This window comes from Aegilops tauschii, chromosome 2 (genome assembly GCF_002575655.3).
Source record: "Aegilops tauschii subsp. strangulata cultivar AL8/78 chromosome 2, Aet v6.0, whole genome shotgun sequence".
In the NCBI taxonomy this organism is placed as follows: Eukaryota; Viridiplantae; Streptophyta; class Magnoliopsida; order Poales; family Poaceae; genus Aegilops; species Aegilops tauschii.
The window spans coordinates 31,656,930-31,728,055 of NC_053036.3; the positions used below are offsets into that span (position 1 = coordinate 31,656,930).

General features: G+C 45.7%; 4 protein-coding genes across 4 annotated transcripts; 1 reads left to right on the forward strand and 3 right to left on the reverse strand.

Annotated features, from left to right (window-relative positions):
* Positions 1 to 15,579: 15,579 nt before the first annotated feature.
* On the forward strand, positions 15,580 to 16,828 carry LOC141040682 (uncharacterized). Its single transcript, XM_073506798.1, has 2 exons — positions 15,580 to 15,858; positions 16,484 to 16,828. The coding sequence occupies exons 1-2, from the start codon at positions 15,580 to 15,582 to the stop codon at positions 16,826 to 16,828; spliced, it is 624 nt and encodes a 207-aa protein (XP_073362899.1).
* A 30,030-nt stretch (positions 16,829 to 46,858) lies between these two features.
* Positions 46,859 to 47,524, reverse strand: LOC141040683 (uncharacterized). The gene has a single exon (XM_073506799.1). It carries the CDS (start codon positions 47,522 to 47,524, stop codon positions 46,859 to 46,861), a length of 666 nt encoding a protein of 221 aa, XP_073362900.1.
* A 2,293-nt stretch (positions 47,525 to 49,817) lies between these two features.
* Positions 49,818 to 50,483, reverse strand: LOC141041935 (uncharacterized). The gene has a single exon (XM_073509511.1). The coding sequence runs from the start codon at positions 50,481 to 50,483 to the stop codon at positions 49,818 to 49,820; it is 666 nt and encodes a 221-aa protein (XP_073365612.1).
* Positions 50,484 to 66,610: 16,127 nt separating this feature from the next.
* Positions 66,611 to 69,929, reverse strand: LOC141040684 (uncharacterized). Its single transcript, XM_073506800.1, has 5 exons — positions 69,859 to 69,929; positions 69,036 to 69,102; positions 67,330 to 67,686; positions 67,061 to 67,219; positions 66,611 to 66,835 (listed from the first exon to the last, which is right to left on the reverse strand). Exons 1-5 carry the CDS (start codon positions 69,927 to 69,929, stop codon positions 66,611 to 66,613), a joined length of 879 nt encoding a protein of 292 aa, XP_073362901.1.
* Between the last annotated feature and the right edge of the window lie 1,197 nt (positions 69,930 to 71,126).

The window sequence follows — 71,126 nt, forward strand, 5'->3', positions numbered from 1 at the left end:
TTGTGGCTTGGTCTTCAGTGGCATTATTGTCTATCGTTTGAAGAACATGTTCGGGTTGTTCGTTGGGCTCCTCTGGTTGTGTTTGATGGTCTTGATTGTTGATGGTTTCTTGAGCTTCATGTGCCTGCACCAACACAAAAAATATTTAAGTAATGGGTGCATTTCTGACTGTTCAGTTACAATTTTTTTTATAAGACCTCTATCTCTGGAGTTGCAGGACTGTCTACTGCTTGTACTACGGCTTCTTCTTGTCTTGTGTTGTCCTCTAGTTTTTCTTGTTGAATGTCTATGCCAGTGCTTTTGCATGCTTCCTCTTCCTGTTTAATAAAAATTGAAATTATAGATTGAACTTCATTTGTATCTTAGCTTTGTAACCTCACCTCTTCAGATGTTGTTGTTTGAAGTTCTTGATCTTCGAGATCAGCGTACTCGTTTGTTTCCTGCATTTGTTCAAAGAAAAGGGTGAGACATACCTTATAATCTTTGTATTGCCGTGGCGGGGTGTATTAGGTAGTTCAGACATCATAAAAATATTTTGAAAAGTGGTTGTTGTTGTTGAATTTTTACCTCTGTGTTGATGACTAGGTTATTTGTGCCTGCATCTACTGTTTCTTTGTCAGGTATAACAGTCTCTTGTTTCTCATCGGCTGGGATGTCTTGCGCTTTCTCCTTTGTACTAGTGATGGTGATCTGCAATGTTGTGGCGCTGGAAATCTCTTGTACACAAAGTTCCTGTTCTATGACGCCTTCGTATGTTTGAGGTTCACTATGGGGTTTAATTTGAACACGGGTTGTCTCTTGGTCTTGCAGTGCTTGTGATACTTGGATATCAATCAATATGAGTTTGCGGTTCACTTTCTTTCCTGCCATTTATGAGCTTTCGGTGTGGGTAATAGTGGGTATGGAAGTTTACCTCCTCCTCGTTGTTTTCTTCTTCTTTGTCGTTTGTTATGCTAACGGTTGATTGTGGGTTAGCGTCTTGCATTTGGTTGGCGGGGCTGCTGACTTGATTGTTCTTCAGCTGAGTCTATATTTTGTTGGAGGTTTGTCAGTTAACTTATAACTCTATCCAGTTTTGAAAGGAAAAATGGATGTTCATACTGACCTCTTCACAGGTTCTGACGTTGATCGTATCTTGTGCTTGTGTTGGGGTAGTTGTTGTTGTAGGATTGTCTGTTGTGAGGTTGCTTTGTTTGTTCCGTTCATTTGTGTTTTTGGGGTTGTTGACACCATCCTGCTGTTTTTTTTTGACTGGGAACTGTGGGGCAAACGCCCACAGCATATCAAAAACTTTATTAAACAAAGTAACAAAGATACAACAACTGATTACAAGGAGTAATCTAGAAAAAGAAGCTAAACTAAAAGGAGAGGAGGGGGGCAAAAAAGCCTTACTACACTAAGCCTTAAGGGGGAAGGAAAGAGATCCACTTGAGAAGGTCATCCTTGTAGGCAGATTTAATCCTATATTGCAACAAGGAGATATCATGCCTAAAAGCAGGATGCCATTTATAAAATCTGGCCCTCTCATTTCTGAAAACCTTGGCATTTCGAATGATCCAAATGTTCCAACATGCAGTGAACACCACTTCAAAGAAAAAAGGCTTGTCAAAATCATTCCTAGCCTGAATAGCCACATCAGACATAGAGTTCCCTGCAGGCCAATCAATTTGCAGGTAGTTCCAGACACGAACACTGAAATTGCAGTTGAAGAAGAGATGATCCCTGGTCTCTCAAACCTGCAGGGGGCAGAGTCTACAATGCACACCATCCTCCATGTGCCAATGCCTTCTTTCCACCATATCCTTTGTATTCAGCCTGTCCATGATGAGCATCCAAGCAAACACCTTAATCTTGAGAGTACAGGATGATTTCCATATCCAACAGAGCAGAGGGTTAAAGGTTTCAGACTGGAATGTGTTGGTGTAAAACATCTTGGGTCTATACTGCTTGGAAGAGTTCTGCCAAAACCACACATCCTTAGAGCCAGATACTCTGCTATGAGAATCCATCATAGATTGAATCATGCCCAATTCTCCAAAAGCCTAAGCAGACAGTGGGAGATGAAAATGCTGTACAATATCCTGAGAACTGAAGAACTCCTTGACTGTAATCCATGGGTCCTTAACATAAGAAAATAACCTAGGAAATCTTGATTGAAGAAGAGAGACCTCATCACCAATATTCCAGTTATCTGACCAGAACAAAGCAGTGTCACCATCATTAACCTCAACCCAAGAACACTCTCTAAAACTCAGCATAACCTTGCAAATATCCTTCCACCAGATAGAGCCACAAGTAGATGTTCCTTGAGGCACCCTTCCATGGTAGTAAGAGTCCCAAATGAGAGATACCCAAGGAATATCATTTTTATTGAGGAAGTTACTAGCATGTTTGAGGAGCAAGGCAACGTTTTGAACCCCCAGATTGAGAATACCAAGACCACCCCTGTTTTTTGGCCTACAAATAAGCTCCCAAGCAACAAGGGAGGGGGCAGGTTCATCTCTATTCTTTCTTCACAAACACTGCCTCTGAATTCTCTCTAACTGCTTGAGGATTCCAGCTGGAACAGCCAAACTGCACATAAAGAAGATGGGCATTGAAGACAGAGCAGAGTTCAAAAATTGAAGCCTCTCCCCTTGGTTGAGAAAGAGGAACTAGCAGTCATTCTTCTCTCCATACAGTCCACCAGAGGCATAAAGTCCACCATTTTGGGCCTTGTGGTTCCTACTGGCAGCCCAAGATAAGTGAAAGGCATCTTTCCTATCTGGCAACCAAAAGCAGCAGCAAGATCATTCATGACAATAGGATCAACATTTATGGGGATGAGGAAAGATTTGTGGTAGTTGACATCAAGGCCAGTGGACTGAGCAAACACTTGAAGCATATCTTTCAAGGCCAGGAGCTGAATCCTGTCAGCAGGTAAGATGATTAAAGTATCATCTGCATATTGGATCACAGGGTAATCCAGGTCATGACAAGGGATAGGCAGATGGAGAATTCCTCTTCTTAACATGTCATTGATGACAGATTGCAACAGATCAGCAGCAATAACAAAGAGAAGTGGAGAGACAGGATCACCCTGTCTGACCCCCTTTTTACAAACAAATTTTCTCCCAGGGACACCATTAAGAAGAACTGAGGAAGTACCAGTACCTAGCAGCTGCTTCATCCAGAGAATCCATTTCTCATTAAAACCTTTATGCCTAAGAATCTGAAAAAGAGCCTCATGTTCCAGAGAGTCAAAATCCTTTTCAAAATCTAATTTAAGGATTACAATTGGCCTCCTAGATTGGTGGCACTGATGCAAATACTCAAAGGTCCAGCCAATACAATCCTGGATTGTTCTGCTCTTAATAAAATCATATTGGTACTTGTGAATGCACTGCAAGATCACCTCTTGAAACCTATTTGCTGCCATTTTAGAAAGAAACTTCAGGCCCATACTAGAGAGAGAAATAGGCCTATAATCTCCAACCTCTGCAGGTGCAAGCTTTTTAGGTACAAGAGTAATGAAGGAATCATTAATGTTATCTAAGATAGCACCACCCTCATAGAATTCCTGAGCTAGCTCATAAAAGTCCTGAGAAATTAGATGCCAGCATTTTTTGAAAAACAGGCCATTAAAGCCATCAGGACCTGGAGCTTTATCCACAGGCATATGCCGAACCACCTTGTCCATTTCATCTTTTTCAAAAGGTTTGGTGAGAATGTCAAGGCCTTCCACAGGGGTGATGAGAGAAGAGAGGTCAAAGCCCATGACAATGCCTCTTGATGTGCCCATCCTATTTTTTAAACAATTCCAGATGATTCCTTCCATTTGAGCATGATCATTGATCACAGTACCATCAGGCAATTTGAGACTTGCAATAGAATTCCTCCTGTGCCTTTCAGTGGCCATGGCATGGAAAAACTTTGTATTTTCCCCTCCCACCTTAATGTATCTGATAGTACACCTTTTCTTCCAATAAAGGAATTGCAAATGTAGCAATTTTTCCAGGTGCACTTTGACAATTTTCCTGAAGTTAAGCTCCTGAATAAACAGAGGCCTCCACTCCTCCAAGTCATCCAGCAGCAAAATAACATGATTACATTTACCAATCAGGAGTTTCAACTTAGAAACATTCATTTGCCATCTTTTAAGGCACATTCTGAGAGACTTGAACTTATCAGCAATTCTAGCAGTTATGTGTCCCTTCCTAGAAGGCATTTTCCAAGACTTGGCAACACAATCCATAAATCCTTCCAGCTCCATCCAATAGTTCTCAAACCTAAATAGATTTGACTTAGTGATAGATGTTTTGATTGTGACAACACAGGGGACATGATCAGATGCAGTCCTAGCAAGGGGGAGGACTTCAGTCATAGGATAGACAGAGATCCAATCTACTGAGGTGAAAAACCAGTCCAATTGCTCAAGAAGTGGGCTGTCTTGCATATTGGACCAAGTGAAAGCTCTTCCCTTGATGGGTAACTCAAGAAGGCCCAGATGCCCAATTATCTCATTAAAGATGAACATGTCATTTAGGTCCCCTCCAGGCAAATTTCTGTTATCTATGGACCTAATGAAATTAAAGTCTCCTAAAAGCAGCCAATTCTCATCAACAGGAATACTTAGGTTATATAGCCAATTTACAAAATTATCTCTAGCTTCACCCTGACAAGGCCCATATACAGCAACCAAAGTCCATTTTTCATTGTTCTGTCTGGACACAAACTCAACAACTACAGCAAACTGCTGAATTTCAAGTAAAGTTCCAAGAAAAACAGAAGAGTTCCAGACCACAAGAATTCCCCCAGAGGCTCCCATTGCAGGAGAGCAAGCAAAGCTGTCAAATTTCTTAGGGCAGAAACTCTTAATTGACCTAGAGTCAAAAGATGAGCATTTGGTTTCCTGCAAACAGGCAACAGCACACTGACTTTCATCATTTTTTGCCTAACTGCTCTCTGCCTAGCCTCAGAATTTAAACCTCTGACATTCCAGCACAAAACATTCCAGTTTCTACAAAGGTTACTCATTAAAACATAAATTGAGAAGGTCCACCAAGCATACAACACACAATGCTATATGAACAAAAGAGCACATAACAGTCTGACCCAGCACCATTACAATAAAGTTTGCATGACAAAGTGACCAACAAAAGGACAGCATAAGAGCAAATTTAAAGGCTTGCCAAACCCAATAGTAAAGGAGCACACTATTCATTTGCATTAGTGGCAGTAGCAAGAGGTGGATCCACTATAAGAGCATCCACAGTTAGGAGTTGAGCATCAATCTCCAGTTCCCTTCCAATTTCTTGCAGACGAGCAACAGGTGTAGCTGGTGGGATCTCCTCCTGGGCTTGGTCATCTGGCATCTCAGCAGTGAAAGGCTTTGCTCTGGGCTTCCTCCTTTTGGGCTGTATAGAAAGCTCCTGGAAAGTGGGCTTGAAACCATCACGTTGGGCCGAGCTCCTGGTGCATCTTCGAACAGATGTGTCCACAATGGGAGTGGGCGCCAATGTCTTGCGAGGCCTTCTAGCTTTAGGGGGTGCTGTAGTTGGAGAAGAAGAAAGATGAATGTCTGAAACATCTTTAGAGAACAAAGCCCGAGTAACCGGCCTAATTGGCTCCTGGTCCCTCCAGGTCAGCATAGGTAAATCCATGTGTCTGAAGGCCAACTCCCAACTCCTCTTAGATAAAACCACTGGCTCAATAGGCTGCAGAGCAACAAGTTTTGGAACATTGTAGACAACAGGAGCCTGCAGAAGGTTTTCAAAAGACCTTCTCCATATCATCTCAGGCGGCAAAGGAGGTCCAAAAGGAACAGCAGCAGGCAGTTCCACTTCAGGCACAATCAGAGGAGGCTGGTAAACCACAATAGCCTAGTTTCTAACATCATTAATGTCGTCATCCAAAAGAACATTATCAGCCTCAGGCAGTTCCTCATCAGATGAAACAACAGGAATAACATGATTCTGCTAGACAGCATCAGAACTGGGCTATGCAGAATTATCGATCACCATAGATTCCTGGTCTTGTGGAACAGGCTGGTCCACTGGCTCATTCCAAGCACCCCAGTTGTTGTCTTCCACATCATTGATGGCAGACTCTGGAGGAGGAGGAGGGACATCATTCCATCCCAAGGCTGGATACGGAGGCAAAAAGAACGGTGGCAATTCCGGGAATGGCACCCCGGGGACCGGATGCGGATTGCCATTGATGGGCATCCAGTCTTCATCTTGTGGCATTTGTTCAGCAAAATTCGCTCCCAAAATATACAGAGGAGCCGTCCAAGAGACCCTCGCGCCACCCCAAGCAGCATAATCCATGAAGATGACATCACAGGGCACGAGAACATCTTCAGGGAAAGAAGCAAAAACCAGAGACCGTACCAGATATGGATCATCACTAATCCAATGATGAAATTTGCCGAACGTGTTCACAGCAGCTCTGATACAATCAGTATTGCGAAGATCTAAAGGGATGCCCAAGAACATGAGTTAACCTTGACGGAAACCTTGGGCGCCCCTGAAAGACTCCCCCTCATCATGCTTCATGAAGCGAACAAAACGATCATTACCCAGCGGCTGCGGAGGGAGTTGAAGCAACTGGAACCGGACATCAGCATCACGAAGCTCAAAAAGACCTACAGAGCGAATCCAGGGCTGCGCCGACCTGACTAAAACACCATGCGCTTGCAGCCACTGCACAACCTCTTCCCTAGAAGCACCTATCTGATCAGGCAGAGGGATCGGCATTACCTCAGCAAGCAGAAACTCTTCATGGCGGCGCACAATTGGGGTATGTGGTGTCACAAAGGTTCGTGGCACCCGGTCATCTCCACCGTCAACAATGTGGTGGCCAGCCGGGAAATAGAGCAGAGGATCCAGATGGAAGTTGGCCATGGGAGCGGAGCACTCACGCTCCGGCGACGCCGACGGTGAGTGCAGCGGCGGAGGAGGTGTAGCAGACGGCGGAGACGAAGGAGTCTTGGGTCCAGGGCTGATGGGACTGGACGAGGAAGTTAATGTGGAAGTGCAAGGGAGGTGCAAGATTTGTAAATGCGACGTCAGAGAGATATTCTCGCTGGAGGCCTCGGAAGTTGCAACGTTAGCGGTTTTTGGTTGCCAAACCCAACCCAAGATCCGAGCGAATTTGTTGCAATCTTTTTTAACATGCCCGACAGGGCAGCAAGAGAGGCACCAGAGTTTTGACGTGCAAGCAGAAGAAAAATGTCCATTTGCCAAACAAATCTGACACGTGTGAACTTCCTCAACCATTCCAGAAATCAAATCATCAAAATCTTCTCTTGCCTGTTGCGAAGAAGGAATGTTAACGGGCCCAGGGAAGAGATCCTGCTCAGCCCTATCCATCGGCCCAAAACTCGTGTGCTCCTCCCGGCCCGTGGCACACACCGAAGATGACCCAACATGGCCAGGTATGTCCACAATCAAAGAACTATGACTCCCACCCGAGGATGGCGGGGCCCGATCAGCCGGAGACAGTAGATCTTGCACCGTGGCAAAAGATATCGAAGGCCTCGTCGACGTCCACCGGAGATTCGCCGGCAAAGTGGGATGAATGACAACCCTCTCATGTGGAGGGATAGAATAACCCGCCTCTTCAGTAGTTTGAATAAAATTTTCAGATGCAGGAAAACGATAACCATGACAAGCTGCGTAGTTTTGAAAAACTGCAAAAGAAGCTTTCTTGCTGACAGGATTAGCAGGTTTGAACGAGGACTTAGAAGGTCACTTATGCATGGCCAACAAACCCAGAGCAGCACGCCTTTTGGTAGGGCTAACAAGAACCCACTCGGCATCACATTCTAATTTCCAGATCTTAAACTCACGACCCCCATTTGGGCCACCATTACCCCAAAGATGAAAGTAACATTTGAAATGATCACATGCAAACGATCCAAGACTTAGAATAATCATGGCTACTGCTTTGCAAGAGACTTGAAATCCAAATACCTTATCCTTGATCAATAAAACCATGAACTCAATAGCCGAACCTCCGAGGGCTGCCTCAAGTGCCGCCGGCACTGAATCTTCATTCAGACGAAAATCATGACGCCCAAAGGAGACAACCATGGTGAAGATCTCCGATTCCTCCATGGGGTGCACAGAAAAACCAGTAGATTGGAAAACCTTATCTGCAAAAACCAAACCCTTGGAGAAGTCCAAGCCAAGGGTGGATCCATCATTGGAACCCATGAAAGATGGGTATGAGCGTGTAGATCACAACACGCCGAAGAGATCCATTGGAGAGAAACTAGAAAAAGATGGCCAGTTGAGGAGATCGCCGGAGGTGGTGGGTGTCGCCGGGGAGGAGGTGGGTGGGAGCCATTTTCCTCAACAATTCCACGAGTTCATCTTGGCCTGGCATGCTATATGTACGTTCCTGAAAGCATTGAGGCAGTTCTTTTCAGTTGAGGTATGAAAACAGGGGTTTGCTTTAGGGTGCGTATGGCACCATGCATTACTATTTACTTACCTGTTTTTGCCACTTTATCTTGTTCTTGTCAATGCCTATGTCCCTTGATTTTGTTCTTCTCTTCCTCTCTTCGTCTTCTTGTTCTTTTTTGTTCTCCTTTCTCTTGGTTCTGTTGTGGCTACGATTTCATTTGTGCGGTTGGCATCGGCTAGTCTACTTGAGGCTGCCGGATCTGCTTGCTCTAGTGTCTGCAGGGTCGCGTTGTCTGTCAGGTACCTTGTGCAAACTATGTCCTGAAATTGTCTGAGTTGTTCTAATGAATCCATCAGGGCAATTGTTTGTTGCACGGCTAGGTTCTTGTTTTTTTCATCCAATATCTTTTCCTTTTCGTTGCATTGGTGTTCAGCCCTGGTGGTTACTGCGGGTATCTGTTCTGCTTCATGGAGTACTTTTTCCAACAATTTGTTTATCCTTTGGAATCTTTCTTCTGCTCCTGTGCTGATGCTTTTGTTTGGTTCCCTGCTTCGACTGGTGCCGACACGTGGTTCGCGCCGGCGTTTGGGTGGAGGTGGTAGTAGTTTGGTCGTGTTCTGGTGTTGCTATTGTTTGCGATGTTCTACTGCTATCTGGTGAATTGAAGACGAAGTTGATGCTGTGTTGGCATAGAAGATCCTCTCTGCTGTTCCTTTCCATGTCTGCATCGTTTTGGTGTAATGTAGTTGATTAGAATGGAAACCTTTTTCAAAAAGGGAAGGACTGATTTATGTACAATATAGCTATACCTGTATTTTGCCAAATTCATAGTCATCTGGTCGTGCTTTTCCGTCACTTTTCATGTCTGCTCTAGCTATTTTCGCTAGGTCACTCTCTTTGAGATGGTTTGCTCATGGTAATGAGGTCTTTTCCATTGTCTTTGCAATCTTCCGCATTTCTTTTGTGTCGGTTGGCAGCAGCAGGGAGTCGAGGTACATGATTACTGGCCCCTGTGCCAAACCATTGACATGCTTTTTGTTCTTTTCTTCCTGAGGCAAATTTCTGTGTTTCTGCCATGTCTTGGCTCCTTCCTTAATACATTCGATGATTACCTCGCAGAAATCCATCTTTGCCATCTCTGGATAGTCCATGTCCTCTACCATTATAGCTTGTCGGGCGAAGATAGCGGCGCTTGACCCGCAGACAACGTTGTGGAAAAAAATTAGAAAAAATATTTTAATTAATTTCCTGTTTGACTGTTCGTCATGTAGTTCCACCAATATTTTTAGCTACCTGAACAGTTCTTTTGGCTTGAAATTTGTATGTTTGAAGCCAAGGTCTGACATCAGTTCTTTCATTGAAGTTGGGCTCTTCGCTGGCCTTGGTGCTGACTTTTCCGTGTCGTTTGGGTATCCAAACACCCTGTGTATAGCTTCCTTGGTAATCTTGATTTTCTTGTCTTCGGTACCATCACCGAAGGTGATTGTCATGCTTTTTGTGTCCAGGTTGTCGTAGATGTGTGCTGCAAGTGGTCTGCAGATGGAGCCCTTTATTTTGCAGTTCTCTATGCTGCCAAATCCTGCCGTCCTAATATCTTGCTTGTGACAGTCTTTAAGTAAATTCCATGCTTTCTTGACATGAGCGAATGCTGCCCCTGCCTTGATTTGGCATTTCTCTTTGTTTGTTTCTTGCTGTTCTTCGTCAACTGTTGGTGCTGCCAATTCTTTTCCGCCTGTCTTTCTCCTCTTTCTGTCCTTCTGTCCTGATTTGTTCTGTTTCAGAAGACAAAAAGAAAGGGTTTCGTTAGAAAGGAACGTTAGATCCTGAGTGCTGAATAGTGGTATTCAAAATTAGTACATAAGTGTGTTTTTACATCATCGTCATGTTCTGCGTCGCTGTCATGCTCTTCGACATCATCGCCGTCTGTAGGAATGAAATCTGCATCATGTTCCCTGTCATCATCGTCATCATTGGTATCTGAACCTTTGCTGTTGGTATCGTCTTGTTCTTTTTCTACCCTTTGTCGTTTGTTTTTCTTCTTGCGTTCACCTTGTTTCTTCATGGCGGTTGGTGCTGTTGGCGGGAGTACCATTAGAGGTAATGGCTGATGCTGCAATGTCCTAGTGTCGATGATGTTTTCAGCATTGTCCTTTTGCTTTTGCCTTTTTGCTCCAGGAGTAAAAACAGTGCTTGTATCTGATTTCCTCTTTTTTTTGCTTGTTGCTAGATGTTTGTTCCTGTTGAGCCTGGTGTAAGTTATCATTTCTTCCGCAGGTGGTTTGTTCCTCATGTTTTGTTCTGTGTCCTTTTCTGATGAATGAGGAGACATGCTGCCTGTTTCTGCGCTTTGAATATCACCGTCTTCGTGTCCTGTATAATGACCAGGTAACAAAAAAGGATGTTCTTTTTGTCCGAAAATAGTTGATACACATTAAAAATATATATCTTCCATGATTATGCATAAGGAATGTGAAACTCCCAAAGGGGATTTTTAGTTTTATTTTCTTGGGTTAAGATAGGTTATTACTATTGTTACCGATTGAGCTAATCAGGGGATGGAAGAAAATATTAATTATGGTTATGAGTGCAGCTGGGGTAGTGAAGTTAGGGTGAAGCATTTTCGGAGACAAAAATGCACTCTGCAGGTGATATTTCATAATTGGAGGAATATCATCAATGATAGTTTAAGATTTATTGGGTAAGTTAAACTGTTTTTGAATTAAAAATAAGATAGTGTGCGAACATTTTTAATGTTTTCTATAAAGAAATATATAAAAAGTGGGAGGTAGTTTTATTTGTAGACATAGTTAAGTTATTGTTGTCAAGGATAGCAGTTAAGTTATTAATATCTCAATATATTTTTTGTAGATGGACAGTGGAGACTTTTTGCTCAAACCCTTGACAGGAGCTTGCTGGATTGCATGCTCTTCAGCAGGGTCTTCGTCAGTATTTTGCTGCGTTTTAGCTTCTTCGTGAGGATTTTTCATTGCTGCATAAAAAATGGGCAGGTGTTAGAAGCAGAGTCGAGTGTCACAGGAAAAAAACCTGCGTGGTGTGAAAACAAATTTGCATGGATAGAGAGGCACGGGTTGTTTTACCCTAGAAGCACAGGGTACACCTATTCTTTGTTCACGGTATTTCACACCAGAGGCACTTAATTTGAAAAACGTTTACATTGACGGGACAAGGGATGTAGAAAATCTCGTACGGTTATCAGTTTTGGCCTCTCAGGATGCTTGCGGGGTTTGGATCTATTGACGTATTCTAGTTACTGATGTTTCAGGTTTTTTTACCTTTGAGCACAAATCGTATGGCGAAAATCCCAGGGCGGAGAGCAGTAGCATTTCTATTAAATCTCATCTCTGCGCTAGTTCAATTTGTTAGGCAAATTGATTTAGGTTATTAGAAAACTCCTTGGTAGCGGTGGCTAGGGTTGCTATTCCTGGTAGTGGAAAAATCAATACGATCTACCCAGTGGAATGGAGTGGGATAGAATGATAATTACCTTCAATTACTTGTGCGGTGTTCTTCCCTTCCATCGGCTTATTGTGTCGTTGATCCTTTTTTGTTGCGATTTCCGCCGCCCCTGTTGAAGACCTCGCCGTCGATCGCCGCAGGCGGCGGGGTTATTGGTGTTGTCGCGGGCAGAGTGTGGCTATTTGTATGTCGGATTTGAGTGTGGTTGGCGAACGCGGTGGCGGTTGTCCGGTGACGCAAACTCGATTTCGAGTTTGTGTGCAGAAGGAAGGAGGAGAGCGTGCGGGAGTGATGAAGATTTCGAGATTTACTTTGCGGAAGGGGAAGCAAGCTAGTAGAAGAGGGAGGGAGAGATGGAAACCATCGAACCGTCTCTAATCTTTAATCGTCCGTTTGGGCATCAAGATTCGTTATGCTTGGCTTGGGTTTTTTTGTGTGCTACAGTTTTTTTAGTGTTGAGACTGTTAGTGCTGAAGTGGAGCCTCTCTACAGGCATGTGGATGCAGGCACACGAGGCACATAAGTGCAGGTTCTACAGGCACGTGGATGTAGGCACAGGAGGCACGGAAGTGCAGGTTCTACAGGCACTTCCAGAGGGAAGCACATCAGGCATGGAAGTGTGGGTTCTACAGGCAGTTAGAGAACCACGGGACAGGCCAGTGTCGCGTGAGGCACGTGGATATAAGAACCGGAGGCACGGAAATGCAGCTAACACAGGCACAGACATGCTGCTTCTCGAGGCACGGGTATCAACCCTGTGGATGTAGTACAAGAGTGCGGTGGCAGAGGCATGTGTTAGAATGCTCGGTTAAAGAGGCATGGTTGTGAAGTTTCAGGAGCGACGCGGGCGTGGCAGTGGGGCCATGTAAGAGTCACGGAGCATGTTTCGTTAGGCACGTGAGGCACGTTGGTTCAGGCACAGAAGGCAGAAAAGGTGAATCCAAAACAGGCACGTACGTGTGTTTTCTCAAGTCACGGGTGTGCACTCTCTTGATGCACAAACGTATGGCGGCAGAGGCATGGGTCCGACTACTCGGTTACAGAACCACGTTCGCGAAGTCACGTGCGTGTGGCATTACGGGGCACGTAAGAGTCTGGCGAGTGACACGTGAGGCACGTGGGTGCATGTACGTGTAGGCACAGAAATGAAGGCATCATGTTTGCGAAGTCACGTGGTAGTGCTGAAGTGGAGCCTTTCTACAGGCATGTGGATGTAGGCACACGAGGCACGGAAGTGCAGGTTCTACAGGCACATTGACGCAGGCACAGGACGCCAGTGTCGTGTGAGGTGCATGGATGTAAGCAGCGGAGGCACGGAAATGAAGCCAACGCAGGCACGGACATGCTGCTTCTCGAGGCACGGATATCAACCCTGTGGATGTAGTACAAGAGTGCGTTGGGAGAGGCATGTGTTAGAATGCTCGGTTAAAGAGGTATGGTTGTGAAGTCTCGGGAGTGACAAAGGCATGTTGGTTCAGGCATGGAAGGCAGAAAAGGTGAATCCAAAACAGGCACGTACGTGTGTTTTCTCAAGTCACGGGTGTGCACTCTCTGGATGCACAAACGTATGGCGGCGGAGGCATGGGTCCGACTACTCGGTTACAGAACCACGTTCGTGAAGTCATGTGGTGTGGCATTACGGGGCACGTAAGAGTCTGGGCGAGTGACACGTGAGGCACGTGGGTGCATGTACGTGTAGGCACAGAAATGAAGGCATCATGTTTGCAAAGTCATGTGGTAGTGCTGAAGTGGAGCCTCTCTTCAGGCATGTGGATGCAGGCACACGAGGCACGGAAGTGTAGGTTCTACAGGCATGTGGATGTAAGCATAGGAGGCACGGAAATGAAGCCAACACAGGCACGGACATGCTGCTTCTCAAGGCATGGGTATCAACCCTGTGGATGTAGTACAAGAGTGCGTTGGGAGAGGCATGTGTTAGAATGCTCGGTTAAAGAGGCATGGCTGTGAAGTCTCGAGAGTGACGCGGGCGTGGCAGTGGGACCATGTAAGAGTCACGGCGCATGTTTCGTTAGGCACGTGAGGCACGTTGGTTCAGTCACGGAAGGCAGAAAAGGTGAATCGACAATAGGCACGTACGTGTGTTTTCTCAAGTCACGGGTGTGCACTCTATGGATGCACAAAAGTGTGTCGGCAGAGGCATGGGTCCGACTAATCGGTTAGAGAACCACGGTTGTGAAGTGACGTGGGTGTGGCACGACGGGCCCCGTAGGAGTCACGGCAAGTGTCATGCGAGGCACATTGATGTACGCACATTGAGGCAGGGCTTTGAATGTACAGGAGGCATGGATTCTCGTGGCACTGAAGTAAAAACACTGCTGTGACGAACACGAGGCACTTAACTTGAAAATAGTTACAATCAAGGGACAACGGGCAGATAAAATCTGGTGTAATTACCAAGTTTGAGCTCTCAGTATGCTCGCAGTATTTGAATCGTTTGAGGTATTATAGTTAGTTATGTGGTAGGTGTAGTACTTTTAAGCACATATCATGTGGTGAAAATTCCGTAGCGGGGAGCAGTAGCGTTTCTATTAAATGTCATGTGTACGGTACTTCAATTTTTTAGACAAGTTGATTTTGGATAGTGCAAAACTCGGCTTTTTGTGGTGGCTAGGGTTGTTATCCCTGGAAATGGAATGCAATGGGATAGATTGTTATTTACATTCGATTGCTTGTGTTCGGCTTCTCGCTTCCATCGGTCTATTCTGTCTGTTTGTTTTTTGTTGTTGTGATTTCCGCCGGCGGTGTTGAAGTCCTTGCTTCGTCGCCGTCAGGTTGGTACTTTGTGTTGTCGGGCGCACCGTTTGACGGTGTGTAGCTCGAAGTGGGAGCGTGGTTGGCGAAGCATGGTGGCGGTTGTTTTGCGAGGGGAACTCTACTTGGAATTTGGACCCGTGTACTGAACCTAGGAGGAGACCTTGTGTGAGTGTGGAATGTTTCAAGATTTTGCTGTGGAAGAGAGGAAGGAAGAGAGTAGTGGAGGTGGGAGAGATGGAAATGATGGAACCGTCTGTAATCTTCGACGGTCTGATTTTAGTATCAAGATTTGTGTCGCCTGGCTTTTTTTTGTTTGCTATAGCATCTTAATAGACGTGTGAGGCACGGAACACCAGGCTCTACAGGCACCGACGTTGGAATTTTAGAGGCACTGGTATCAACTCTGTGGATGCACAAATGTGTGGTGGCAGGGGCATGCATCCGAAGACTTACTCAGAGAGTCACGGTTGTGAAGTCTTTAGAGATACAAGCGTGTGTTGCCACGGGCACGTGAGAGTGATGTGTCGGGAAGTTTGGTAGTAGAGGCATTTGTGCGAATAGTACTCACAGGGTCCACATGTGTGAAGTCTGTGCAGCATTGGTCGTGTGGTAGTAGCGGCGTGCGTCGGGAAAGGTGCGAGCAATAACATTTGTTACGTGCTTAATCGGACGATTTGACGGTTGCTTTTTCCCGGCAACCGCGAGCACTGCCACTCGGCGGTTGCCTCGACGCACAACAACGACGAGCGCATGTCTTCCGCCCTCACTACCACGATGAGGCCGCCTCCAACCGCCTCCTCCACGACCCAGACATTGGCACAAAAGGGTAACTGCGCTTCCATAGCCGCTCAATTCCGAAAACACTATTGCCGTTCCATCTGAACTAGCATCTCCTCACAATCTCTGTGTCAAGGCGGCCATCGCTGGAGGAGCGTAATGGCGGAGGAACCATCTGCCAAGCGTCCCCGTGGTGAGACGTCCGACCAAAGCACGGAGGTCGACGACGTTCAGGTCCCCGGCCAGAAGCACGACTACAAAGTGCACCTCAAGGAGGTTGACATCCATGGCAAGGAAAAGCTGGATGTCGTATGCACCAGCAATCCTGAGGAAGCCGACAAGATGATCAGCAGGATCCTGAAGAGGGTCTGCGGCTTGTATCCTCAGTACATCGGCGTTGATGTTGAGTATACCAGGGAGGACGAACCTCCGCAGAGGGTAGCGGTTCTACAGTTATGCGTGGAGGAACTCTGTTTGGTATATCACATCACCGCGGCAACAAAATGGTGAACCATCCTACAGTTTCAACCTCTTAGCTTTTCACCCTGAAATTTGATTAAATTGGTTTATTGACTTGATGTATCAGTGAAGTTTCCGAAGTAGATGCAGCAGAATAGATTTTGAACTTGACTCACCAGATCAGTTTATGTATTTGATGCACTAGATTAATTTATGGATTTGATGTACGAGATTATTTTCTAAACTTGATGTTCTAGCGTACTTTCTGTTCTAGTGTATTTTCTATATTTCATGTTCTAGTGTAGTTCAGTTTCTTGAAATGATGTGTTAACGTGGCTAATAAGTAGATAGGTAATTGATTCAAGTGTAAATATCAAAAATAAAAATAACATGCTGTGCTTGTATTTTATTTCTGAACTCTGCATAGTAGTTTCTGAAATTTTATCGTCCATGAATTATACGTACTATATAAGCATGTACTTGATCGATACTTGATGGATCCACCTTAAATGTGTCATCCCCCCTGCAGGCCCAAGAGTCTGCACCCGTTCCTGAAGGAGGACAGGTTCTACACCTTTGCCGGCTTCAGTATTGAAGGTGACAGAGAGATACGCGAAGTTCTGGTTTGGAGATCAACCCCGACAAGTACATCGACATCCAGCGCAAATGGAGAGTTCCTTTCAAGGGAAGAAAGAGGTACCACTCTTTGGCTGATGTTGCAGGGAGCGTGATCCACCCATTCTACAAACGGATGAAGGATAAGATTGATAGGGTTGAAGACCATAAACTGTGGGGGATCAGCCCACTGCCCAATTACCTCATTGAGTATGCAGCGATAGATGCGTACGCCACCTACGAGTCGTGGAAGAGAATTGAAAACATCAGAGAAGGTCTGGAGAGTGCAAAAGAGGCAGATAAGAATTATGACGATCCTTACTACGGATACTAGTGATGACGAAAACATAGAAAACTGGTCGTGGAGTTGCTTGTGTTTATGCTTGTTGTTTCTATTGTACCAGGTTCGTAGTTTACTTCTGTTAGAACTAAGCAGTTTCTAATGTCATCTGTATCAGGTTAAACAAGTTTCCTTATGTCAAGTTGTAGTTTGTTTATGTGATTGAGCAAGTTATTTAGCTTGCTAAGTACTATGTTTATTCAGCAATCATGTGATTTTGAAGTAGTAATGTTGCTTTTTACTCTAAAAACAACAAAATGCAAAGCAGTCTTTTTGCGCTCAGTACAGTTTAGTTGTGCACACAAGCGCGGCTTCTTGAGCAGTGGCAGGAGTGGTATGGGTCGGAATACGCAGTTAGAGAGGCACATGTTTGTAGTCTCTAGAGTCATCGGCGTGTGTTACTACAGGTGCCGGAGGCATGTGGATGGAGTAGCAAAGTTGAGCTCCGAATACATAATTACAGGGTCACGGTTTGGAAGTGTGCAGAGTCAAGGTTGTGCGACATCATGGGGCATGTAAGAGTCATGGCAAGTGTCATGTGAGAGAGGCACCTGGATCCAGGTACGCAAGGCACGGGATTGCAACTTCTCGATGCACGGGTATCAACGTTGTGGGTGCACAATAGTGTGGTCTCAGAGGCATGTGTTGGAATGCTCGGTTAGAGATGTACTGTGGTGACGTTTGTGAAGAGACATGGGTGTGGTACCGTGACCATGTAAGAGTCGCGGGGCGTGACACGTTAGGCACGTGGATGCAGTTACGGAAGGCACGGAGGTGAAGACCCAAGAGGCACGGAAGTGGGGTTTTTGTTGTTGCGAACAGCTATCAATCCTGTGGATGTTCGAAAGTTTGATACCAGAGGCATGCTTCCGAATACGCAGTTAGGGAGTCACGGTTGTGAAGCCTCTAGAGAGTCACGCGTGTCTGGCATCACGGGCATGGAGTGGTGTGGGGCTTTGAGAGGCATCACTGGCCCTTAACCCTCTGGATGCATGGTGGTGTGGTCGGAGAGGCTTGCTTGCTAATACTGAGGTAGGAAGGCACCATTGTGGATGCACAGGTGTGAGGTCTCTAACGGCGCGAGTGGGTGGCACCACATGCATTTGTTTGAATACTCATTTAGAGAGTCACGTTTGTACTCACGCCAGACTCATGCTGTAGGTTGGTGGCATTCGACAGCACACGGTTTCGGAAAGGGGGAATGTTTGTGAAACATCAAAGTCACCGGCGGTCATGTGTGAGTAGTATGTAGAGTCACGGCGTGTCGACGTGACGCACGTATGTCTAGGGACGGACTTGGGGCTTTATGGGGCATGGTCATCAACCGCCTGGATTGATAGTTGTGAAGTGTCTAGGGGCACCGGCTTGTGTTCGAATGCTTGGTTACTGAAGAATCAAGGAACTACATCAATAAAAATAGTCTGTTGCTTCATTATTACAGTATGATGTGCGGTTAAACCGTCTTCTGATGTTTCGATGGAGCTAGGCTCGTTCGCTTATCAACAACTTTTCATTCCGTGATGTCGTCGTAGATCTTTCTAATCTCATCGCCCATTTCGCCGGGTTCGATTGTATTCTGATCGCTAAATAGTAGCTTGCACAGTTGTTGTGCTTTCCATTGTTCCGTGCCATCCTATAAAAAGTTCAGTGAAAAAAAGGAGAAAAACCACATCAGTATTAGGTCATGCAGTTGTATGATATCTAGCAGATTTATTGCGAGTTTTAAGCGAAAACTTACGTCAAAATTATCTATCTCTTCGACGAAGTGGTTGCCATCAAAGAGATGCGCGAACCATAGAACAGCAAACGGGGTTTCACCTTTGTTCACCTTTGGAACGCCCTGTAAAAATTCAACATCCCATCTAGTCTTTTCCTTTTTGAATTTTTCACCCAGTAATATTTCATATACTTCTTTAAACCTGGGAACCTGGGAATTGCATTTTGTTTTTATTTTAGAGAGACATGTAGTGTAATTTGTAAAACTAAAAGATGGCGTTATTTACAATTCTTACCAGTTTGTCTTTATGGTTGTGGTATTTGTTATGCTCCTTTTCTTTGATGACTTCGTTGTTTTCCATGTTAGCAATCTGCTTAATTAGTTTGCCATCATGCACGTGTCGATCACGTTGATTTTTCAGGTATTCTTGCTTCTTCAATTCTTCAAGAGAGGTTTCTTCAGGTTCGATGATTTGAAGCTTCCTTCTATATCTGTCAAGCACCAATAGTGTGTATCGGTCTTCCTTTTCAAATGGCATGAATACCTGTGGCACAAAAGTTTTATTGTTAGAGGAGAGTTTAGAATATAGTATTCTGTTTGAAATGCTTATTTTTATTTTTTTGTATGGAAAACGCTATTACCATTTTTGCTGTTTTGAGCTTCTCTGATTGACATTTCTTAAGGAACAAAGGAACCAGGACATCCTTTTCTCGTGTGAAATCATCTCTAAAGTCCTTCATAGATTTTCTTTTATCCTTTAAACCCAGAATGTGCTGCAGGCAACAAATAAAAAACGATAAAAACGAGTTAAAAAAAGTAGATCGGTACCAAGAGATTAAAAAATAGTTCAAAAAAGATGAGTTTATATGATCACTGTGATTTTTTTTTTGAAATTTACCTCTGCAAAGCTTGGGCCTAATAATAGTCTATGTCTTTTGTGTATAGTTTGGTTGCTGCTTTCCCATGCTTCTGCTAACTCATCGAGCACCTTCTTTTCCATTCCTTGACGTTTTTTCTTGTTTGCAGGCCCAAATATTTCCTTTAGCTTTGATCCAGTAAGAGTTGTGCTTTTGCTCTGTGGTTGATCTCTCGAGAATACTACTTTTCTGCTTACATACAGGGCAGTAGAAGAAATTTTTGTTGAGAAAGTCATTAACTAAGTAAGCTGATAAACATGAATTAAAGGTTCTTTCCAGTTTCCTTTCTGATTTGTGTGATTGCTGCCTAACTTTAACTAATTTGAGGTGTAAAAGGAACCAAGTTACCTTTTGAATTCATCCTGCCATGTGTCACTCATGACTATGTTGTAGAGCTCGTTTGCCTTATCCACGTGTAGAAACGAATGCCGGTGTTGCGGGTATTTCTTACTGCTCTCTGATTGATGCTGGTATTTTTGTCTCGCTCTGTCAAAGCAGATAAAAAATTATGGCTGTTGTTTCTAAAAGAAATATTTGAAGCTCTAGTAATGTTGACTGATGGTAAAAATGAAAATAGTTATATTACCTTTCATGGGTGAAAAAAGGTTTGTAGTCTCTGGTTTGTAATCTTTGAGTTTTCCAGGAACTTGATGGTCCTTTATTTGGTTGGTTTTATCGAATATGAGTGTGTATACGTACTCCGGTTTCCATTCGGCATCGACCTTGCTGAGCTGCAGGCATGTGAAAATGTATGGTTTATAGTTACGTGTTGTTCACAATTGTTAATAAACTAATTACAGTAATAAAGAAATCAAGTTATTTGACGTGTATGTAGTGGTAACTTACATGAAAATCCTCTCTGTCCTTGACCAGTTCTTTCCCATTATAGTATTTCGCAAATTGGGCCGTGAAGTGACCACATTGTGTTCCTTCTTGCTTTGTGTGCAGACCCTGTGAGGCCTTTCTGCTATCCTTTCCCAGTCTGGTTCGTTCTTGTGTTTTAGTCCGTGGTGCTTGTTCATTAGCACAGACATCCTTCTCATCTGTTATTGCATTATGGTTTTGTTGTTTGGGTGCGGTATTGAGGAAAGTAAGAGTATCATACTATCATGAGGAAAAGAGGAAATCAATGTACAAAAAGTACATACCAGTTCTTCTCGATGTACGTGGTGTTGACTCCAAGACAAATCGGCGTAGTTTACGTAGTTCAGTGAGTCAAGGATGTCGATGCTATCTCTGTACTTGTTCAGTACATAGAGCGTGTAGTGGTTGGTTGTGTGATGAGGTATCATGATCTACGTTGAGAGAGGAGATCATTGTTGATGTAAAAATTGAATTTCATTTTATCGTTGAAGCTCAAAGAGAATAGGTCATGTGCTAAGTAATAATACTGAACTTACCATCTTCGAATGGAGGATGTCTTTACCTCCCACGAGGAGTTCAAATCCTTTTAGTGCTTCGTCCTCGTTGAATTCTGATAGCTCTCTGGTATCATAATTGAGTCCGAGCACCAGCTTCAAGAAAGAGAGTGTGTGGTTTTGGTTAAATATTCTATCGTAGTAATGGCGGTGGTGTTTTTGTGGGTGAGGTATGCATACATTTGCGAAACCTACAGGGAGTACTGTTGTGTCGTCTGGGTTGAATTGTTCTTGTTCTTTCCATTCCTCCAGTAACGCGTTTAGCATGGAGCCCTCCATCTGTGTTTCTTCTTTTCCTGCTTGTTCCATGAAGGATTTTGCTGAAATGCAGTCTTCTCGGTTTGAGCTTTTATATTTATATAGCACTTGTCTGCAAGGAGGGTTTGGAAGTAGGTGAGTTAATTGTTAGTTGGATGTTAGAGAATCTGTAGCTCTCTGTAATTGTTTCCATGGAACTAGGAGAATCTGCGTACCCTGCGCATTCTCTTTGTCCTTGTCGGCTCATCAGATATCTATAGAGTTGTATGGCCTTTTCTCTGTAAATGAAATCTCCTGGAACAAGTGATGCAACCTTGACTTTCCCAGGTTCCTTGCTTGGTCGTTTGAATGGCCTCTTAATTGAGATTATGTTTGCTGAGCTGATCTCTGATGATTGAATCGTTGAGGGTTTTGGGGATCTTGTCTGTACTCTTGCAAGATGCCTTGCCTTTTTCTTGTCGTGACCTAACTGCGCCTGCTCATTAGGCTGCCTAGGTGTTGGTGATTCCTTTTGTGTGCTGTTGTTTTTGATGCTCGGTTCTACTGAGATTGCAGCATCGCGTTTCCTCTGTTCAAGTATCTTTTCTGTTAAATCCTTCTCTTTCCGCTTATTTTCTTCTTGTGCATGTTTCACCTCGGGTGATGTTCCTGGTTTGCGATCTTCGTCAACAGGGTTCTTGTTCTGTTTGGAAAGCTCTTGTTGGCTAGTTGGTACGCTCTTTGTCCTGTTATCACCTTCTAAAGTAGAGCCTGTTATGTCTTCTGTCTTTTTATTGGGGGTGGTCTGTCTGGTTCTATCGGTGGATCTTTCCATTCGTCTTCTTTTTGTAAATCAGTGTTTGGCTGCACGTGTTGTTCCCTCTGTAAACTAGCATCTGTCTGGGCTTGTTCTTCCATGAGTGCTTCTTCAGACGCTTTGGTGGTATCCTTGCTGCTCACATGATAATCTTCTTTCTCCTCATCGCTGCTTGTGTCATTAATCTCAATATCTTGTATCTCTTGAGCGCTCGTCCCAATGTGGTCGGGAGTTGGAGGAATCTCTTCTTGAATTATGTCACAATGTATTCGTTGCATTTCACTGTCTTCCATATCGACCTCAGAGTTCAGCATATCTGTTAAAATAAAAAATAAAAAATTATTGGTGTGTCTCTGAAAATTATATAAGTAGAATTTTACTTTGTTGTCTTCAGAAAGAGAAACCTCTGGTGTAGTTGATTAATGACAGTGCGGCCTTATCTCTGTATTGGCTGATTATTTGATAGAGAATTTTCTTCCTCAACTCCGGGACTTGTTCTTCTGTTAGGTACACTGTTTCTCCACCGTCGGTGTAGTGCTTTGCGTTCATGAACATATAGAACGCACAGTCGAGTCTGCATGTAGAAGGATGATTGGTTATTGTCGTTGTCCAAAGATGGTTGGGCAGTTTAGGTGAAGTTGTCCTAACGTCCTATGTTTTTTATGGATGCATTAATAATTTAATTGTTACAGTGAGTAAGGAAAAGGAGAAAGGTTTGTAGTGCTTACGTTGCTCCCTGAAGTGGCACCTGCATTTTGACCTTTTCGAAATGGTCAATACTACTTGGAGACAGCTGGAGCAATTTGATTACTTGCTTCCATATCCTCTTTACTCTGCTTGTTACTGTGTTGAAGTAATCCATTGTGCCTTGATATTCATCTGGTAAAGAGTCAAGGAGTTCAAAGCGCTCTTTTTTCATGTTTATTGTAACAACGAAGTAGTGGCCCATAACTCCTTCTCGAACAGGCCCGCCTATGCAAACTGGTAGAAAGAACTTCAAAATGCAAAATAAATAAATAAGGGATCCTTCTTGGATTTAGTCATGATTTGTTGATCGTTAGACGGAATTGTAGTGCCGAGATTGTATTTCTTGTCTGTAACATGAGATGTGCTTACTATGTCGAAATCTTGTAGTTGCTCTCCTTCTTCCAGATCAAGGAATCTTTTAACCCTTTTAGGCATTGTCTTGTCTCTGATGTGTGCTTCGTCTTTATTTTTGAACTCCAATGGATCTTCGTGGTTGGCCATGCGTATTGATGCCTGCTTTTTTGTCACATGTGCGTAAAAGAGATTTGTAAATTCAATTGTACAGAAAGGTTGATTGATCGATAGAGTGATATTCATTGTTGATACTTGAGGTTTACTTACGGTGTTGTATGTTGATAGAATCTTTCTCTTTGTGCCCCTGAATTGCTTTTTCAACATCTCTAGCATGACTGCCATGGTTTCGCTGCGCACTGCCTTTCCAGACTTGAAGCTTTCTGCCATGAGGCTCACCGTTACTGTTGACGTCTCTGTATTTATAAAAATCTCGTGCCTGCAACATATATATATATATATATTTATTTATATATTTACAGGTATACATGTAAAATGTTTAAGGGAGAAAATCATTGGAAGAATATAATTCATTGGTGGTAACATGAACTTACCCTTTGTCCTTATTCGCTGTCATGACGTTGTTGTACAGGCGTTCGATCCCTTCATCTTTTGTGCCTTCTTCGATAGCCAGGTTTTGGATGATCAATGGTTCACGTTCTGTTTGAGTGCCGTCCTGGCTTACCGACGTGTTTGTGGCGGCAACATCTTTTACAGCACAATGTTTCTTGTCTGATGGTGCGGCCTTTTTCTTGTTGTTGTCTGACTTTCTCTCTGGAATGTTTGCTGCATGGTCTTCCAATGCACTGTGGCCCTTTGCTTCTTTGCTTGTGTCTGCGTGCGTGTCTTCTTGAGGTTTCTGCGTTATCGTGCAAAAGCGTGGTTAAAAAATAATTAAATATGCTCGTTATTTTCATTGTAGTTTAGTGTCCATTCCCTAAGAAAAATACTCAAATGTTTAGTGTGTCTTTGAACGTTTTTTTGTAGCTTCACCTTTTCAGTCGTTTCCGCCGGTGCTGCCTCTTCGAGCTTTTCTTCTTTGAGTGGAGGTTTTTGGAGCTCTCTGGATCTTTATCGTTTTGTTCATCCGTGGTGTCGTCGTTTTTATCTTGTTGCTGTTGAGACATAGGGGTAGGTAAATGAGATTGCATTTGTGTCTTTGTTCACTCAAATATCTAATTTCCTTAAAAGCAGGTTATCTCACTTCACCTTTTCAGTCTTTTGCGTTGACATTGGCATTCCTGTTATTTCTTGCCCGGACAGCGAAGGTTTTCTGGCTTGGTCTACGGCGGTTACGCTGTCCGTTGTTCGAAGAACATCTTCTACTTGTTCCATTCCCTTGTGTTGTTGTGTTTGTTGGTCTTGAATATTGGTGCTCTCTTCTGTTTCTTGCATCTGTCGGAACGCAAAAAAGTAATTAAAATGTGTCTGTGTTTCTTTCTGGTGGGTGCATTTTTTTATATGCTATAGAAAGAGGTTTTGTAGCTTGACCTCTACATTCAATCTCTCTTTTGCCGTTCCTGTCACTTCTTCTCTGTCTTCTGGTGTTTTTGTACATTGTCGAGCAGTAGCAGCACTTTCTATCGCTTCTTGAGGCACATCTTCTGCTTCATTTGTTTCTTTCTTCTGTTCAATCAAAAAATGTAAATAAAGTTTGGACTTCATCTCTGCATGCATAACTTTTCTGTTTTAACGTTGTAGGAGCAGGTGCGTGTAGCTTTACCTCGTTGGTCTTCGATGCTAGTGGCATGTCTTCTCGGTTGTGTTTGTCACGTGAAGACTGCTCTTTGGTCGGCGTACTGGGTACCATTTTAGTCGCCATTTGCCCTTGTTTTTTGGTTTGTTCTATTTGTACTCCTTGCTGTTCTTCGGCATGACCGTCCTCGTTTGTTTCCTGCGTTTCATGAAAAAGGAAAAGCATGGTTCATTGCTTGTAATTCTTGTATTACTGTGACAGGTTGTGCTGGGCAGTACATTTCTTATAAATTTTGGAAAATGGTTCTTGTTGAATTTTACCTTTGCGCCGGTGGTTGGGATATCCGTTTGTGCGTCCACTTTTTCTTTGCTTTGTATACCAGCCTTGGGTGTGTCACCAGGTGCAGTGTCTGAGGCTTTCTCCCCTGTATCGGTCATCTGAAATGCTCTTGTGCTGAAGAGCTCTTCTATATCAACTTTCTGTTTTGCATGGGCATCCCCTTCTCTTTGCTGTGCTTGTAATACCTGATAGATGAAACAATATGAGTTGACGGTATTTGGGCAAAGTGGGTTTGGAAGTTTTACCTCTTCTTTGTTGTTTTCTTCTTGTTTTTGTGCCGTGCTGTTAACGGTCGATGCTAGATCAGCCCGTGCCTCGTTTGCGGGAGCGTTGATATGATACTTGTCCGACTGAGTGTATATTTTGTTGCAGATTTGTCAGTTAACTCAAGACCGTTTCTAGTTTAGAGAGAAGAGACTTTTTAGAAAGAAGAGACTGATTTTTTACACTCACGTCTTTGCTGCCTCCGATCCTGTTCGTCTCTTGTACTGCTCCTGTTGCGCTCTTGAGGGAGCATCATCTGTTGTTGGGTTGCTTGTTCTATTGCTTCCATCCTCTTGCTTGTTGTTCTTGACGACATGCTGTTGTTGGCCTTTATGTTTCAGTGGTGTTCTCTTGCCGTGTCCCTAACGGAATCGAAGACAGATTTTTTAAGTTCAAGTTTGAAAGCATCGCTTTTGAGTCACATGGATGATGTATTTGTTCTCATTTACCTGTTTCTCATCTTGATTCTCTGCTTCTGCAGCTACTTTTCTACCTTGTTCTTGCTGTCCTTCGGCACTTGCTGTATTGGTTGATACGTGCTCCTTGCTTTGCTCTTTTTGCACCTTGTTATGTTCTTTTGTCTCCCTCTGGCTAATTCTCGAGGTCTGTGTTCTTGATTTTCTTATTCTTTTCTTCCTTTCATGTTTGTTTTGTTGGTCTTGTTCTTCCTTCTTCCTTTTTCTCCTCGCTCCTGGTTCTGCTGTGGCTGCGACTTCTTTCGTGTGGTTGCCATGTACAAGTGCAGCTGTGGCTCCTGCGTCTGCTCCATCCTTCAACTTCAGCGTCGTCTCTTCTGGTAAGCTCACTCTGCAAGCAATGTCCTGAAATTTTCTAAGTTGTTCGAGAGAATCAATCAGGGCCGTTGTTTGTTGCACCACTGAGTTCTTCATGTTTTCATCTAATTCCTCCTCTTGTTCGCTGCATTGGTGTCCAGCCCTGGTCTTTATTCCCGGTATCTGTTTTGTTTCGTCGAGTACTTGTTTCAATGTTTCTTCTATCCTTCCGAATATTTCATATGATCCTGTGCTGGTGCCTGTGACTAGTTCCTTGCTTCCACTCATGCTAACATGTGATTCGTCCTGGCGCTTGGTTGGAGGTGGTAGTAGCTTCGTCGTCTGCTGGTGCTCCTTTTGTTGTGCTGGTATCATCTGTATTGAATACGAAGGTGTTGCTGTGCTGGCATAGTAGATCCTCTCTGCTGTTCCTTTCCATGTCTGCATTGTTTCGGCAGAATGGAATTGGTTAGACTGGAAACCATTTTTATAAGGGATAATGCATATATATTCAATAGGGCTATACCTTTATCTTGCCAAATTCATAGTCATCTGGTCGTGCTTTTCCGTCCCTTTTCATGTCTGCTCTAGCTATTCATGTCCATTGTCTTTGCAATCTTGCGCATTTCTATCGTGTCGGTCGGCAGCAGCAGGGAGTCGAGGTACATTATTACTGGTCCCTGTGCTAAACCATTGAGATGCTTTTTGTTCTTTTGTTCCTGAGGCAACAACCCGTGCTTCTGCCATATCTTGGCTCCTTCCTTAATACTTTCAACGATTACCTTGCAGAAATCCATCTTTGCCATTTCTGGATAGTCCAAGTCCTTGACCATAATGGCTTGTTTGCTGAAGGTAGGGGAGGTTGTTCCACAGACAACGTTGTGGAAAAAAATAAGAAAAAAATATTTTAACTGATTTCCTGTTTGATTGTTCGTCATCTACTTTCACCAATTTTTGTAGTTCTTTAAATAGATCGACGTGATGGAAATCCATTTTCTTGAGGCCAAGTTCTGTGATCAGTTCTTTCGTTGAAGTTAGGCTCTTCTCTGGCCTTGGTGCTGACTTTTCCGTGCCGTTTGGGTATCCAAACACCTTGTGTATAGCTTCCTTTGTAATCTTGATATCTTTCAGCTGATCAGCATCACCGAATGTTATTGTCATGCTTTCTGTGTCCAGGTTGTCGTAGATGTGTGTTGCAAGCGGTTTGCAGATGGAGCGCTTTATTTGGCATTCCTCTATGCTTCCAAACCCGGCCGTCCTAACATCATGCCGGTGACGTTCTTCTAGTAAGTTCCATGCTCTATTGACCTGATCAAATGCTGCTCCTGCCTTGATTTCGCATTTGTCCTTAGTTGTTGTTGCCTCATGTTCATCATCCGTTCTTGCTTCCAATTCTTTTCCACTTGTGTTTATCCTCTTTGTCCGCTTCTGTCTTGGTTTTCCCTGTGTAGAAAAAGAGTGTTTTGTTATAGAGGATGGTTTGGTTTTCATGGGTGAAAAGCGGTAGGAAAAATCTGTAGAGAAAATGTGTTTTATATCATTGTTGCTGTCCTCTGCGGCGCCACCGTTGTCCCCTGCGGCGTCATCGCCCTCTGCACGAATGAGATCATCATCATGTTTTGTGCCATCGTCGTCGTCGGCAGCATCACGCTCTGACTCTTTGCTGGCGTCATCCTCGTCTTCTTCCAACCGTTGTCTTTTGTTTTTCTTCTTGGTTTTAGTTAGTTCATTCTTCACCCCTGTAACTGCTGGCGGGAGCATCATTAGAGGTCTTGGCTGCTGCTGCTGCAAGGTAGCACTGTCGCTGATGAGTTGAGTTTTGTACTTTATCTTTTTCTTTTTGTTCTAGGAGGAACGGCAGTCTTGGTTTCTGATGGCCTCTCTTTTTGTAGCTCCCTGCTCGAAGTTGGTGCTGGCACTTGCTCGGGTGCTTCGTTGTCCATGTTCCGCTTCGTTCTTTTTTCTGACGGGTCAGGAGAGATGAGTGGTTTTTCTAGATATGCAATATTAAGTTCAGACAAAATCGTTTCAATATCTCCTCCTGCACATCCGTCACCTGCACGATGATTATGTAACAAAAGGATTACGTAGCAAAATCGAAATAAATGGGATATAGTTTTAAAACCATGTCTTCCACGACTGCACAAAAAGAATCTGAAACTTAATCTACATAGATTCATAAGATAGCCCTTTTCTTTCATTTCCTGAGCTAAAAAGGTGATCTATCCATCATTTTCTTGTTATATCAAGTCTTCCTCCTAACTCTTGGTTTGGCCAATGAGTGATGGAAATTAGGGTTAGGTGTGAGCAGTATGGCTGCTGTCAAGTCCATATCAGTGAGCAGAAGTCTTTTTTTGTAGGGAAAAAACAGTACAAATGATATTATGTAAATATAATTGTAAGGTTTAGAGGGTAAATAAAATGTTCTCGAATGAATAATGATACACATACTGTGTGAAAAATTTCATCGAAGTGTAATTTCCCAAGATTGTGTGGACGCAAGTGGTTAACTTACTGCTGCTGCTACATAGTTTTTGTTATATGGTTTGTGTGAGCCTTTTATAGTACCTTGCTGCACGGCAGGCTGTTCTGCAGGTTCCCTGTTTTCCTTATTACCATTCCTTGCTGCGTAAAAATGCCCAGGCGTTAGCAGCAGTAGAAGCAAAATTTATTTTCACAGCAAAAATAGGAGATGCATCCCGTGCACAAAAAAACGGCACTGCCGGAGAGGCACAAATTGTTTCACGCTATAAGCACACAGCTAGATCTATTATTGGAGCACGGATGTTGATATGAGAGAGGCACATAATTTGAAACAGATACAATCAACGGATATATAGAATCTCCTGTAAATAGCAGGTTTTGAATTTAAGGATGCTCTCATGGTTTGAATCTAGAGCGGTGTCCTAGATAGTTCTGGCATGCACAATACGTTTTAGGCAAATATCTTGCGAGCAGATTTCTGTGGCGGATAGTGGTAGCATCCTATTGCACGCGTGTCTACCTTATTTCAATTTTGCTAGAAAAGTCTAAACAGACTTTATGGAAACACGGTTTTGTGTGGTGCTTAGGGTTCATGTCCGTCAAAAAGGGGGAAAATCACTTTGATCAAACTGTGGTAATGGAATGTAATGGATTAATATTTTTTTACCTTCGATTGCTTGTGAGGGATTCGTCGCATCCATCGGCTGCTTTTTCTCCTTGCTCTCTGTTGGTACCTCCGCCGCGAGCAGGGGTCGTCGCCGTCAGTCGCCGCCGCCGCCCGGAGAGGTTTTTGATGCTTTCGCGGGCACCCACCGACTGTCTGTATCTCGAAGTGGATGGCGGCTGGTGGGTGAGGCGAACGCGATTTGGATTTTTGGTTGGTCTGCTAGATTGGACAATGCGGGCAGAAGGAGAGAGGAGGGTGTTCAAGAGAGGGGAACTGGTGAAGTGTTTGACATTTTCGGTGCGAAAGCAAAAGGAAGAAAGGAGTGGAGGGAGAGAGGGAAATGGTCCAACCATCGCGAATCTTCGACCGTCCGGTTTCACATCAAGATTGGTGTAACTTTCTGTGGGCTTCGATGGGCTTGTTTTTTCCTTGCTTGCTCAACTGCGGGAGCGTTTTTTTATTTTAGTGTGGTGACATCGACGTGGGCATGGTTTGGTGTTACCCAGAGTCACATTCGTGCCTGCGCGTGTTCCAGATGTTTTCTATGACTTTCCACGATAAGGCGCATGGAAGTGAGGCCACCAGCGCTCACCCTCCTATGGAAATGGCGAAGCGTCTCGAATCTTCGACCGTCCGTTTGGACATCAAGATTGGTGAAAATTTCTGTCTACTTCCATGAGCTTCTTTTTTGCTTGCCATCTTAACTGTTAGTCGGTGGGACGTTAGCATTTTTTTTTATTTTAGTGTTTTTGTGTGATCCACAGGGGCATGGCTTGGCGTTACTCAGAGTTACGTTCATGGTTCTTTGCGTTCCAAATGATTCCGCTCGCCAGTTCATTTGGAGAGGCATGGACATGAACTCATGGGAAGCATGTTAACGCATTGGTCAGAGTCAAGTTACCACGGTTGTATGCTTTTGGTATTTCCATATGATTCCGCTCGCTCGTTCTCTTGCAGAGGAATGGACGTGAAAACGGCAGGGGCAAGTATTGTTATTAGCCAGAGTCACGTTTGTCCACGCGTGTGTTACATGCATTTTCTCTGGCGAGTCACTGTGTGGTGCGTGGAAGTGAAGCCGAGTTGGCACTGTGTTGCCAATGCAACAGGCACACTCCTGACGCTGTGTATGTAAATGTTTTCCTTGTCAACTCGTTCCTTTTTTGTGGAGAGTTGCGGTGGTGCGTTCTAGGGAGGCACTGTTTGTTATTAGAGAGAGTCACATTTCATGGTTCTTTATGTTCCAAATGATTCCGCTCGCCAGTTCATTTGGAGAGGCATGGACATGAACTCATGCGAAGCATGTTAACGCATTGGTCAGAGTCAAGTTACCACGGTTGTATGCTTTTGGTATTTCCAAACGATTCCGCTCGCTCGTTCTCTTGGAGAGGAATGGGCGTGAAAACGGCGGGGGCAAGTATTGTTATTAGCCAGAGTCACGTTTGTCCACGCGTGTGTTACATGCATTTTCTCTGGCGAGTCACTGTGAGGTGCGTGGAAGTGAAGCCGAGTTGGCACTGTGTTGCCAATGCAACAGGCACACTCCTGACGTTGTGTATGGAAATGTTTTCGTTGTCAACTCGTTCCTTCTTTGTGGAGAGTCGCGGTGGTGCGATCTAGGGAGGCACTGTTTGTTATTAGAGAGAGTCACGTTTCATTGTTCTTTGTGTTCCAAACGATTCCGCTCGCCAGTTCATTTGGAGAGCCATGTACATGAACTCATGGGAAGCATGTTAACGCATTGGCCAGATTCAAGTTACGACGGTTGTATGCTTTTGGTATTTCCAAATGATTCCGCTCACTCGTTCTCTTGTAAAGGAATGGACGTGAAAACGGCGGAGGCAAGTATTGTTATTAGCCAGAGTCATGTTTGTCCACGCGTGTGTTACATGCATTTTCTCTGGCGAGTCACTGTGAGGTGTGTGGAAGTGAAGCCGAGTTGGCACTGTGTTGCTAATGCAACAGGCACATTACTGGCGCTGTGTATGGAAATGTTTCCCTTCCTTTTTTGTGGAGAGTCGCGGTGGTGCGTTCCAGGGAGGCACTGTTTGTTATTAGAGAGAGTCACGTTTCATGGTTCTTTGTGTTCAAAACGATTCCGCTCGCCAGTTCATTTGTAGAGGCATGGACATGAACTCATGCAAAGCATGTTAACGCATTGGTCAGAGTCAAGTAACCACGGTTGTATGCTTTTGGTATTTCCAACTGATTCCGCTCGCTCGTTCTCTTGGAGAGGAATGGACGTGAAAACGGCGGGGGCAAGTTTTGTTATTAGCCAGAGTCACGTTTGTCCACGCGTGTGTTACATGCATTTTCTCTGGCGAGTCACTGTGAGGTGCGTGGAAGTGAGGCCGAGTTGGCACTGTGTTGCCAATGCAACAGGCACACTCCTGACGCTGTGTATGGAAATGTTTTCCTTGTTAACTCATTCCTTTTTTGTGGAGAGTCGCGGTGGTGCGTTCCAGGGAGGCACTGTTTGTTATTAGAGAGAGTCACATTTCATTGTTCTTTGTGTTCCAAACGATTCGCTCGCCAGTTTATTTGGAGAGGCATGTACATGAACTCATGGGAAGCATGTTAGCGCATTGGTCAGAGTCAAGTTACCACGGTTGTATGCTTTTGGTATTTCCAAATGATTCCGCCCACTCGTTCTCTTGGAGAGGAATGGACGTGAAAACGGCAGAGGCATGTATTGTTATTAGCCAGAGCCACGTTTGTCCACGCGTGTGTTACATGCATTTTCTCTGGCGAGTCACTGTGAGGTGCGTGGAAGTGAAGCCGAGTTGGCACTGTGTTGCTAATGCAACAGGCACACTACTGGCGCTGTGTATAGAAATGTTTTCCTACCTTTTTTGTGGAGACTCGCGGTGGTGCGTTCCAGGGTGGCACTGTTTGTGATTGGAGAGAGTCACGTTTCATGGTTCTTAGTGTTTCAAACGATTCCGCTCGCCAGTTCATTTGGAGAGGCATGGACATGAACTCATGCGAAGCATGTTAACGCATTAGTCAGAGTCAAGTTACCATGGTTGTATGCTTTTGGTATTTCCAAATGATTTCGCTCGCTAGTTCTCTTGGAGAGGAATGGACGTGAAAACGGCGGGGGCAAGTATTGTTATTAGCCAGAGTCACGTTTGTCCACGCGTGTGTTACATGCATTTTCTCTGGCGAGTCACTGTGAGGTGCGTGGAAGTGAAGCCGAGTTGGCACTATGTTGCTAATACAACAGGCACACTACTGGCGCTGTGTATGGAAATGTTTTCCTTCCGTTTTTATGGAGAGTCACGGTGGTGCGTTCCAGGGAGGCACTGTTTGTTATTAGAGAGAGTCACGTTTCATGGTTCTTTGTGTTCCAAACGATTCCGCTCGCCACTTCATTTGGAGAGGCATGGACATGAACGCATGCGAACTATGTTAACGCATTGGTCAGAGTCAAGTTACCATTGTTGTATGCTTTTGGTATTTCCAAATAATTCTGCTCACTCGTTCTTTTGGAGAGGAATGGACGTGAAAACGGCGGAGGCAAGTATTGTTATTAGCCAGAGTCACGTTTGTCCACGCGTGTGTTACATGCATTTTCTCTGGCGAGTCACTGTGAGGTGAGTGGAAGTGAAGCCGAGTTGGCACTGTGTTGCCAATGCAACAGGCACACTCCTGACGCTGTGTATGGAAATGTTTTCCTTGTCAACTCGTTCCTTTTCTGTGGAGAGTCGCGGTGGTGCGTTCCAGGGTGGCACTGTTTGTGATTGGAGAGAGTCACGTTTCATGGTTCTTAGTGTTTCAAACGATTCCGCTCGCCAGTTCATTTGGAGAGGCATGGACATGAACTCATGCGAAGCATGTTAACGCATTGGTCAGAGTCAAGTTACCACAGTTGTATGCTTTTGGTATTTCCAAATGATTCCGCTCACTAGTTCTCTTGGAGAGGAATGGACGTGAAAACGGAGGGGGCAAGTATTGTTATTAGCCAGAGTCACGTTTGTCCACGCGTGTGTTACATGCATTTTCTCTGGCGAGTCATTGTGAGGTGCGTGGAAGTGAAGCCGAGTTGGCACTGTGTTCCCAATGCAACAGGCACACTCCTGACGCTGTGTATGGAAATGTTTTCCTTGTCAACTCATTCCTTCTTTGTGGAGAGTCGCGGTGGTGCGATCTAGGGAGGCACTGTTTGTTATTAGAGAGAGTCACGTTTCATTGCTCTTTGTGTTCCAAACGATTCCGCTCGCCAGTTCATTTGGAGAGCCATGTACATGAACTCATGGGAAGCATGTTAACGCATTGGTCAGAGTCAAGTTACCACGGTTGTATAATTTTGGTATTTCCAAATGATTCCGCTCACTCGTTCTCTTGGAAAGGAATGGACGTGAAAACGGCGGAGGCAAGTATGGTTATTAGCCAGAGTCATGTTTGTCCACGCGTGTGTTACATGCATTTTCTCTGGCGAGTCACTGTGAGGTGTGTGGAAGTGAAGCCGAGTTGGCACTGTGTTGCTAATGCAACAGGCACATTACTGGCGCTGTGTATGGAAATGTTTCCCTTCCTTTTTTGTGGAGAGTCGCGGTGGTGCGTTCCAGGGAGGCACTGTTTGTTATTAGAGAGAGTCACGTTTCATGGTTCTTTGTGTTCAAAACGATTCCGCTCGCCAGTTCATTTGTAGAGGCATGGACATGAACTCATGCGAAGCATGTTAACGCATTGGTTAGAGTCAAGTAACCACGGTTGTATGCTTTTGGTATTTCCAACTGATTCCGCTCGCTCGTTCTCTTGGAGAGGAATGGACGTGAAAACGGCGGGGGCAAGTTTTGTTTTTAGCCAGAGTCACGTTTGTCCACGCGTGTGTTACATGCATTTTCTCTGGCGAGTCACTGTGAGGTGCGTGGAAGTGAGGCCGAGTTGGCACTGTGTTGCCAATGCAACAGGCACACTCCTGACGCTGTGTATGGAAATATTTTCCTTGTTAACTCGTTCCTTTTTTGTGGAGAGTCGCGGTGGTGCGTTCCAGGGAGGCACTGTTTGTTATTAGAGAGAGTCACATTTCATTGTTCTTTGTGTTCCAAACGATTCCGCTCGCCAGTTCATTTGGAGAAGCATGTACATGAACTCATGGGAAGCATGTTAGCGCATTGGTCAGAGTCAAGTTACCACGGTTGTATGCTTTTGGTATTTCCTAATGATTCCGCCCACTCGTTCTCTTGGAGAGGAATGGACGTGAAAACGGCAGAGGCATGTATTGTTATTAGCCAGAGTCACGTTTGTCCACGCGTGTGTTACATGCATTTTCTTTGGCGAGTCACTGTGAGGTGCGTGGAAGTGAAGCCGAGTTGGCACTGTGTTGCTAATGCAACAGGCACACTACTGGCGCTGTGTATGGAAATGTTTTCCTACCTTTTTTGTGGAGACTCGCGGTGGTGCGTTCCAGGGTGGCACTGTTTGTGATTGGAGAGAGTCACGTTTCATGGTTCTTAGTGTTTCAAACGATTCCGCTCGCCAGTTCATTTGGAGAGGCATGGACATGAACTCATGCGAAGCATGTTAACGCATTAGTCAGAGTCAAGTTACCATGGTTGTATGCTTTTGGTATTTCCAAATAATTGCGCTCACTCGTTCTTTTGGAGAGGAATGGACGTGAAAACGGCGGAGGCAAGTATTGTTATTAGCCAGAGTCACGTTTGTCCACGCGTGTGTTACATGCATTTTCTCTGGCGAGTCACTGTGAGGTGCGTGGAAGTGAAGCCGAGTTGGCACTGTGTTGCCAATGCAACAGGCACACTCCTCATGCTGTGTATGGAGAGTCGCGGTGCTGCGTTCCAGGGAGGCACTGTTTGTTATTACAGAGAGTCACGTTTCATGGTTCTTTATGTTCCAAACGATTCCACTCGCCAGTTCATTTGGAGAGGCATGGCCATGAACTCATGCGAAGCATGTTAACGCATTGGTCAGAGTCAAGTTACCACGGTTGTACGCTTTTGGTATTTCCAAATGATTTCGCTCGCTAGTTCTCTTGGAGAGGAATGGACGTGAAAACGGCGGGGGCAAGTATTGTTATTAGCCAGAGTCACGTTTGTCCACGCGTGTGTTACATGCATTTTCTCTGGCGAGTCACTGTGAGGTGCGTGGAAGTGAAGCCGAGTTGGCACTGTGTTCCCAATGCAACAGGCACACTCCTGACGCTGTGTATGGAAATGTTTTCCTTGTCAACTCGTTCCTTCTTTGTGGAGAGTCACGGTGGTGCGTTCCAGGGAGGCACTGTTTGTTATTAGAGAGAGTCACGTTTCATTGTTCTTTGTGTTCCAAACGATTCCGCTCGCCAGTTCATTTGGAGAGGCATGTACATGAACTCATGGGAAGCATGTTAACGCATTGGTTAGAGTCAAGTTACCACAGTTGTATGCTTTTGGTATTTCCAAATGATTCAGCTCACTCGTTCTCTTGGAGAGGAATGGACATGAAAATGGCGGAGGCAAGTATTGTTATTAGCCAGAGTCATGTTTGTCCACGCGTGTGTTACATGCATTTTCTCTGGCGAGTCACTGTGAGGTGCGTGGAAGTGAAGCCGAGTTGGCACCGTGTTGCTAATGCAACAGGCACACTACTGGCGCTGTGTATGGTAATGTTTTCCTTCCTTTTTTGTGGAGAGTCGCGGTGGTGCGTTCCAGGGAGGCACTGTTTGTTATTAGAGAGAGTCACGTTTCATGGTTCTTTGTGTTCCAAACGATTCCGCTCGCCAGTTCATTTGGAGAGGAATGGAGATGAACTCATGCGAAGCATGTTAACGCATTGGTCAGAGTCAAGTTACCACGGTTGTATGCTTTTGGTATTTCCAAATGATTCCGCTCACTCGTTCTTTTGGAGAGGAATGGACGTGAAAACGACGGAGGCAAGTATTGTTATTAGCCAGAGTCACGTTTGTCCACGCGTGTGTTACATGCATTTTCTCTGGCGAGTCACTGTGAGGTGCGTGGAAGTGAAGCCGAGTTGGCACTGTGTTGCAAATGCAACAGGCACACTCCTGACGCTGTGTATGGAAATGTTTTCCTTGTCAACTCGTTCCTTTTTTGTGGAGAGTCGCGGTGGTGCGTTCCAGGGAGGCACTGTTTGTTATTAGAGAGAGTCACGTATCATGGTTCTTTATGTTCCAAACGATTCCGCTCGCCAGTTCATTTGGAGAGGCATGGACATGAACTCATGCGAAGCATGTTAACGCATTGGTCAGAGTCAAGTTACCACGGTTGTATGCTTTTGTTATTTCTAAATGATTCCGCTCGCTCGTTCTCTTGGAGAGGAATGGACGTGAAAACGGCGGGGGCAAGTATTGTTATTAGCCAGAGTCATGTTTGTCCACGCGTGTGTTACATGCATTTTCTCTGGCGAGTCACTGTCAGGTGCGTGGAAGTGAAGCCGAGTTGGCACTGTGTTGCCAATGCAACAGGCACACTCCTGACGCTGTGTATGGAAATGTTTTCCTTGTCAACTCGTTCCTTTTTTTGTGGAGAGTCGCGGTGGTGCGTTCCAGGGAGGCACTGTTTGTTATGAGAGAGAGTCACGTTTCATGGTTCTTTATGTTCCAACCGATTCCGCTCGCCAGTTCATTTGGAGAGGCATGGACATGAACTCATGGGAAGCATGTTAACGCATTGGTCAGAGTCAAGTTACCACGGTTGTATGCTTTTGGTATTTCCAAATGATTCCGCTGACTCGTTCTCTTGGAGAGGAATGGACGTGAAAATGGCGGAGTCAAGTATTGTTATTGGCCAGAGTCACGTTTTTCCACGCGTGTGTTACATGCATTTTCTCTTGCGAGTCACTGTGAGGTGCGTGGAAGTGAAGCTGAGTTGGCACAGTGTTGCCAATGCAACAGGCACACTCCTGACGCTGTGTATGGAAATGTTTTCCTGGTCAACTCGTTCCTTCTTTGTAGAGAGTCGCGGTGGTGCGTTCCAGGGAGGCACTGTTTTTTATTAGAGAGAGTCACGTTTCATTGTTCTTTGTGTTCCAAACGATTCCGCTCGCCAGTTCATTTGGAGAGGCATGTACATGAACTCATGGGAAGCATGTTAACGCATTGGTTAGAGTCAAGTTACCACAGTTGTATGCTTTTGGTATTTCCAAATGATTCCGCTCACTCGTTCTCTTGGAGAGGAATGGACATGAAAATGGCGGAGGCAAGTATTGTTATTAGCCAGAGTCATGTTTGTCCACGCGTGTGTTACATGCATTTTCTCTGGCGAGTCACTGTGAGGTGCGTGGAAGTGAAGCCGAGTTGGCACCGTGTTGCTAATGCAACAGGCACACTACTGGCACTGTGTATGGTAATGTTTTCCTTCCTTTTTTGTGGAGAGTCGCGGTGGTGCGTTCCACGGAGGCACTGTTTGTTATTAGAGAGAGTCACGCTTCATGGTTCTTTGTGTTCCAAACGATTCCGCTCGCCAGTTCATTTGGAGAGGCGTGGACATGAACTCATGCGAAGCATGTTAACGCATTGGTCAGAGTAAAGTTACCACGGTTGTATGCTTTTGGTATTTCCAAATGATTCCGCTCACTCGTTCTTTTTGAGAGGAATGGATGTGAAAACGGTGGAGGCAAGTATTGTTATTAGCCAGGGTCACGTTTGTCCACGCGTGTGTTACATGCATTTTCCCTGGCGAGTCACTGTGAGGTGCGTGGAAGTGAAGCCGAGTTGGCACTGTGTTGCTAATGCAACAGGCAGACTACTGACGCTTTGTATGAAAATGTTTTCCTTGTCAACTCGTTCCTTTTTTGTGGAGAATCGCGGTGGTGCATTCCAGGGAGGCACTGTTTGTTATTAAAGAGCGTCACGTTCGTGCCTGCGTGTGTTACAGACGTTTTCACTAAGGTGTCACCTCGAGAAGCATGCAAGTTAATTCGCGGATATAGTAAGATTTTGATATAAATATCATTTCAAAAAAAATGGCAATGGATAATAGTATGAATTCGACAGTAATTTCTCTGGAATACTGACAGACGTATACAGTAAGTTAACTGTGTTTGAGATGTTTTTTATTGAATATGTACGGACCATTTGAAAGAAGTTGAGTGGTTGTAGTGTGGACGAACGCACGGGGAGACGAAATGATAGTACTTGTGTTTCCCAGGCGTGCAGAGTTCGAGGTATTTAAGAGAGATTGTGAGAATTCGAGGTGTCGGTTACTCTGTTTGACCGCCTGACCGGTGTGCATGTGTTATAAAAAGGTACCTACTCATGGAACACTCCACGTCCACAATTGTCCAGAGACAGACAGCTCTTTCTAGCTGGTAGCTCCTTGCTTGCGCCATGGCAGGTAAGAGGGGTTCTGGGTGTTCAAGCAACCACGCAGCGAGGACCAAAGCCGCGGAAAGAAGGGAGAGGTGCCGCAGCTACGCTGTAGCGGCGGCAGGGATATCCTGCCCCGTTGCCCAGGTGTCCAACGATCTCTCGCGTGGAGGCGAATCCTCCCACAAGCGCATTCGCCATGGAGACGATCTCGGCAAGATGGCAGTACCTAATTCCTTAGCCAGCGACGACGTGCTCGAGGAGCTAATTAAGCAGTAGCAGTTCATCGCTCGCCTGGAGAAGTTGGTGCAGCAGAGCAATGCCTCTGTGGAGAAGTCCACTGGTCTCATATTTTGATCTCTGTGTGAGAATGAGAAGCTTCTCAAAGAACTCCACCAGAAGGATCAGGAGGTCGCCCACTGGAAGAATCTTTATGAGCAGAGCCATGCGTTGGTGCAGAAGATGTCGGGCGAAGTGGAGCAGCTTATGGATGAGAAGGCTGAGGTCCTCGTCAAGTACAAGAGCCTGGTTGAGGATTCGTATGCTGCTGTGGAGGAAGGTCATGAGGTGACGAAGAAGCAGATTGAGGATGCGCTCGCCCACCAGCCGATCAAGAACGTTGCTGGAGTGTAGGCAGAGAGCTTGAAGCGTGTGTTTTTTCGTTGCGTTGGGGCATGTGGCCTTTTGTACTTACATGAATCTGTAAAGCATTTATGCGTTGCATTGTCGTCGTGTTGTTTCGTTCATTGGTACATGTAGATGAGTAGGCTCTGGGCATGGATGTCGCTTGTTAGCGTCGGTCGTGAAGTGCATACAGCCGCGGTCCTGTACCAGACAGTGACATGAGTTGTGTACTGACAATGGCGTGGACGTTCGTGGTACTGTTAAGGGTCACAGGCACGGGCGTGAAGCGATAAGAGGCATGTTGCCGTATAATATGCGGTCACGCTCCCCTGTGTTTTTGTTCCGAGTGCTTCCGTCAGACTCTATCAGAAGGAGAGGGACGGCCGGTGAGGCATAGCTTTTCATTACACACAGTCACGTTCGTTTCTTTAACCCAGCGGAATGGGTTGAGACGCCAACAATTACTATTGACTCTGTTGTTAAAAGCTTGTTTGCTTGTTTTCAAAAGCACAGTCATGCTTCTTTCTTGATGTTTCGTATCTTACTCGATAAAGGCGTGGACTCGATTAGATGGAGAGGCACGGGCATGGTGTGGTGTTATATAGAGTCACGCTCGTCTGTGTTTGCGTTCCGAATAATTCCGTTGACTCGATCAGATGGAAACCCAGCGGAAAGGCATCGTTTGGTCTTACTCATAGGCACGTTCGTTTCTTTAATTGCGGAAACCCAGCGGAAAGGGTTCAGGTGTGAACACTCACTGTTTACTCGGTGAGGCACAGAATGGCTTGTTCGAGAGAAGCTGCTGTGGTGTATTCTTTGCACGGTGGTGGGTCCCAGGAAGTGCCGGCGTGGTATTGTGAAGAGTCACGTTATGTTGTTTTCGTGTTCCAAATGATTCCGTTGAACCGTTCGCAACGGCAGGCATATCCGTGCAGCGCGAAGAGGCATGGTTATGATTTACCAAGAGTCACATCCGTGCGTTTATCACGGAAACCCAACGGTTCGACGGGCGTCTCTTCGTACCTCGGGAGTGAACGCCACGTGGCGTCGCTCCAGAAACCTAATGGTCCGACGGGCGTCTCCTCCGGTGACGCCGCTCTGGCTCGTCGCCCGAGGCCAGGCTCCGGCTATTTAAGCAGGCCGGGGTCTCGAAACCCTAGTCACATTCTACTCCTCCCATCGTCCGCCGCCAGGCCTTCCACTCCTGTTGCTCATCACTATTCACTGACCATCTCCGCCATGGCTGGGCAGAAGGAGACTACTCCGGACCGCCATGCATTGTCGCGGGAGGAGATCCCGGCTCGCGAGGGTTCCTCGACACAAGCAAACCTATATTTATAACAAGCAAAAGGCAGTCTTGAGGGAAAGCAAATCTAATGAGAAATCTAGAATGTTCTAGATACTTTTGTTGGCCGGGACCATCTGCTTCAGTAGTCGTAGTCGCCACAGGACCTAGCGCGCTTCCTGGATGATGCTGATGTCGAGTTTTGTGTACTGATGAAGGCGTGTACGTTCGTGGCTTTTCTGTGTTGCAGTGTTTCGGGTCACAGACACGGGCTTGCATCCCACAAATTCATGGTGTGGTTTTATATAGAGTCACGTTCGCCTGTATTTGTGTTCGAAATGTTTCCGTCGACTCGTTGAGAAAAATACGCACGTACGCTGGTGAATCCCATGGGGGAATGGTTTCGTCTTTTGCCTAGTCACGTTCGTTCGTTTATCATGGAAAGAAAGCAGAATGGGATTAGATGTTAATGCTAGTTGTTTACTTTGTGAGATTCGAGAGTCGAGTTGTTTAAAAGCGTAAGTTCCTTGTTTTTAAAAGCCACGGTTCTGTACTGAGTTACGTCGCGCTTCTTTTATTAGAAGCACGGACGTGAAGTGAATATAGCCGCGGACGATGACTTGTGCACTGACGATGGCGTGGACGTTCATGGCAGTGTTAAGGGTCACAGGCACGGGCGTGAAGCGCTAAAAGGCATGCTACCGTATAATATAGAGTCACTTTCCCGTGTGTTTGAGTTCCGAATGATTCCGTCGACTCGATCAGACGGAGAGGCACGGACATTCAGCGCACAAAGGCACCGTCAGGTTCTTTCTTTAATTCGGGAGACCCACCGGAATTGGTTCAGATGTGAACACCCACTATTTACTCTGTGAGGCACGGAATGGCCTATTTGAGAGACGCTGGTGTGGTATATTCTTCGCACGGTCATGGGTCCCAGGAAGGCACGGCGTTTTATTGTGTAGAGTGACGTTAGTTTGTCTTGGTGTTCCAGATGGCGTGGATTTATGTAGAGTCACGTTCGCCTGTGTTTGTGTTCGAAATGATTCCGTTGACTAGTTCAGTAGAAGAGGCACGGACACGAATGCCATCAGGGCATGGTTGGGTCCGTCGGAGAGTCACGTTTCGTAAGTTTATTGTTGAAACAAAGCAGAATGGGTTTAGGTGTTAACGCTAAATGTTTACTTTGCGAGTGGCCGGTTTGAGAGTCGAGGTGTTTAAAAGCGTAATTTCCTGGTTTTTAAAAGCCACGGCTCTGTGCTGAGTTGCGTGGCGCTTCTTTTATTAGAAGCACGTCGTGAGGTGTTTAAAGGCACGTCGTGGTATTGTGTAGAGTGACGTTAGTTTGTCTTGGTGTTCCAGATGGCGTGGTTTTATGTAGAGTCTCGTTCGCCTGTATTTGTGTTCGAAATGATTCTGTTGAGTCGCTCAGAAGAAGAGGCACCGACATGAATGCCATTAGGGGATGGTTGGGTGTGTCGGAGAGTCACGTTTCGTAAGTTTATTGTTGAAACAAAGCGGAATGGGTTTAGGTGTTATCGCTAAATGTTTACTTTGCGAGTGGCCGGTTCCAGAGTCGAGGTGTTTAAAAGCGTATTGTTTCTAAAAGCCACGGCTCTGTGTGGCGCTTCTTTTATTAGAAGCACGGGCGTGAAGTGACTATAGCTACATTTCTGTACCAGGTAGCGACACAACTTGTGCACTGACGATGGCGTGGACGTTCGTGGCAGTGTTAAGGGTCATAGGCACGGGCGTGAAGCGCTAAAAGGCATGTTGCCGTACAATATAGAGTCACTTTCCCGTGTGTTTGAGTTCCGAATGATTGTGTCGACTCGATCAGACGGAGAGGCACGGGCGTTCAGCGCACAATGGCACCATCAGGTTCTTTCTTTAATTCGGGAGACCCACCGGAATTGGTTCAGATGTGAACACCCACTGTTTACTCTGTGAGGCACGGAATGGCCTATTTGAGAGACACTGGTGTGGTATATTCTTCGCACAGTCATGGGTCCCAGGAAGGCACCACGTTTTAATGTGTAGAGTGACGTTAGTTTGTCTTGGTGTTCCAGATGGCGTGGTTTTATGTAGAGTCACGTTCGCCTGTATTTGTGTTCGAAATGATTCCGTTGACTAGTTCAGTAGAAGAGGCACGGACATGAATGCCATCAGGGCATGGTTGGGTCCGTCGGAGATTCACGTTTCATAAGTTTATTGTTGAAACAAATCAGAATGGGTTTAGGTGTTAACGCTAAATGTTTACTTTGCGAGTGGCCGGTTTGAGAGTCGAGGTGTTTAAAAGCATAATTTCCTTGTTTTTAGAAGCCACGGCTCTGTGCTGAGTTGCGTGGCGCTTCTTTTATTAGAAGCACGGCGTGAGGTGTTTAAAGGCACGTCGTGGTGTTGTGTAGAGTGACGTTAGTTTGTCTTGGTGTTCCAGATGGCGTGGTTTTATGTAGAGTCACGTTCGCCTGGATTTGTGTTCGAAATGATTCTGTTGACTCACTCAGAAGAAGAGGCACCGACATGAATGCCATCAGGGCATGGTTGGGTGTGTCGGAGAGTCACGTTTCGTAAGTTTATTGTTGAAACAAAGCGGAATGGGTTTAGGTGTTAACGCTAAATGTTTACTTTGCGAGTGGCCGGTTCCAGAGTCGAGGTGTTTAAAAGCGTATTGTTTTTAAAAGCCACGGCTCTGTGTGGCGCTTCTTTTATTAGAAGCACGGGCGTGAAGTGACTATAGCTACATTTCTGTACCAGGTAGCGACACGACTTGTGCACTGACGATGGCGTGGACGTTCGTGGCAGTGCTAAGGGTCACAGGCACGGGCGTGAAGCGCTAAAAGGCATGTTGCCGTACAATATGGAGTCAATTTCCTGTGTGTTTGTGTTCCGAATGATTCCATCGACTCTATCAGACACCGTCAGGTTCTTTCTTTAATTGGGGAGACTCAACGGAATTGGTTCAGATGTGAACACCCACTGTTTACTCTGTGAGGCACGAAATGGCCTATTTGAGAGACGCTGGTGTGGTATGTTCTTCGCACGGTCATGGGTCACAGGAAGGCACGGCGTGGTATCGTGTAGAATGACGTTAGTTTGTCTTGGTGTTCCAGATGGCGTGGTTTTATGTAGAGACACGTTCGCCTGTATTTGTGTTCGAAATGATTCCGTTGACTCGCTCAGAAGAAGAGGCACCGACATGAATGCCATTAGGGCATGGTTAGGTGTGTCGGAGAGTCACGTTTCGTAAGTTTATTGTTGAAACAAAGCGGAATGGGTTTAGGTGTTAACGCTAAATGTTTACTTTGCGAGTGGCCGGTTCCAGAGTCGACGTGTTTAAAAGTGTAATGTTTTTAAAAGCCACAGCTCTATGTGGCGCTTCTTTTGTTAGAAGCACCGGCGTTAAGTGACTACAACTACGGTTCTGTACCAGGTAGCGACATGACTTGTGCACTGATGATGGCATGGACGTTCGTGGCAGTGTTAAGGGTCACAGGCACGGGCGTGAAGCGCTAAAAGGCATGCTGCCCTATAATATAGAGTCACGCTCCCGTGTGTTTGCGTTCTGAATGATTCCGTCGACTCGATCAGACGGAGAGGCACCGTCGTTCAGCGCACAAAGGTTCTTTAATTGGGGAGACCCAGCGGAATTGGTTCAGATGTGAATACCCACTGTTTACTCTGTGAAGCACGGAATGGCCTATTCGAGAGACGCTGGTGTGGTATATTCTTCGCACGGCTATGGGTCCTAGGAAGGCACGGCGTCGCATTGTGTAGAGTGACGTTAGTTTGTCTTGGTGTTCCAAATGATTCTGTTGAATCGTTCGCACTGAAAGGCACAACTATGAAGTCAGTAGAGGCACGGTTATGCGTTACACGGAGTCACATTCGTGTGTTGATTGCAGAAACCCCACCGTTCAACGGGCGTCCCCTCATATTCGGTGCGAACGCCGCTCCGGAAACCCAAGGGTCCGACGTGCGTTTCCTCCGGTGACGCCGTTCTGGAGGAGGTGGAGGTATTTAATAGAGTGAACGCCACGTGTCGGCGCTGCGGAATCCAAAAGGACCGACGGCCATCTCATCCGTCGTTGAAGTGAACGCCGCGTGTCACCGTTCCGTCGCCTGAGGTCAAGAAGCAGTTATTTAAGCCGAGCGGCGTCCGCCACCACTAGACATCATCCTGCTTCTCCCTCTTTCACCGGCAATCTTAGGAAGTCACCCATCTTCCTCTTTTCGTTTGTGACGTTCCCCGCCATGGTTCGGCACAAGATAACTACTTATGCGATCCTTACTCCCGAGCGTCACTTTCATTTGCAGGAGGACATCCGTTCGAGGCGCGCCGCTCGGGTCGCAGCGAGCATGTCTCCGGACTAGCCGGGGCCGGAGGAGATTGGGGAGGTGGAAGAAGTGGAGGGGGATGCGTCGGAGCTCATGCAGGGAGTTGATGCAGTGGGGGAGATGTGATGGAGGAAGAGGAGGGGGCTGACAAGGATGAGGAGGACGACGTGGAAGGCGTGGATGAGGATGACGAGGACGACGAGGAAGGCATGGATGAGGATGAGGAGGACGACGAGGAAGGTGTGGACGAGGACGACGAGGAAGGCATGGACGAGGATGAGGAGGAGGACGAGGAAGGTGTGGACGAGGAAGGCGTGGACGAGGACGACGAGGAGGCTGGTGACGAGGAAGACGAGGACGACGAGGAGTGTGGTGATGAGGAAGACGAGGCACAGTTCTATCTCGGTGAGTCGGCCTTGATGGCAGAGCAGACCGCTATCCTGGAGTCCATCCAAGATGAGGCGTATGTGGAGTCCAACCGGCGCTTCCTCCGGGAAGAGCAGGCGAAGACCGATGTGCTCTTCGACGACTTGGATGCGGAGCAGGAGGCGGAGGCCAACGACGTCGATGTCAGAATGGAGATAGTGGACATCTCCGACGATGGGGAGTAGTGTAGTTTTGTTGGTAGATGTTTGCTTTTCCATGCTTTTTATGCTTTTCATGTTTTGTGTGTCTGTAAAGGTTGAACAATGTCAAGCAATCGTCGTTGTCAGAACGGAGACAGTTTTGTTTCCATGTCAAGCAATCGTGTTTTGTTCTTAAGTAGTAGTACTACCCCATCCAAAATAAATGTGTCAACTTTGCAGTACAATTCACATTGTACTGGTTAGTACAGAGTTGAGCGAATTAATTTGTGATGGAAGGTGTATGTTTTATTACAAATTGCAGTTTTAAGTACCATATTTGGGTCGGAAGGCATATGTTTTATTACACCATATTGTTTTATTATAGATTGCAGTTTCAAGTACAAAATAAACATCTCAACTAGGGCACATATTTGATTCTAGAGATTTCAGTGTGGTTAGATTTGAATATGGTTTCAACATGGTTAGATTCTAGAGAGGCACTCAACAACATGCACAAAAAAGCCACAGATGTGCTTCTGAGAAGCACCGTCTTGCATGGTTTTACCGCAAGATGGGATTCGACATTTATTCAGGACATTCCGGGTTTTATAAGTGTAGAAAGAATTGTTTTTCACTTATATGTTGTGTGGCAGAGGCACGGCAATTACATTTGTGAGAGGCATGAATGTGCCGACGGAACGGGCACGGTCACGTATGAAATAGGTGCAAGGTGGTCCCTAATGTCTCCTTAATGTATCATCTATACACTTTACTATTACAAGCACGATCGTCGTCCTTGTTGAGGCACGGAGGTGAAGGATGGAGCCTTTGCCTCTGCGATAGTCACGTCCCATATTAAGAAGGAAGCAAATCTTCACAGACCCGATACGTCGGAAGCTAGCCATAAGGCACGCTCCTGCCTCTGCATTTTCGATGACGTCACGTTTAGTGCCAGCGGGGTGGACGTAATGCTCGGTTTGCTGATGTTTTTGTTGTCAGCAACTTTCTTAACATGTTACGCCCGACAGAGGTACGGTGTTACCCGACGTAGAGGCATGCACGTAACTAACTGGAGGCATGGAGACGTGATTCCAAGGGAGGTACGGACGCAAAAAGGATCGTTATGCAAGGACGTGAAGGTGTGCCTCTGCTTTAATTCATTGTGGGGGCATGGACTATGAGCTCCATGTGTTTTCGAAGGCATTAGGCCTCATCAATGAACATATCAGAGAGAAGGTGAATCTTTTGGTTGACCTGTAGAATGTTGCGTAAAATGACGTGAAGCGAAGTTACGCATGGTTCCCTTGGTATCAGAGGCACATAGGCACATAAGTGCCTATTGTGGTGCACTGGAAATAAACTTGTGCAAAAGACATGTAAACTGCAAGCAAACTACAAGGTTAACTGCAACACAAGCAAACCTGAATTTATAACAAGCAAAAGGCAGTCTTGAGGGAAAGCAAATCTAATGAGAAATGTAGAATGTTCTAGATACTTTTGTTGGCCGGGACCATCTGCTTCAGTACTCGTAGTCGCCACAGGACCTATTGCTCTTCCTGGTCTGCTCCTTGTCGAGTTTTGCCCGGTGAAGCCCTTCCTGGATGATGCTGAGGCGGCTCCATATCTCGTACGCAGCGTAAGCGTCCTTTGCCGCGTACTCGATGTGCCTCATGGACAGGGGCATGCACGCCCAGCGGCTGCGTTCTGCGTTGGTGAGCTCTACGTCATGGACAACGATGCCTGAGACGTGCCCAAGGGAGCCCAGAGGCTTGGTAGCTGTAGGCACCCTCCATTCCTTCTGGATGTCGACGAAGTGGGCGATCTCCAGTCCGACGCGGCTGAGCATCTCTATGTCGCCGTCGAAGGAGAAGCCAACAAACGTGTACCTGGGGTCCGCGAGGAAGTTGTCGAACTTGGTGCAGTTCTTGTCGGCCGCGCTTAGTTGCAAGAGCATCACCGGATGATCCTTGCCGACGGAGAGCTGAACGAGGGCGGGTTTCTGATCTTCGCCATGGTCGTTGGTGTACTTCACATCAACTCCGACGATCTTGTGGCGCTCAAACTGGAGGTGTCGCTCGAACTGCTCAATGGTGGTCGCCGCCTTGTGCAAGTCGTTCGTGTGGATCACGTACAACTTTTTGTTGCCGTGGGCCTGCACCTCCATGAATTCCCTGGTGAATCCCATGGCCTGGAGCAGTTGGTCCTCTTGCAATCTGATTTTTCGTGGGGAACAATGAGTGGGAGCGCAATGGCGATTTCTGTTCTTTGTGTGTGAGAAGGCCGCGGCGGGAGTCTAAATTTAAGGGCGGGGAAGTGGCAAAGGAGTGCACAATCTCACTGTCGACGCGGTTGTGCACATCGTGGGTTCTGGATCATGGTTTTTCTTTATAAAAAATAAAAATAAAATCAGCAGTTATATTTTTAACAACCGTCGTATCTCCAGCAAGTCGTGGAGATGATCGTTGTCTTTCGTAGTTTGCTGTTAAATGTTAACTTTTACAATCTCGTGAGGCATGCAGTTATATTTTTAACAACCATCGTATCTCGTGGGGCATGCAGGGGCAGTATGTAGAGGCACAAGTCTCTGACCAAGAGAAGCATGCTTCAAGTGGCAGCTTTAACTCTCAGACACACGGGCGTGGTACATTTATTGGGAGTGGCAATTGTTTTCAGTGATACATTCGCTGGTAGGAGCAGTGCTGTGTTTCTTCAGAGGCACTATTGTGTGTCCGTGTTGCAACTGACGCTACGACATGGTCAGAAAGAACGAGAAGCAACGAGAGGCGTGGTCATGCAGCTGCAAGAAGCACTCATACAACTAGAGGCGAAACAAGAGGCACAGATACGATGCTACGTGATGCACGGAGTTGAAGCTACGTGATTGCACGGACGTCTATACGTGCTATGGTGCTACGTGAGGCACGGGCACGAACAAATAGCCGTGCACTCAACTACATGCGCAAAAAGCCACATATGTGTTTCCAAGAAGCAGCGGCCTCCATGGATTTACCGCAAGGTGGGATTCGAGATTTATCCAGGGCATTCCGAGTTTTACAAGTGTAGGAAGAATCGTTTTTCACTTATATGTTCTGTGGTAGAGGCACGGCTATTACTTGTGTGACGAAGGAATGTACGTTGAATGTACGTGACGCGAGGATTGACAATAGGCGTCCGTTACTGTTTTCCCGGAATGTTTTTGAATTAACTACGAGAGGCATGAATGTGCGACGGAATAGGCACGGTCATGTCTGAAATAGTTGCAAGGTCATCCCTAAGGTGTCCTATATGCTTTACAGTTACAAGCACGGTCGTCGTTCTTGCTGAGGCACGGAGGTGAATGATGGAGCCTATGCCTTTGCGATAGTCACCTCCCATATTAAGAAGGAAGTAAATCTTCAAAGACCCGATACGTCGGAAGCTGACCGTAAGGCACGCTCCTGCCTCTGCGTTTTCGGTGATGTCACGTTTAGTGCCAGCGGGGTCGACGTAATGCTCGTTTTTCTGATGTTTTTGTTTTCGGCAACTTTCTTAACATGATACGCACGACAGAGGTACGGTTTTACCCGACGAACTGGAGGCATGGACGTGATTCTAAGGGAGGCAGGGACGCGAAGAATCGTGATGGAAGCACGTGAAGGTGTGCCTCTATTTTCGAGAAGCTTTCATTGACACGTTTTCATTGCGGGGCCATGGCCTATGAGTTTCATGTGTCTTCAAAGGCATTCGGCCTCATTAACGGGCGTGAAGTCAATTTATGCACGGTCTCCATAGGAGTGGAGGCACCGAAGTGCCTTCGTGGGTGTTTTAAGTAGCTAGTTGGTCTTATTGACGGACAACCGTACCTCTGTAGTGTTCTTCTCTGAGGGTCACGGGCGTAAGCAATGTTTTCCAAGGAGAATAAACACCTAACTACCTATGTATTCAAAATGTTACCGAAGGAACATCGTGCACTGCTTTTAGGAGCATTCTATAATTGTTGTCCCTGCATTTCGACGCTGCATCCACAAAGGTACTAGTGCATTGCATGCTTGTCATTTTTGTGGATTGCTATGTGTACCTGCTCTGTGCGTTACGCTAATCGTATAGTATCTGTACTGTGTTTATATTTTTCAGGTCACGCCAATATATTCTAATAATAGAAAACTGCAACATTGCACTGGAAGTAAACTTGTTCAGAAGATATATAAACTGGAAGCAAACTACAAGGTTATCTGTACTGTGTTTATATTTTTCAGTTCACGCAAATATATTCTAATAATAGAAAACTGCAACATTGCACTGGAAATAAACTTGTTCAGAAGATATGTAAACTGGAAGCAAACTACAAGGTTAACTGCGACACAAGCAAATCTAAATTTAGAACAAGCAAACGGCAGTTTTGAGAGAAAGCAAATCTAACGGGAAATCTAGAATGGCATGAGCAATCTTCTAGTTACTTTTCTTGGCCGGGACCACCTGCTTCAGTAGTCGTAGTCGCCCTAGGACCTTGCGCGCTTCCTGGTCTGCTCCTTCTCGAGTTTTGCCCGGCGGAGGCCTTCCATGATGATGGTGAGGCGGCTCCATATCTCGTACACAGCGTAAGCATCTTTTGCCGCGTACTCGATGTGCCTCATGGACAGGGGCATGCGCGCCCAGCGCTGGTGCTCTGCGTTGGTGAGCTTCTTCTTCATGTTGTTGTAGTAGTCGTGGACAATGATGCCTGAGACATCCCCAAGGGAGTCCAGAGTCTTGGTAGCTGTAGGCACCCTCCATTCCTTCTGGATGTCGACGAAGTGGGCGATCTCTAGTCCGACTCGCCCGAGCATCTCTATGTTGCCGTCGATGGAGAAGCCAGCAAACGTGTATCTGGGGTCAGCGAGGAAGTTGTCGAACCTAGTGCAGTTCTTGTTGGCGGCGCTCAGTTGGAAGAGCAACACCGGATGATCCTTGCCGATGGAGAGTTGGACGAGGGATGGTTTCTGATCTTCGCCAACGTCGTTGGTGTACTCCACATCAACTCCGACGATCTTGTGGCGCTCGAATTCGAGGTGTCGCTCGTACTGCTCGATGGTGGTCGCCGCCTTGTGCAAGTCGTTGGTGTGGATCACGTGCAACTTGGTGTTGCCGTGGGCCTCCACCTCCATGAATTCCTTGATGAATCCCATGGCCTGGAGCAGTTGGTCCTCCTGCAACCTGGTTTTTCGTGGGGAACAATGAGTGGGAGCGCAATGGCGATTTCTGTTGTTTGTGTGTAAGAAGGCCGCGGCGGAAGTCTAAATTTAAGGGCGGGGAAGCAGCAAAGGAGTGCATGATCTCACTGTCGATGCGGTTGTGCACATCGTGGGTTCTGGATCGTGGTTTCATCTCCCTGGTGGTGCGGTTGTGCACATCCTTAGTTTTTTACCGTGGTTTTTATTTATAAAAAAATCAGCAGTTATGTTTTTAGCAACCGTCGTATCTCCAGAAAGTCGGGGAGATGTTCGTTGTCTTGCATAGTTTGCTGTCAAATGTTAACTTTTACAATTTATCTCGTGAGGCATGCAGGGGCAGTATGTAGAGGCACAAGTCTCTGACCAAGAGAAGCATGCTTGAAGTGGCTGGTTTAACTCTCAGACACACGGGCGTGGTACATTCATTGGGAGTGGCAATTGCTTTTAGTGATACATTCGCTGGTAGGAGCAGTGCTGTGTTTTTTCAGAGGCACTGTTGCAGCTGTCGCTACGAGATGGACAGAAAGAACGAGAAGCAACGAGAGGTGTGGATATGCAGCTGCAAGAAGCACTCATACAACTAGAGGCGCAAGTATAGGCATATATACGATGCTACGTCAGGCACGGAAATGAAGTTACGTGGTTCACATACATCAATTCGTGCTATGGTGCTACGTGAGGCACGGGCACGAACAAATAGCCATGCACTCAACTACATGCGCAAAAAGCCACAGATGTGTTCCTGAGAAGCACCGGCCTCCATGGTTTTGCCGCAAGGTGGGATTTGACATTTATCCAGGGCATTCCGGGTTTTACAAGTGTAGGAATAATCGTTTTACACTTATATGTTCTGTGGCAGAGTCACGACAATTACTTTTGTGACGAAAGAATGAACGTTGAATGTACGTGACGTGAGGATTGACAATAGGCGTTCGTTACTGTTTTTCCGGAATGTTTTTCAATTAACTTTGAGAGGCATGAATGTGACGATGGAACAGGCACGGTCATGTCTGAAATAGTGGCAAGGTGGTCCCTAATGTGTCCTGAATGTATCAGCTGTAATGCTGCACTGTTACAAGCACTGTCGTTATTCTTGCAGAGGCACGGTCGTGAGAGTCATGAATGTGTCGACTCAACAGGCACGGTCATGTCTGAAATAGTTGCAAGTACGAGATGGGCAGAAACAATGAGAAGAAACGAGGGGCGTAGGCATGCAGCTGCGAAACGCACTTATACAGCGAGTAGCACAGCTAGAGGCACAGGTACGATGCTACGTGAGGCATGGACATGAACCTATGTGAAGGCATGGATGTTTAAGGTGACTGAGCCATAGGGGAAGGCGCTAGGTTTTTAGGAGAAGTGTTGTGCGGTTGACAGAGGTGTATGCTTGAGCTCATCGCAACAAACTACTTGGCATGACGCTAGTCTGCGGAGCACCATAGTGAAAAATATGTATACTACTGACGTGCGGAGCTAGCAACGTCACTAAACTATTCTGAAACATACTTCACCACAGCCATTCATCCTCCATTATTATTCAGTGAATCCCTTTATTATTATCCAGAGATAAATAAACTAACCCACGTAAGTGTTTCACCTTTTTTGACAGGGAATTTTCACCACCGTCCTCTTGGACATAATTATATGCTCAGTTACATACCATGACATAACTAAATAACAAAACTGATGTGTCCAGGCTGTTCAAAAAACATACATAAATTACTAAACTAGGAAGTATAGCCACCGGCAATGCTCTATCAGGAAAGGTCGTTGATTATCATCCGCAGCAGCTTCATGTTTCCCAATGTTGGCCACCGCTTTTCAATTGTGACAAGGACAATTGAACCAACCTTTAGCTGAGCTTCCCGGGCAAAATCTGAAAAACCGGTCACCTCCATTCTGCCGTCGGTTCGTATGGAGTACGTTGTGCTCATGTCTAATGCATCATACATCTCTGTTAGGCTGATACCACCGTTTTGAGGTAGATATCCCAGGTTCATCTTTAGAAGCCTCACAATGGCAGACGGGATTCTCTGCAGATTGTACCGATATTACTAGATAAAATCAATGTACAAGGACATAAAACATCGAAAATAGCAAACAAAACCATGGCAGTGGATCAAAACAAATATTCAATGACTTACCAGATGACCATTTATGACATTGGTGACGTTTAGACGCTGTACAAAGGGTATGGTGGGGAAGTCGTCAGACTCAAACACATAGTATATCATCTGTCCAAATTGTCTGTATGAGAGGTTTACGCCTCGACCGAACACTATTTTCCCAATGTACTCCCTCTCCGAGTCATTTAGAAAATCAAGAGCTGCATGGAAAAAATAACTCATTTTCAAACAAATTTGTTTAAACAGATGAAGTCGGTATTTAAGTTTAAAATGAATGGTTAAATTCAATGCATGTGATCAAATTGGGATGATAATCAACAAAATTGCATAAAATGTTTTCAAAATAACTTTGACTGTAAGTATGTCATTAATTTAGTGGACAGGGGTAGGAGTACAAAATTATGCTGATAAACGTAGTTGATAAAACAGGATGGAAGTTGGTGCACTTACCTAGTGATGGTTTGGGGAGGGGCCTGTGACCTCCTCGAGAATCACTGAGTCTCAGATCAATCTCAATGGACAGACTCCCAGTATCCAGGTTTATGATGATTATATCTCGATAATGAAGATCGTAGGAACTAATTAACTTTTTCCAGCCAGGTCCATGAATTTTAGACCGGTTAGGTTCATCGGTGATGTAGATCTCATATGACAGATCCTCGTTGGTGATCAGTACTGGATTTCTTTGTTTTCCTTCTTCTTGAAATGCTTCCTCTTTCCACCGATAGATTGAAGAAGTGACTTGCTGCCTGCAGTAGCATGGCACATACTGCGCAAGAAAAAAAATCTTACCAGGCATGTATAACCAAGACAGATAGCGCTTATCATATATGTACCAATTGTTTTCAACAGGTTGCTATTTGATAAAACAAGGTACATCAAAAATTGAAAACATATCATTAAATGCTTAAATGTAGGCATTCCATTCAAACAATATGGTAGAAACTTTTATTTCCTTCATCAGAAAGATACACTAGTTGGTAGTAACAGTGCATCTTCCTCGATGCTTCAAGACATGCCTGGTAAGGAGAAATGTTGGTACATGTATCACAGCACATGGTTTCCCCTGGAATACGTTGCAAAACAACGTTTATATGAAATTCTCAACACAAGGAAAATTTTATTATCTTGAAAAACTATTCGGCTAAACCAGCATTTTTACATAAATAGTCGTTCACAAGCAATTTCCTAAAAAGGATTTCTGCTGCTTGGTTTTAAAAGCAGCTTTAGCAAATGTATATTTCAAGACAAGACAGGCAAAAAGGAGAAACAATAGTCTATCAACAGGCGCCTCAAAGGAGTGTTTGTAACATTAAAATTATATGTAAATTGGTCGGAGCTGCACCCAGCAACAACGTCATCCGCGACCATACGCCACCGTCGCCGACGCCAACCAACGGAACATGTGTGGCTAGGTGGTATTTGAAACGGGTGATCCATCAACGTTAACCTTGCCTCCAGCATACAGGACCCCAAACGCTATCTTCAAGCACAGACGCCGACTCCCAGTCAACATCACCCCAAACGCCGACCTCCAGCACCCTGTGGCCGGTTAAGCAATAGAGCTCAACGTCCGGCCACTCGCTTGGACTTCCGGCCACCGCCGTTGTTTGCAAGACCTAACGGGCTTCAATTTAAACTACCAACCTCCCTTGGCGAAGTTCATCGCTCACCTGTGACTTGGACGCCGCAGGTCGCTGCAGCTCGTAGCATTCTCAAGCACAAACACCGACTTCAAATCAACCCCACCCCTAAGAGGCACGGGTCGTGTACAGGTTCGGCCTCGTACTGCGTTGATTTGGTCTAGATCACAATGAAGTTCCAGGCAATTCCTAGCATAACAACGCAGATGCGTCGCTTTCAATCACGGAGAGACGAAACCAACAGAGAGGAAAACAGATCGTAGCGAAAAATTCACTTAGAAATTATGAGAAAATAGACTAACCCTGGATCTAGAGGGAGAATCGAGAGAGAAGAGACGATGAACGCTACAGCGGGTGAGTGGGAGGGGGCGGTCTCGGTTGGCACAAAACAGAACAGACCGTTATAATACGCGCCTGCTCACTGACATGGGGCTACTGTACAGCGGCAAAGACAAGACTATAGGCTTATTAGGAGCATAGAGGCACGCACGGACGGCCCCAACACGCACGGACTTACATGCAAATAAGGCACGGTTTTGTTTCTGTTTTCGAAATTTTCTCAGTGAGGCGTTCACTGAGACAGGTTGTGCACGTCCATGATGCACGACCATGCTTCTATTTTCCGAAGTATTTTTCCCTAGAACAGTCTCTCGGAGGGACAGGGATGTGAAGCCATGGTGCGCATCGTCCTGTAAGGATAAGAATGAGACGCACGGAAAGGCCTCTGTATTCTAAATGTACATGCGGACGGTTGGCACACGGTTGTACATGCGAACGACGCACAGACATCTTTTGTGTTCTCCTAGTTGTTTTCGCATGACACGGCCATTCCTAGTTGTGTTCTCCTAGTTGTTTTCGCATGACACGGCCATTCCTAGTTGTGTTCTCCTAGTTGTCTTTGCATGACACGGCCACTCCGAGGGACAGTGGAGTGAAGCCACGGTGCGCACGGTTATCCAAGGAGAAAATGCAGTGAAGTGCCTCAGTTTTCGTAACATTTATGTTGCTTGTTCACTGAGAGAGGCACGGGTGTATGTTTAAATGACGCAAGACCGTGCTACTGTTTTCCGAATTGTTCATTTCTGACACGGTCTCTCGGAGGGACACGATGTCTGCAATTAAAAGGGGCACGTAATCTTTCGCTTTGACGAATTCTTCGGATGCATCAGTTTTGTTCAATATGATAATGAGAATGGAAACCCAGCATCTAAAAAGTGATTGGAGGTTCGTTGCTGACCTTAAGTCATTATCACAGCATTCCAAATGTTTTCAGAGACGTGTTCAGACGGACGTATGATTTTCACAACCTCTTGATGCACGTTCGTTTCCTGTGGGGTGCACGGACGCATGTTGCTTTTAAAAGACAGAATTTCATGCCAAGCAACTAAGATAAACAAGAGGATACTAGTTTGATTTTTGAGCATCTGTGTGAACTGATTTCTTTTATCATAGGGTCCGAAAACATATGATCGATACTGAAAACAGAAAGCATGTACATAATTGCTTGACCATGTTTACACAATGCACTCATTCAATATAGCAAGTACATCTCTTCAGACCTATTTTCAGCATCCATTGTTGAATGGATCTGGCAAATCCAGATATTCAACACCTGTGTTTTTTAAGTCCATGTGCATGTGCTCGCAAGTTGTTGTTAATTTAAGCTCTGCGCAATTAGAAGCCCTTTTGTCCATCTGCAGTACCTCTTCTTGCCGTTTGTAAAATTCACGAGTGAAATCTCTGCGCAGGCCAAACTTAAGCCCGATGGTCAGTAGCATCCTAGAATTGAGAATAAAGAATGTCACAAATTCAGTGTTTGCATCTGTGACTTCATAGTCTTCCAGCGTTAATGTCCTCAAACAAATGTCTTGATTATTGAGAAACACCCGCTGCTTTTGGCGCCATTCATTTGTTATACCTCTTTGATCACATCCTCCCCCCTAAACACACGAGAAGAGCAAACTTAAGAGTTAGTGCCAGTATATTATGCATATTATGCGTGGGCTTTCAACGTGTGTGAAATCATCACCTCGATAAACAAGTTTTGCAAGCATTGAAAGCATCGCAGCAAGTCAACAATCTCATCCAGATTAAAGCATGTCTGTGAGATAAACAAGGTCTTGACGGAATCCAGCACCGCGTGTAGGCTACTTATGCAGAGACCCTTCATTGAGCACATAACGTGATATTATTAGCTCGTGGATGTGAATCTCAAGTGCTTTTGAATAACGCAGGTCAAAGTAACGTGCAGAGGCAGTACCTGAATAACTGTAGTCCCAATGACGATATTTGTTTCGTTGGGTAATTCAGAAATTTTTCCCAGTGTGTCCAACACAGGTGCGGACAAAAATGTTATCTGTAGTTGTGCATCTACAGAATCATGTAGCAGTCTCCGGAGGGAAGGCGCATCCTCAATGATCAGTTTTCCTCCATCGGAACGAATGCCAATGCTTACGAGCCTAGCTGAGTTTATTCGTGGACAGCAGAATTTCTTGTTGCAAACAAGCAGCAGGCACTGCAGGGCAGGGCAACCGTGGTGGATGAACTTCCACAAGGAGACATCCGTTATATAAATCTCCACCAGCGAAAGTCTCCTGAGCAGTGGGAGGCAAAGCATTTCTACAAGATTGTCTTCTAGTTTGCACATGGTGAAGGTGATGGTGTGGAGAGACGAGCGAAATCTCGAGATGGATGCCGGTGGCGACGACATAGAAGAAGGGATTCTGCGTGCTTGCCTGGGCCCTGGGTAGAAGAACTTTGGGAATATATGATAGAACTCTAAAACCTGGAGTTGGTCCAGATTCCGAGACAGGAACAACTCATCGACGCCACACGGTTCGCACTGGAGGTAGCTTGTCGGGATGCAGAGGCGGCGGATCAGGCCCTTGTGATCGGAGAGGATAGATACAGGAAGACTGAAGCCATCAGTGACATATTCTCCGTGGCAGTTGCAACTAAGATGTCGGTAGTGAGTTCCGACGTATGTTTCCTGGACGATTTGCTTGCCCGGGAGGACGCGGATGATTTGGCAACAGATTTTTTCCAGAGATCTGGTAGAACGAGTATCAAGGATCAGACGAAAGTCGAGATCGAGTGGTGCGGTGCGCCATATGCGGCGCCACCGAGATGCGAGCACTTGTGTGTGCATGCCTTCCTTTATGGGCAGACAAGAGATGATCTCGCCGAGGATGGCGTCGGGAAGATCGCTGATGCGGTCCGGACCAGACTCAACATGGTTCTCGGATCCAGTGTGCGAGCCACAGCCGCTCCTCTTAACGAGCTTAGAGGGCACAGGTACAGCCGCGAACCTCGTCTTCTTGTTGCTAGAGGCACGCTTCTTCATCTCCATTGCCAAGCTCGTGCCGCCTCCGTTGCAGGTCTCTGTGCGGTGGATCTAGGAAAAGGGTTAGGGTTTTACGATCCATAAAGACGACAATATATATATACGTTCCTAATCTAGATGATTTCGACAGATGTGATGGAATAGTCACGGCGTGGACAGACGTGCTTCTTCACAAGGCAAGGGTATCAACTATCTAGATACACAAAAGTTTGGTGGGAGAGGTATGTGTCCGAATACTCTGTTAGAGACACACGGTTGCGCGGTCTGTAGAGACACGGGGGTGTGGCGCCACGACATGGGGGCAAATGTCATGTGAGGCACGTGCGTGCAGGCGGTGGAGGCATCTAATTGCAGTCTGTATAAGCACGGACCTCGTTGAAGCCTCCACAGAGCCAGCTATCAACTCCCTGGATGCAGAAAAGTGTGGTGGCAGAGGCATGCCTGTGAACACTCAGGTGAAAAGACACATTTGTGAAGTCTCTGGATCCACGGCAGTGTGTCTCCAGCGGAACGTAAAGGCCACGGCTCGTGGCACGTGAGGCACAAGGGTGTAGGCTCCGGAGGCACCGAAGTCTAGCCTCTACAGGCACGTACGATTGTCAAACCTCTGAATGCACAAAATTTCGGTGGCAGAGGCATGGATCAGAATACTCAGCTATGGAGGCACGGGTGTGTATTTTCTGTAATCACAAGGGTCACGGCAAGTGTCATGTGAGGCACGTGTATTGAAACACCAGAGGTGCGGAAATGAAGCCTCTTAGGCACGAGTGTCAGCCCAATGGATGCACAAAAGTGTGGTGGCAGAGGCATGGGTGAGAATGCTCTGCTGGAGAGGCACCGTTGTGAGCTCTCTGGACCCGCGGGCGTCTGGCTCCACGGGCACCTAACAGTCACGTCTTATGTCAGCTATGGAGGCACGTAGATGCACGCGCCGGAGGCACTGTTGGGGAGTCACTACACGCACGGGCGTGGCGTTTCTCCATGCCGGACTCGGCATAAACCCTCTCTAGGTGCAGAAAAGTGTGAGCAGAAGGCGCCGAAGTAAGGGCTCTACATGCACGTGTACCAACCTTCTTGATACTCAGTTAGAAAAACACGGTTGTGAAGTTTCTAGACAAAGTCTGACCTTAAGACGAAGAACAACCATCATGTCACGAGACACACGGTTTTATTGGCCTACCAATCACAGACTTGCTTCGGTATTGGAAAGGTTCCCACTGACGATTTCATTATCAGTGGGAACATGGTACTATACTAACAAAGAGTCAGTGTCGTGACGGTAAAATACTCAGAATCTTTCCGCTGAAACATTGACGTTTGCACAGTTACAACCCTTTCATTTGCATAGTTACAACACTTTATAATCAAGGATTGTTATGGCAAGCTTAGAGACGGTACAAAATATTTACAAGGGTTGTCTGTTCATGTTCAGACGAAACGCACGTTCAAAAGGGCGCAACAACATGTAACCCTGCAAGCTTGGACAACTTGCTCCAGCTCTGTGTTCAGCAGTCACATCTGAATGGGTCCGTCAATCCAGGTATTCAACACGCGTGAGTTTTAAATAAAAGAACCGGTGCTTGCACGCTCCTGATAATATAAGGCGAGCACGTTCAGAAGCCTTTTTGTGCCACAGAAGATCCTTTTGATGCTTTTCGTAAAATTCTTCCTTTAAGTCTTGGTGGTAGCGATAGTTAAGCCTCATGGTCTCAAGCTTGCTTGCACTCAGAACAAATAATGTCAAAAGTTCAATGTTTACCAAGCAGGGTTCATAGTCATCCTGCGTTACTGTCTTCAGACGAAAGTCATCTCGTTTGACAAACGGTCGGTGCTTACGACGCCATGTATTTGTTTCTCCGCAACAGAGTCCTCCCTAGATGTACATGAAGAATGAAAATACTTAAGCTCTAAAAACAGAGATTCTGTCAAAAGAGCATCCAGTGTAAGGTATTTATTGGATTCTTTGTAGATACGGGTGTATGTAATACTAAAACATGTCTAGCCACGGGTGTATCAATTTACAGACGAATGTAAGACAAGCCTTTTAAGACATACAGTAGAAGTAGTACAGTATGCATGTTATGGGCTTTCAATGTGTGTGAGAATCATCACCTCGATAAAAAAGTTCTCAAGGCTTCAAAAGCATTGCATCAGGGAAACGGCCACGTCCACTTCAAAACACATCTTGATGAGCAAAGTCCTGACCATTTGAAGCACTGTTCTCAGGCTGACTGCCGGCAAACCCTGCATGGTGCACGCACAACGATTTTAAAAATTGAACAAAAGGTTCTATTACATGAAATTTGTTTACTCGGACAAATGCAGCTGAAAACTAGGCACCTGGATAATTGTAGGGTTATGCGTGACCTTGGATTCAGAGAAAAAATCATGGAATTTGCCCACAGTCTCTAGTTTAGGTGCAGACATGACAGTTATCTGCAAGTTGCTGCTGAGAATATCGTTAAGCAACCGCTGAAGTGACGGGGCATCCTCTATAACAAGTTCGCCATGTCCACAGCGAATTCCAATGCTTACAATGTTACGTGAGTTTATTCTTATGCAGCGGCTTTCCATATTCCAAGTAAGCAGTAGGCACCGGAGTGCGGGGCAACTAGAGTGGATGATGCTTTCAAGCGAGATGTCTGATATACCAACATCCAGAAGTGAAATTCTCTTGAGCAGTGGTAGTTTAAGAGCCTGAACGTAACTGTCTGGTATTTGGCAAAGAGCAAAGGTGGCGGTGTGTAGGGAGGATGCAAACGGAGAGAAGGATGCCGGTGCAAAAGGCGCGGATGATGGGTGTGTGAGTGGTCGTACGACACACTCTCTCATGAAATCTGGGAACATGTAATAGAACTCGAGCACCTGGAGATTGTTCAGTTTGGATGATTTCAACCAGGCGTCAACGGCGGAGGGTCTGGATTGGAGGTAGCACGTCGGTATGCAGAGACGGTGAACTGCGCCCACATGGGCGGAGAGGATGGCATCCGGAAGGGTCGTATCGTCAGTGCCAGATTTGCGAGGGCACCGAGTTCCGAAGTGCCTTTCGCGGGCGAGCTCCCAGGTAGGAGGCGCCACGGAGATTTTCTCAATATGAACTGTTTCTAGATGCTTAAAAAGACGAGCGGCAGTGATCTCACGGCAGTCGACATTCAGAGGAGCGGTGGGACATAAAGGACGCCATCGATGAGCGAGGATGCGAGTACGGATGCTATCCCTGATGGGGAGACGAGAGATGATCTCACCTAGGATGACGTCCGGGAGATCGCTGATGCGGTCCAGACGAGTTTTTTTCCCGTGCTCCCCAGATCCGGTGGGCGGACCCTCACCGGTCCCCGCCGGTACCACCAAACACTAGAGGAATGCGTCGTCGGTGGCACGAGCCTTGCCCTCTTGGTACTAGAAGCGTCGGACTCCATCTAGGAGCGACGGGTGCGTGGATCTGGAAAGACAGTTTGGAGGACGGAGGTGTTGCAAAACACCATTTATCAAAAAAAGTAGTATTTTTTAAGTGATGCCGTTGCAAGAACAGTGACATCGGATAGTGGCAACAACCCGTAATCCATGCCTCCACTTGATTCACGCACATGCCTCTCCGAGCAGCGTGTCACTACAAACATACTGAGCACGGACGCACAATCGCGACTCTTCTTTTTGACATGGGACGCACGACCGCAAGTCTTCTTCCTAATATGGGACCGTGCCTCCGCTTGCTCGACCAACGTGCCTATCTGAGTACACGACACAGCTGAAATAATGACAACTGGGAAGCACGACCGTCCCCTCTTATAATATATGACCGTGCCTTGACTAACTTCACGGTTGTGCCTCTCTTACTGCACAAAGTCAGCTAAGCTAATCATAGCACAGAGGCATGACCATGAGTCTTCTTAACACAAGACTGAACCTGCACTAGGTTCAAGTGCCTCTCTGAGCAAACATGCCGAACCGAGAGACACACCCAGAACACCAACAACAACAGCGACGACAACCACGTTTAGGATCGCATCTGCTTTCAGTACCATAGTTTGAATAAGAATTTGAACTGATAAGTTCTATTAGGTATGTACTATGAGGATTTGAACTGCACTCATAGTTTGAAATAACACACGTACGATACTTAACTTAATACCACAGTAGTTAAAATTTATGTGGTGTAATGCCATCCCTCCATCACCGTACACATATCGCGTCATTCCGTTTTTTTGTAAAGACCGGTGATCACAAGTGAGAGCGAGTCCTGCACGCGGACAGTGTGCCACTGGATACTGATGAGTACAACGCAATCAACTGTCAGCCTAGCTGCATCTGCAAAAGCAGAAATCCCAGTGATCGCCATCCTTCCATCTTTGTGTATACAGTAGGTGCCAGGCAAATCAGCGCTGCTGAAAATTTGTACAAGCCTGATGCTGCCCTTGAGAGGCAAGTATCCAAGCTTCACCCTAAGATCATTGGTAACAATAGCTGGGATTTTCTGTACAATAACGAATTATTCTGGCATTAGATTACGAAGACACGCATGTTGACTGTGGTTTACAGAAAGAAACAACGACGTACCAAACGGTCTGTGTGAACGTTGGTGAAACATAGACGGTGCACAAAGGTAATGGCAGGGATGTGTTTAGCATTTAGGACTAGTTTAATCATGCAAGCCATGTCGATATAGGAAAGTTTTATGCCCCGGGTGTAGATTGTCTCGTCTATGTAGCTCCTTTCCGATAAACTGAGGCCTTCAAGGGCTAAATAAATACAACCATGTATTAGCCACTATGTGTGAAGCAATGAATAGAGCAGTTAAAACTAAAATAAATGAATATTGGCTTTTAAAAGGGAAATTACAGTTTTAAACTACATTGTGAGTACAAAGGAAGATTTAATACATTATATCACAAGTATTAAGCACATAATTAAATATCAACGGCATACCACAGTAAAATTGTAATAGATAAATGTTAAACCAGAACAAATATTGATAAGCGATCAGAACATACCAACGGAAGGTTTGGGAACCGCTTTGTGACCTCCTCGAGATTCACTCAACATCAAGTCAATGGGAAAGAAGAAGTCTTCTGCTTGCAAATCCAATTGTATAATATCACCATAAAACAGATCATAGTCACGTATCAACTTTTCCCATCTAGGTCCATGAAACTTAGACGTGTGGTTGCCATCTGTAAACTTAATCCTGTAAGACAATTCCTCAGTAGTGCCGAACACAAGGTCAAAATCTTTGTCTTCAAAACCATCCTCGAAAGCTTCATCTTTCCATAAAGAGATCAAAGAAAGGACCTGGTTCCGGTAGTAGCATGGGACATACTGCATAAAAGTAAAATTAAGACAAAGGTAAATAAATGTTTTACTGATTTTCAGAAAAAAATGCATGAAAGAGTTTTTTTTCCTTGAAATTTCTTGGCTTTCAGGCACGGGCACAGGCAACATCTATGACATTTAATTAAACCTATACAAAACAATTGAACTTCTAATTACATCAATGCCTATAAAAAAACAAGCATGCGCAGTATAGTTCGCTCCGAAGGAATATGTGTGGTTGCTGACTGGTGAATAAAGATAACTGTAACAAATACAATGGCGAAGGTTTTTTACTGGCCACACGTGATTTGGTAGCAAAACTTACCAGGCATGACTCATAACAACGAGGCAAAGACACAATCAGGAAAGATTGGGCAAAATCAGATTCAACACCGGGACAGTTGAGGTTCCTGCAAACATCACACGCCATCTTTGTCTGCGAGATGTAACAGTATATAAGACTCGGGTTCACTAATTATTAAAGACAAAATTATTTCAACACTCCGCTAATGGTACAAAGAATTAAAGGACTGTATATACTGATACACGCTTGTTTCAACGAGTAAGACAGAGCGGAGCGAATGCTGATATGGTGATATCCATTGATGTTAGTGTCTCTGTAAAAAATGAAAGAACATGCACAGACCTCTTCAAATCTACAAGCTCATGCAGCGAACTAGCTGAAAAAAATCAACTGTTGTCCTCCACGATTATTCGCCTATAGAACCTCTTCAATGGGGTAGGATATTAACACAAAAACTAAAATTGAGAGGGTAACATAATACAAGAATCCATCTAAAAAAAGACAGTGCGCAACGCGTAAGTATTAAGCAAAGGGGAAATTTTTTACTGTATTTCAGAGCAAGTGGGCGAATCGTAGATCTATCTATGTGGACTGTAGAGTGAAGAAGACGAAGCAAGAAAGACGGAAGGAACCAGAGAAGGGGAGCGGAAGAGCAAGTGACTCGGGAGGGAAGACGCACATAACGATGTATTTATGTAGTAATTATGGAGAGGGAAGAAATTTTGTGTACTCGCTCGCCAAAGCTGAAACTACTGACAACAGTAAATGGCTCCTTGCCAGCCCAGTGCAAAAAAAGGGGCGTGGGAGGGGGGTGGGGGTTGGTGGGTCTGGCGAGTAGGTGGAGTATTTGGTCGAGCCGGACCATGTCGAAGTCCCTCGCCTTCATTTCCCCTCTCGCTCTCTCACTATATCTCTTCCCCTCTCTCTCTCTCTCCTCTCGAATTCGACGCCGCCTACGGCATCGCATCTGCTCACATCCTTTGGGCCATGTCGACACAAAACTTCGGACAAGAGGGGAGGAAGGAAGGCTTGAACTTCCTTGAACTGGATTTTGATTTCTATGTAGGTGATTTCCTGCTACATGCGGAGCGTTGAACTGGGGTTTGTTTTCCAAACAAAAGATCCGAGCTCTAAACATTCATGTGTCCTTGTAGGAGAACCCTGACACCATTGAAGACCATGATTTCTGTGGCAAAGAGCTCGACCGTCCTCTCTACTGTGTTCTTGACGATACCAAGCCTCTCAGGTGTGTGGCTTTTGAAGGAAGTGACACGGGGGGGAGGTTCTTCGGCTGTGCTGTGAAAGTTAGTCACTTTCGAAAATCCGAGTTACTTTCTTGTTGAATCAAACTGTTTGGATATAGGACTTGTAGTCTACCAAAGAATACTGATTTCTTCTTGTGTTTTCCGGTTGATTGTAGGAAACATTGTGTAGTCCTTTTACTTTACATAAAAGGGTAAAGGTCACTACTTATTCTACATCATTGAACACAAAAGAAGTGATCTAGACACTCTCATGTTTGTTTACAAATGGGACTTCTGTTTAATAGTCAGTATATTATTAAAAAAAACTCTCTAAATAAGTTGTCTGCAGAGGTAGCTCCAGATTAATTCAAGCTGGCTTAAAAGAAACTTAGTACAATTATGAAATAACTCCACGGACAGGTTGGGCGAAGCACCATAATTAGTGTTGTGGGTACCTAACCATTGAAGTGCCACATTGCACAAACACGGTTCATAGTTAGTTGAATGAGGTTATAAACCAAGTATATGTGAACTTTATTATATTCCAGAGCTTCTGCAGCAGTGTATTAATAGTCTGTTTATTTTGTTCCTTTTTTGTTCACAGAGAGGCGTGAACTGTGGAGTCGTCGAATGGGTTGACCGCCCATGGCCTATCATTATGCAGAGGTGCCTACTCAAGCTCTGGGGGATGTTAGATGAGAGCAATGATGATAGGCAAGCAAAGGATGAAGAGATAAGCAGGTTTAAAATGGATAATGAACAAGTGAACCTTAAGCTCGAGAATCTTGTTGCAGCTGTGGAAAGAACTAATGTAACTACGATGAAGATTGACAGGCAGAAGAAGCAGATGGGTATCGTTGATAAAGACGTCAAGCTCATTCAGAGGTCTCTCACAAGTGCCATTCATAATCTTAAGGACGACAAGGGTGAGATTAAGCTGGACAGGGATTTTCTGAAGGAGGAGGTGCATAAGCTGAAGGAGAATAGAAAGAAGATGCAAAGCGTCATCTGTGATCTTTTGGGGCAAGGGTTCGCGAACACTGATGACCTCCTGATGATCAAGGCTATCCTCGAAGAATGATCATTAACAGTTGCCTTCTTTTGAAATGTTGCAAGGGATACTCGTCTAGTATAAGTTTATGCTTGGACATGGTTACTTGACTAAAGGCATGTATCTCATTTTTTGCAATCTTTCAGAGGGTGTGTGACGGTCTACACACATCAAATATTGATCTCCTGAATATTTTTATATTTCAAAGAGGGCGCATGCGACAATCTTTGGTCTTGGATCGTTCCACGAGACATGGGTTACTATAATCTAGCAAGGCACAGATGTCGCTTTGGCAGGCATGGGGAACCATGCCTCTGGTGACGTGGCACTAACTTGTCAAAGGCACGGTCCTATGTCAGACAGGAGCGCCGCACTAGCACTGACACACATAAAATCTACAATCTACGGAGTCGCGCATAATCCTGAAGCCGACGCACGCCAGTGCCGACTCGATTGTTTGTACTCAGACATAAACTCGTTCACGGACATGCGTTTACACAAAAGGCACGTACAGTCTGAGGTCGTTGGGAGCACGGTTTGAGATTAAGCAGAGCCACGGCCATGTGCACATACAGTCTGCCACGAAAGGAGGTAGTGCCATTTGGTCACTGCAGACGCACTGGTTTACATGCACTAGATGCACGTTCCTTGCAGAACAGGCAAGGCGGTGCCTCTTCTCTTCCAAATGTTTTTGTTCCCTGGTCGACGATCGCACACGAATGTTTTTGTTGCATCACGATAGTGACATAAAACTATCAAATTTTCAGAACAGCGGGCATAGCACAAAAGCATTGTTATAACAAGCTTACAAAACGGTGCAAAAGGCTTCAGCCACGTTTAGACATAACACAGAATCAGATTGGCGCAACAACATCTAACTGTACTAGCTTGAGGAACTAACTACAGCCCTGTGTCCAGCAGGCACAAGTGAACGGATCTGACAAATCCAGGCATTCAACACGCCTGTGTTTCAAATCCAAGCACAGATGATTGCAGCATGCTGATAACTTGAGATGGGCGCGTTTGGAAACTTTATTCTCCCACAGGAACAACTTCTGTTGCTATTCGTAAAATTCTTGCATGAAGTCTGAGGGAAAGCGAAACTTAATCCTCATGCTCTCTAGCTTCGTTGCATTCAGAATAAAGAACCTCACAAACTCAGTGTTCTTCCCGCTTTTTTCATAATCTTCCAGCGTTACTGTCTTTAAATGAATGACGTGTTCTTTGAGAAATGCACGGTGCTTGCGACGCCAAAAATTTCTTGCACCATCAGGAACGTTTCCTCCCTGAAAACACATAAAGGTTGAAAGATAATCAAGATCTATGGAAGGACAAAATGAACGATAAATTCCATGACCCCTGTCCCAATCAGTTCGTCGAACATTTCCCTAGATACGGATGTATGTATAATAATAAAAAATCATGCCTAGACATAGGGTGTATCCATTGCAAACAAAATGTGAGATAAGCTTTTTGAGATGCAAGGAGTGCTCCACTATGCACGGTCTGACCTTTTCATTGGGCGTGAAAATCATCACCTGAACAAACAAGTTCTCCAGATTTGGAAGGCACTTAAGCAAGTGAATGACCAGGTCCACTTGATAAGTCATGGCCAAAAACAAGGTTTTGACAGATTGCCGCATTGTAGATAGGCTGGCCGTCGCCAAACCCTTCACATAACATAGAAAATAAAACATAAAATTATTAGAACAAAAGGTTGGATGACATGAAACTACTTTCTCAAGGAAATGCAGCTGGAATTATTGTGAAATGTCAGTACAATAAGACCTGTGGAGTCAAGCGAGATCCTGAATTTGCCCAATGTCTCCAGTTTGGGTGCAGAGACGATGAATACCTCCATGTTATTGCTCCGGAGATCATGGATCAACCTTTGAAGTGAGGGGGCATCCTCGATGATGAATTTTCCTATCTCACCACGGATGCCGATGCTTACAAGGTTAGGGGAATTTATTGTGATCTGATGCCTTTCTCTATTGCAAACAAGCAGCAGGCACTCGAGTGCAGGGCAACTAGAGTTGATCAAGGTTTGCAACGAGAAGTCTGATATATCAACCTCAACAAGCGAAAGTCTCTTGACCAGTGGTAGTTCAAGTACCTCTACATAATGGTCTGGTATCTGGCAACACGCGAAGCTCATAGTGCGCAGAGAATAGGAAAACCGAAAGACGGACTTCGGTAGTGAGGGCGTAGATGAAGAGCACGTGTGCGATAGTTTGACAGTTTCTTTCACAAATCGTGGAAATAGGTAGTAAAACTCAAGCACCTGGAGATTGTTCAATCTGGGGGACTCAAGCCAGGCGTGTACAGTAGAGGGTCTGCATTGGAGGTAGCACGCTGGTATACAAAGGCGGAGAACTGCACCCACATGGCTGGAGAGGATGGACTCTAGAAGGCAAGAACCATCACCAGGAACTATTTTTCCCTAATGCCAAGTTCCGATGTATCGTATACGAGCAAGCTCCTCGCTGTAGGCAGAGACCCTACTAATGATCTCGACATGAACTGTTTCTAGGGCGTTAAAAGACGAGCGACAGGGATCTCACGGCAGTCAAGATTCAGAGGAGCGGTCGGCCAAACAGGACGCCAACGACGTGCGAGAATCCGAGTGCGGATGCCCTCCCTAGTGGAGAGACGGGAGATGACCTAACCGAGGATGGCGTCCGGGAGGTCGCTGATGCGTTCCTCGCCACTTCCAACGGCTACCGCCAAGCCACCAGAGGACGGCGTCGCCGATGGCGCGAGCTTCGCCCTCTTGGTACGGTGCATGGCGCACCGGAGTGGATCTCCATCTCCGTCTCCGTTGCTGGGATCGCGCTACCTACGAGCGCCGCTATATGTGGCGTGGATCTGAAAAGACCAAGGAAAAGGATGTGTCTAGGGTTTCGAAACGCCGTCCGTTCGCCTTAAATAGCCGGAGCCTGGCCTCGGGCGATGAGCCAGAGCGGCGTCGCCCGAGGGGACGCCCGTCGGACCCTCGGGTTTCCAGAGCGGCGCCACATGGCGTTCACACCCGAGTAGGTGGAGACGCCCGTCGAAACATAACTGGGGACGGGAGGGAAGGGGAGAAGAGTGGAGGGATCCGTTCAAAATGATTCCGTTGACTCTATCACCAGGAGAGGCACGGTATGGCGGCCCAGACAGGCATGCTTGCGTTTTACGTGGGGTCATGTTCGTGCGTTTATAGTGGAAACCCGCGGCAGCCGCCTCATCCTTGATTCAGTGTTTCGGGTCACAGGCACGGGCATGAAGCGCTCAAAGGCATGGTCGGTGGTATTACATAGAGTCACGCTAGCCTGTGACTCTATCAGACGAAGATGCACGGCCATTTAGCCCACGGAGATGAACCTTTGCCTTACGCACAGCCACGGACGTTTACTCTGCGAGGCACGGATTGGCCTAGAAGAGAGACGTTGTTTTTAAAAGCTCATTTCCTTGTATTTAAGAGCACAGACGTGCAGTCCATACAGACACGGTTCCGTACTGAATTGTGTCACGCTTCTTTCTTGATAAAGGCGTCGACGTTCGTGGCTGCCTGTGTTTCAGTGTCAAGGGTCACAAGCATGGGCATACAGCCCTCAAAGACATGGCGTGCTATTATATAGAGTCACACACAAAGGTTTTCTGATTGTATTCCGAATGAGTCGGTGGGCTCGGTCAAAAGGAGAGGCATGCACGTCAAGCCCTCGGAGGCATAGTTTGTTCTTACTCGGAGTCACGTTTGTGCGTTTATTACGGAAACCTAATAGATTCGGGCGACTGTCCTTGTTAGAATTGTTTTCGTTGTATTATTTTAACTCAAATCCATGAAGACGACTTTCTGTGTGTCAGTGTTTCAGGTCACACGCACGGTTGTCAAGCCCACAAATGCACGAAGGAAACTTTATATGTTTAGTAGCGTCACTGTCCTTTACGCGTGTCAGTGTTTCAGGTCACAGGCACGGTTGTCAAGCCCACAAATGCATGTCATGTAATTATCCAGAGTCACCTTCGTGTCTCTTTGTGTTCCAAATGCATCCGTTGACTATATTACCAGCACAGGCATGGTCGGGATGTCGAGGGAGGCATGCTTGTGTTTTACGCGGAGCCACGTTCGTGCGTTGATTGCGGAAACACAACGTTTCGACGGGCGTCTCCACCTACTCGGGTGTGAACTCCACGTGGCGCCGCCACGGAAACTCAAGGGTCCGACAGACGTCTCATCCGGTGACGTTGCTCTGGCTCGTCGCCCGAGGCCAGGCTCCGGCTATTTATGGCGGACGGACGGAGTTTCAAAACCCTAGCCACACACTCTTCCATCCTCTGCCCGCCGCCAGGCCATTCATTCCTCTTGCTGCTCTCTATCCTGACCCTCTCCGCCATGGCTGGTCAGGAGGAGACTACTGCGGAACCTAGTGTCCAGACACTGCAGGAGATCCAGGCCGACGAGGGTTCCTCATCTGTAAGTTCACTCTGCTTCCGCTTCATTCTTTTTTCTTTCCTTCGGCTACTTGGTTTAGTTGTGAAACGTGAATAAGCCAGACGGAGTCACGAAACCCTAGCCACATCCCCTTTGTCCTTGTGTCCGCCTCCAGGCCATCCACTCCTCTTGCTGTTCTCTATGCTGACACTCTCAGCCACGGCTGTGCAGAAGGAGACTCCTCCAGAGCGCCATGTCCAGTCGCAGGAGATCTCGGCTGGCGAGGGTTCCTCATCTGTGAGTTCGCTCTGCTTCGGCTTCATTCGTCTTTTCTTTCTTTCGGCTACTTGATTTAGTTGTGAAACATGGATCATTGTGGTGAGCTTCATCCTAATGTTGATGAGGGTGCATCATGGCATCAATCTGATATCTTCTCCTTTGACCAGCTGAAGAACCTGTTCAATACTGTGGAAGACTTCATGAAGATATCCACGAAGTTGGAGGAAGAGAACAAAGCCATCATTGCACTTCTGATGGATGAGAAGGCGCAGCTCGAACTTCAGCGTGATAAGCTGAAGCTGGAATCATACGTTATGAAGAAACATATCGAGGAACTTCGCGCCGAGCAACCAAAAAAGAAGTCTCGCCGGACTAAGTAGACAGCAGCGACCCTCATCCTCGTATCTGAAGCTGTTAAGTAGTGCACTAAAAGTTTCTTATTTTGTCTTCCGTTACCTCGTGCCGTCAGTAAATTTGATAACAAATTTGTTTTACTTTCCTGGGTCACGTTCATTCCAAGTTTATGGGTTCAGATGAACATTAACGTAACGGCCAGTTCTAGGGACGTTGTTTTTAAAAGCACGGACGTGAAGTCTCTGTAGCCAAAGTTTTTGAACCAACTAGAGTCATGTCTTGTGCACACATGAAGGCATGGACATTCCTTCCTTTCTTTGTTTCAGTGTTTCGGGTCACAGGAAGGCATAGTCGGTGGTATTACATAGAGTCACGCTAGACTATGACTCTATCATACGGAGACGCACGGGCGTTTAGTGTTAAGGGTCACAGGCACGAGCATAAAACGCTCAAAGGCATGGTCGGTGGTATTACGGACACGAACTCTTGTTATTAAAAGTTCACAAGATATGAACTCTCTACGGACA

Coding starts and splice junctions, on each gene's coding strand:
- LOC141041935 (XM_073509511.1), bottom strand. CDS start 50,483: ATGGGATTCATCAAGGAATTCATGGAGGTGGAGGCCCACGGCAACACC.
- LOC141040684 (XM_073506800.1), bottom strand. CDS start 69,929: ATGGCGGAGAGGGTCAGGATAGAGAGCAGCAAGAGGAATGAATGGCCT. Junction 67,687..69,035: donor TTCAGTACGGAACCGTGTCT/GTATGGACTGCA, acceptor GCGTGTTGCCAG/ATACCAGACCATTATGTAGA. Junction 66,836..67,060: donor TTTTCACGCCCAATGAAAAG/GTCAGACCGTGC, acceptor ATGTGTTTTCAG/GGAGGAAACGTTCCTGATGG.
- LOC141040683 (XM_073506799.1), bottom strand. CDS start 47,524: ATGGGATTCACCAGGGAATTCATGGAGGTGCAGGCCCACGGCAACAAA.
- LOC141040682 (XM_073506798.1), top strand. CDS start 15,580: ATGGCGGAGGAACCATCTGCCAAGCGTCCCCGTGGTGAGACGTCCGAC. Junction 15,859..16,483: donor AGGACGAACCTCCGCAGAGG/GTAGCGGTTCTA, acceptor TGAAGGTGACAG/AGAGATACGCGAAGTTCTGG.